Genomic DNA, 72,089 nt, shown 5'->3' with positions numbered 1-72,089 from the left:
TTTCCGCAGCAAGGACAGGAACCTACACACGATCTCCTGTCCCAACCACTAAGCTATAACACCTATCAATGTTAATTATCGCCATGCCGAGCTCGTCGCTCTGTCTCATTCCTTTTGTAGAATATTTCAATTATTGCACATGAGTCACATTTAATAGTGGTGTAAAATCAATTTTAGATTTTGTTGAGAAATGTTTAATTTATGTATTGAGTTATTTGTATTCTTGCAGGTTGCTTTATATTTTAAAGTTGGTTTGTATTTTAGTAACATTTAATAGATTATGTTGGATTTATTTATTTATAATTTACGCTTTATTGTACAAAACTGAAATAGAAAAAAATAGAAACGAGAGATAAAAGGCACAAGTTTAAATGGCGGTCTTATCGCTCTAGGAAAAGTCATCCAGACATCTATAGGATGGATGTAAAAACCTATTAGATGGTGTATGATGATGATGTGATGGTAACCTATGGAATGTTATTAGATGGATATTTGTTATTTACTAGTATTTATTTCGTATGAACTGTGGTTGATTGCACGATGCATGCGTTCAGTTGAGCAAATAGATTGCTTGATAACAAAATAATTTAAGATGAAAGAAGAAATTTTATAATCATAGTATATATTTTGCATTAAGGATAGATGGATATTTGTTATTTACTCGAATTTATTTCGTATGAACTGTGGTTGAAAATTGCACGATGCATGCGTTTAGTTGAGCAAACAGATTGCTTGATAACAAAATAATACTAATATAAAAGAAGAAATAATATAATCATAACATGTTCTGCAAGACATAACACTACCTATGAACCTACAGTTTTATTTCTAGAAACCGCTTCGACACGAGTTCTTCTACATATGTATTAACAGCTAATATTACAAGGCGGCATGCAGAATGCTAACAAATAAAAAATCGGACGTTGTTATTTGTTATGCATTCAGTAATAGAAAAGTAAAACGTTAAAATTCACAAAAAGTGTGTCAGCATTATCTCAAGTTTACTGATCCCTACATTCCCACTGCAATCATTAATAACAACGGCAAAGTTTACGAAACATCGCCACTCGACAATTTCCAATAATCGAACGGCAGATGTCAACAAAGAAGGCAAACTTCCGAAAGAGTTGGAAAGTAATATCGTACTCTCACGAGTATTGAGTCAATAAACAAAAGGGGCCCGTTTGATACACTTGTAAACTAATAACTCCGCCCCTGGACGCGTTTAATAAACAATAGACTGTCGCAGGCTCCGCTCCCGAAACAGGAAGAAGGGGATCTTAATTGAAAAAAAATCGGAACAGACTTTACACAGGAGCAATATGTGGTATGTAATTGAATGGTGGTTGGTGAAGCTGAAATAGGTCTGTTAGAGGTTTTTCGTATAACTGGATGTGATGTGTAACCTGGTTGCATGATAGCCACATATAAACAGTAGCAACACTCAGAATCAAGTATCTTTGTATGGTATTAAATGTAAGTCTGTAAGGTTCATATAATATACAAGAATATGGAACTAAACATTACTATATTAAAAAAAAAACACCAGAATAGGAAGAGACTATTACTAAAGTTTTATAATTGCCTTCGAAAAACCATACACAAAACTAACTTCAAACTTGAAATTCGAAACCTTTTAGCCTTATCCATAAATTGCCTCAGAAACTAATTTAATTAAAGTAATTAGTAATAATTTAAGAACATCTAACTTGGGTCACAGCACTTATCGTTGCTTTGAAACTTCACAATACAATATTGAGTTTGCAAACTAATACAGGTTTCGTCTTCGAGAGAACCATTATGAAGTTATTGTAAATCGATGTAGCGACAAATAGCTGGTTCCAATATCCACAAGGATATGCTCAAGGCATACATCCAATCAGAATTAGAATACCAAGTTGTATCGTATCTACGAAGTGGGTTGAACTATTTGAACTGATGTTTGAGAATCTGTTTCAGTAAAGTTTGATGTGGTCGAAATTGAAATCGATTTATGGTTTGCTATCGATAACCTAGTTATGAACGTGTATTATTTTAGGACCATTATATATCTACACTACATTATTTTCACTGGGTAATAACACGTTGTCGTTACCATCACTTGAGTGGTGAGTGGAACAGTTATATTGGTGTCACCGGTCCTTCGACCCAATGTGGACACTCGGGTGTATAGGATCATCCGAGCAAGCATTGAACCTAGTCCCTAAACCTTTTTTTTCTGTGGGTAAAAAACGCGTTCTCGCTACCACCACACGGAGGGAGTGGAACGGTTATGTTGGTTTCACCGGTCTTACAGCCCAATGTCGACCCTGGAGTGTAGCATCATCCGAGCGAGCATTGAACCGAGTTCCTAACCCCTATATAGCTCACACCAGCATACTAATTAAAACTCGCGGTGGCCTTCTTCTACGCATATAGGACGGCTCCGGGGTATTTTGACGTACTGACATAGCTGCGCGAAACTGTCCCTGATGTCTACACTACATACCACCTTACATTACTTATACAACTTTTTAAAGCGTATTCAAATCATACATAGGCAATCATTGCAAACATAATTGGTCCTAAAATCTTAATGATCAAACCAGATTACCAAAGGACCTTAATTGAGGAAACTTTTTTTAACTTTAAAGTAAACAATGATGTCCCAACGTCCCGGTAGGCGCCTGAATGAGCTAATTATTTACCTTCCGACACGCAACCTGCGCTCCTAACGAAAAAACAGGAACGTGAAATCACATTTCCTAAGTTTGTTTGCTGTGTACTAAAAAAGGGGTCCCTGTGCGTTCCTGATCGAATACTTATTCAATCGTGACATGTTCTTAATTTGAACGAGTCATTGTAAAATGTTGCACACGTTGAGAGAAAGTGGTTATATTTTTTTATATAGAACTATAAAGTCGTAATGCTTTACATACTGGAGGTTCTTTATCTACTAATATTGCGTTGAAGCTTGCCAAAAAAGTTTGTTTCTCTTCGTTGCTCTGGTCGGGGCTGGAAAAAGTTACCTAAACTACCTTTAATATGTAGCAGGTTCTAAAGAGCGAATATGTTTCACCTGACGATCAATGATTACGAAAATGTTTACGCACATAGTTAAAGGCAACGAAAGTTCCTTGCCAAATTTAAGAAATATATGGAAATTAGGACAAGTGGCAGAGCATTAGATATTCCACAATCTTGATCATTCAAAATTCAACACGCACCCAATCTTTATTCCTTTTCTTAAATCGGTCCCGCGAGCGCGATTCCGCTTGCATTGTGGGTGGTCATTGATGGTGGTATTAAGTTGCCACTAGTAACCTACTTGCTCGTTTAACGGCTTCTAGGTATTAAAATATGGAAGAACTACTCTTCCTTGGCTTCTTTAGTAGATTGGTCACTATCAAGAAAACATAAAATAATCATACTAAAAAAAAGGAAGTATAACATACTACATTGCTTAAAGGACAAAAAAGGAGTATCAGGAAACATGTTCCATGCGTGATTTAAAAAAGTAATTTTAAAATCCCAATAATTATAACTGGCCGGTCACGAATTCGATAGTGATATTAAAATGGAATAATTTAATTGCGCGTAGTGTCCGGGTCGATGCGTTTTGTCGCGTGAGCGGCTCGCGTGTCTCATGCTTGGCTCAAATTAAAACAGAGCCGATAAGACACCATGAACCTCACGACTGTCGCGTCTCCTTTAATTACGCACCCTACACAAAACTTATCTACCCCTTTTAAAATTCGAAATGTATATGTCCCGTGTGTTAAAACATAATTTGGGAATAAATTTTGAATATCGAATTATACTCATTTCTATTTAGACTAACAATAAGTTAAACTGAACAGTTATTATTACTATTTGATGATCTTAAAAAGAAAATCCATAGAATTCATGGCTTCCGAGTATAGTTTCAATAGGGTAATCATTAAGAAATATAATATTTATCTGGTCATTACTCACTACGGTATTAAAAAGAGATATAGCTAAAATGCGATGATTTATTTTTTGTTCAACATGATGAAAATCAAACAAGCCATATGAAACATTTCATAAAGTTATTGTTCTTCTTTATAAAAGTATGTTTTGTCAATATTATAATGTTGGCTAACACTGGTTGGTTCAGTTGATACCAATTTCTGTCGAAAAGTTTTAAACATAGAAAATACAGACAGCAAATTAATTCTAAACATTTAGGGAACCTTGCAAAGCAAAGTAACGCTAGACGACAAATATAAATACGCAATCGAAGTTCCCTGTTCTGCCGGCTAAGACAGATTTCGCTTCATTAAAATACTCAAGAATATTTTCTGAGCAAACATCCGACAGAATAAAATTAATGGCATCGATTAACAGGCGTCGCCTCGCAAGATCGCGTGCGAGTGATCCGAGCCCCGACACCTCGACTGTCTGTGTCAATTTTAATTGGGTTAGAACTTTTTGCTTGTGTTGCGATGCGGAATTCGATTAACCCTTATTTATATTATAAGGTCATGATATTCATAATTCAATTGATGATTTTTATATTGGGGCACGGTTGAGTTGTGGTAGGATAATGGTTTTGTTTTAATATAACTTGGTAATCAGAGATTGGGAGAGCTGAAAACAATCTTCAGGAATTAATCTATTAAGCAATCAATAAATAGCTAAACATTGCTCTTTAAATTACGTAAGACACTAACGAAGACTGTGTTTATTAAAACAAAACAAATATCGTTGAATCGCTTACGTTAACAATTAAGTATAATTAAGACTTCAAAAATTCCCATTTCAGTAACAACACGGCACATTAAATATGGCGGCACGATGATCTAATTTCATGCCGCATGGTCTATTCTACGGTCGATTACGGTAAAGCAAATTGGATCATTCATTGCTCGGGACTTAGTCTCCGGAGCGTCTCAGAGCATCCTATTGTCTAAATGAGACTGTTATCTTAGTGTAAGGAATAAACCCTCTTATTGCTTCATTGAATGGCCTTCCAGGATCCCAGCTTTATTATTACTGAACTTTATTTTGATTACATTGGTACCTTGGACTGTTACAATTAATGTAAAGAGAAAGGTTGGATTTTTCGGATATTTGTGTAATCATAGTAGTAATGATGAAGCTGATGCTGAATTATTAGTTTTATAAAGATAAAGGTACGGCATATTAATTTAGAAATAACTAAAATTCAACATTTCAAGGAAATGCGAATGAAGGACGAATCAGTTGTAAAGTTCTCGAATATAACAAATCTAAATGAATGAGTACATTTTATTATTGTCATCTATAAATGAATTGCATTGGAAAAGAAGAGGCAATCGTGGAGTCTAATTTCAACTGCTACTTTACTGTAACATTCATTTCGGTAAGTGCCTCGCACAGCATCGAACACGGAGTCGCTAGGGATTCATACAATCGACTTTATAGACTTTCATAGTTGTAAATTCTACTTTCTTTCGCTCACAAATATCTCTTTAGATTTTACTTTGGTTTTATTGAAAAAATTCGATTGAATTTAAAATTCTGTTCAGTATCATTCAGATGGGATTCGTTTTATTTATTTTATTCTTTAATGCATAAGAATAGAGATTTAGTTTGTTATTTATACTATGTATTTACTTATATTGTAAGTTATAACAGAATTTTATTTTAAAAGTGTTATAAAAGTCATTACTTTAGAAAGTAATTAAGTTTTCTTATGTTATTCGTAATTTAAAAAAGCGACGATAGTCTAGTTGGGTGTGGAACGGACTGCAGAGACGAACGTCCGCAGGTTCAAATCCCAAGGGCACACACCTCTGATATAAAAAAAAAAGCTATGTTTGTATTCTTTGTGCATTATTCTTTCTTTAAGGGTGAAGGAAAACATCGTGAGATATTCTCTATAGGAATTTCGAGGGTGTGTGAAGTCTAGGCCAATCCGCACTAGGCCAGCGTGGTGGACTAAGGCCTAATCCCTCTCAGTAGTAGAGGAGGCCCGTGCTCAGCAGTGGGACAATATATAATACAGGACTGATATTATTATTTATATTATATTTTTATTCGAAACTAGCTTTTGCTCGCGGCTCCGCCCGCGTTATAAAGTTTTTCAGGCTAAAGTTTTCCATTATAAAAGTAGTAGTTTCCCGGGAGCCTATGTTCTTCCCAGGGTTTCAAACTGTCTCCATACCAAATTTTATCTTAATACGTTGGGTAGTTTTTGAGTTTAAGACGTTCAGGCAAACGGATGCAGCGGGGACTTTGTTTTATAATATATTTTTTTAGAACTTTTTAAGAGGAATAATCCCGACATACATCATTGTTGCATAACTTTAACCGTTTACGCAGCGCACGCAACGGAAGCTCTCAAAACTAATAAATTGTCCCCGTATTTGTAACATGTTTCATTACTGCTCCGCTCCTATTGGTCATAGCGTATTGATATACAGCCTATAGCACCCCACAAATAAAGGGCTATCCAACACAAAACGAATTTTTCAGTTCAAACTGGTAGTTCCTAAGATTAGCCATTACTGCTCCGCTCCTATTGGTCATAGCGTGATGATATATAACTTAGAACACTCCACGAACAAAGGGCTATCCAACGCAAAAAGAATTTTTCAGTTTAGACCGGTAGTTCCAGAGATTAGCCATTGCTGCTCCGCTCCTATTGGGTATAGCGTGATGATATATAGCCTATAGCAATCCACAAATAAAGGGCTATCCAACGCAAAAGAATTTTTCAGTTTGGACCGATAGTTCCTAAGATTAGTAAACAAATATAATGAGAAAGCTTCGAATTGCTAAGCTATCGGGAGTTACACGTGTCATTGTGAGTCAACCATAAAAGATAGACATATGCTGTCGTGGGATATTTTTACATAATTTTAAGGAGAACATTTCCGTCATACATGATTTCTATGTAGCTTTAACCATTAAGGTTGCACACGCGACGGAAGCTTAAAAATGGAGTAACTTCTCCCGTTTTCCCAACATTTCCCTTCACTGCTCTGCTCCTATTAATTGTAGCGTGATGAAAAGTATACTATAACCAGCACAGGAGTATGACAAATAATTGTACCAAGTTTCGTTAAAATCCGTCGAGTAGTTTTTGTTTCTATAACGGTTATACAGACAGACAGACAGACAGACAGACAGACAAACATTTTACTAATTGCATTTTTGGCATCAGTATCGATCCCTAATCACCCCCTGATAGTTATTTTGGAAATATATTTCATGTACAGAATTGACCTCTCTACAGATTTATTATAAGTATAGATTTCAAAATATAAACATTGAAGCTTTTTTACAAGTAAACTCCATAAAGAAGCGTTGCAATAGATTCAAAATCCATCATAAAACACTTCGAAACAACATTTTCATAATAAATTTTATTTGTTTACTAATTATTGTAGACAAGCCGCATCTGTATTACATCGAGCGATAATTACGGACAAGCCTTAAAAGCCAATAAAGTCCACGGAAGACGAGTTTCAACGCTTTAATAATAAATTCCTACTGGATTCTCACTAATTGGTATCACTGTTGTAAAGGAATAAAAATGCTCGCACAATAAACAAATATTAATAGCACCGGAAAATTATATGAATGTGTCGATTTGATGGAACGTAACAAATGATACGAAATTTAGATGTCTCGGTAATGAACATACTGGTATTTTTAGTATATTTACTTAGTCTGGCCATAAATACTGTTACACTTAATTATAAAAAAATATTACATTTGAATTTCGAATCTGTCATTTTTATACGATTGTTCATTGTGTTTTCTCATTTTGGCGCCAATACATTGTAAAATATTTTGCGATATTAAAATGGTGTGGGGTGATAAAGAGAACCGAATCGCTGTGATAGCATTACACAAAGTAGGTATGGAGCCAAATGCAATTTTTAAAACTCTCCATACACTTGGTATTAGTAAAATGTTTGTGTACCGGGCTATTAATAGGTACAATGAGACCTCCTCTGTTTGTGACAGAAAAGATCTGGCCGTCCACGTAGTGTTCGTACGAAAAAGGTGGTCAAAGCAGTAAGGGAAAGAATTCGAAGAAATCCTGTCCGAAAGCAAAAGATTTTATCTCGGGAAATGAAGATAGCACCTAGAACCATGTCGCGTATTTTAAAAGATGACTTAGGACTTGCAGCCTATAAGAGACGCACTGGCCATTTCTTAACTGATAATTTAAAGAAGAATAGGGTGGTAAAATCGAAACAACTACTGAAGCGGTACGCAAAGGGAGGTCACAGAAAAATTTTGTTTACGGATGAGAAAATTTTACAATTGAGCAACATTTTAACAAACAAAATGACCGTATTTATGCTCAAAGCTCTAAGGAAGCTTCCCAATTAGTCGACAGAGTGCAACGTGGACATTATCCGACTTCAGTGATGGTTTGGTGGGGTGTTAGCTATGAAGGAGTGACTGAGCCATATTTTTGTGAAAAAGGTATCAAAACATCGGCACAAGTGTATCAAGATACCATTCTTGAGAAGGTAGTTAAGCCCCTTAACATCACCATGTTCAATAACCAAGTATGGTCCTTCCAGCAAGACTCGGCGCCGGGTCATAAAGCTCGGTCCACGCAGTCTTGGTTGGAATCGAACGTTTCGGACTTCATCAGAGCTGAAGACTGGCCGTCGTCTAGTCCCGATCTTAATCCGCTGGATTATGATTTGTGGTCAGTTTTAGAGAGTACAGCTTGCTCTAAACGCCATGATAATTTGGAGTCCCTAAAACAATCTATACGATTGGCAGTGAAGAATTTTCCCATGGAAAGAGTGCGTGCTTCTATTGATAACTGGCCTCATCGTTTAAAGGACTGTATTGCAGCCAATGGAGACCACTTCGAATAAGCTTTTTATATTTTTAATTGTTTTATATTTATGTATTAAACTGACACACTGTAAAAGTAATAAATGTTATTTGCAGTTAACAATTTTCTTTTTTCTTTATTACAATATTTATGGCAAGACTAGGTATATCATTTTTTTGGTGCCGTTTTACTTGTATCTAAATAATATAAATACTTAACTTATATACCTAGTTTATTTTGTTTCAGAAAAATGTAAATGAACGGTTACAAATTTTAGCACAATAGATAATGGAAACAAAAAGTTGAGCACTGTAGGTCCCCTGGCTGCCAAATTAGGTTTAACCTGTACTTATTTTGGGAGTGAGTGTTCCTCTGAGGACAAGTTTTGAAATGTATAGATGTAGTATCACATGTATCATCACAAGCTCAGTAATTATGGTGTTATTAAGTACTTTCAGTGCCTCGGTGGCGTAGTTATACTGCATCCGCGGTACGGCAGCACTCTGAGGTCCTAGATTCAAATCTCGGGTCGGACAAACCTATATTTGGATTTTTCTGGTCAGTATCAACCCGGAGACTGGAATTTGTGTCTAATATTAAATGTCTCGCTCAGTTATAAACATTAAGTGAGCTTCAATTTTAAGAAGTCTTAATTTTGTTTTATTCCCCTCTGTCAAAAATGAAAATACGAAAATATGCTTTTTAAATTAATAAAAATATATTCTCATCATTCTGGTTCTCCCTGACTAATTTAAATAAAAGCGATACCACCTTTGCAATACAAATGTATGCCAATAATAACACAATCTTTGTTATAGTGTTTTAAATTTAATAACATACCTATCATGATAAAAGATATTCAAACAAATATAACCATGGGTCTTATTTACATGAAACAAAATAGCCTAATGTAATGCATGAAGAAACTTTAAGAGATGCAATAATGCTAAACGACGATGATATCATGTCTAAAGACAAAGACTAATTTATGAATCACGAAATTACTACTTCCACTGCTTAAGTGTTGAAATAAAAACGGAAGACATTAATCATAAAAGAGATACTCACTCAAGAAATTATCATCAAGGGTTGCCCTTTACCTACAGCGTTGCTCGTCACTCATAGCTCTCATGATGATTTGGAACGGATAAATATAACAGATCATTAGACAACATGTGGTAAAAGGTGATTTGCTAGTCGTGTTTTGAAGGGTTATTTTAGATTGTTTAAAGTTTGGTCTCGAGAATGATTCAAGTTATTTTATGTCTTCATTGTCTGATATTGACTAAATCCTTACATATTATAAAACGAAGTCCCCGCCGCAGCTGTCTGAACACCATAAACTCAAAAACTACCCTTAGGTTATCGAAGAAATTTGGTATGAATATAGTTTGAGATTATAGGCAGGACATAGGCTATTTATTATACAGAGAAAATATAAAGCAGGACTTCCGACCTGGAAAAGCAATATCACGCAAGCAAAAGCTGTTAAAGAATAATGTACCGATGAAGATCTCAATGGAAGTGAGATTTGTTTAATTTAATCACGTCAGTGTGAAATACGTTATTTTTAAATAAAAGATTTATTTAAGTTATGGAACGTATTTAAAAACGAATGAAACTGGATTAAAAAACATTAATTTAGAAAATTATGTTTTACTTAACTATCTAGGACTACATAATAATCTGCATCATAAGCATCATAGCACTTCCAGTGAACAAAAATTAAGCCAATTACACACAGCGTGACGTGTCCGACGTGATTACCGCACGTGCTTGTGACGTGACGTAGATGTCAGCGACAAGCCGAGCACGCCCTTACCAACCATCTGATTACACCAAATATAGGCTCTATTACAGTTATATCTGTGTTATTTTTAGACAGCCTTGACTGTTCTTTTTCTATTTTCATAGTTCCAGATATAGTTACTTGGTATATGTTATCAGAAACAGATTGACTGATCATTTAATTCTTATTTTCTAGAACCTAGAACTTTATATTCTGTACCTTAAGCTATATTCCGTACGTATTAAAACTTTGTAGTATGCAGTTTATCTTAATGAATACATACCCCATTGATGTAACAGCGCATTAATAATGTTTGAGACAATTTTTGAAAGCAAAATTTAATTATGCTTTTTGTAGTATATCGTATTGCTTTCTTTTATTCAGTATAAACAACGGATCACTTAACACATAACTCGTCTGCTCACAATGATGACCTATACCTTTCATTTTGAATTGTAGCCTGGGAAAAAAGTTGTAGGTAGCATATTTTAGAAAATTTGTAAACTTATATTAAGTATTTTATATTTGTGTGTTACTGTTTGTTTTCCCTGTTTTAATGCAATAAAAATAGCTAATATAGCAAAATTGAACCTAGATTAATGTTGAAGAGGATCAGTTTTTTGATAAAATTTACGTCATAAAATATACTGAAACTAAATCTACAGAATCAATGATTGGAGGACATAAGATTAGAAATGTTAAATATAGGAAGTTACATTCATTAGTTTTTACGTAAGGAGATATAAAAAATAATGCTTTCTAATGAAAAACCCTTAAAAATTCAATAAGAGGCTATTAATCTAAGGAACCAATGAAGAAATTATTTAATTTCTGCTCTTCAAAAGATAAGGTAATGAAAATACACACTAAAGTGACTCGATATAAATAAATTCTTACTTCTAAAGACTTCATTACTTTAATTAATAAAACATTTCAAACGGAGGGTAGGTTCAACGTTTTAATTAAAAATGTAGATTGTATTGAAATAGACAAGACAGATGCTGTTAGCGCTATAATACATGTTTCAGATCTTATCGCACGAATGGTAAGATAGATTAATTAATTACTATCTACACGAGAAGTAACGAACATGTTATCAATAGATGTAATTAATTTAGCGAAATATATCATAGTTATTAAGATTTGAATAATCCACGCAGTTCTTAGTAATTTAGAACTAATTGTTTCGTATTAGACTTATGAAATTTTGCGCTGCTGGCTGTTTTACCATTGTAGAATATTGTTTGTATATAATTATGTTATAATCTTGAAGGTTGAGAATGAGACGGAATATTATTTAGTAGATGTGTGTCTACCATATCTAAATATTCAAGAATACAAAACGTGCCTTTAGAAAAATATATTTATTGTTTGTCGCATGAAGAATCAAATTTCTACTTCTTTTTCCCAAATATACCGAATTGTAGGTCAGTAAGTATTGGAATTGGATATAATTAATATTCAAACGATTTAGTGGTAATCTCGCTTACCATTCGGTATCTAAAAGCAAAAATGCAACGTCACGGTGGGTTACTATGAAAAAGTAGTTTTAATTTCGTCGGGTCAATACATGCTTCAGATAGAATTATCTACCTCGTATCCACTTATTTTATTTTATTCTTAATTATTGTGCTATTCGTACTGATTATAAAATGTCTGTATCGTGGGGATGCTATTGATAGGGCCATCACATAAACTAACAGTTCTTAGATCCTAGTACGTTTTTCTTTAATAATAATAAAAAAATCTTCATAGTTCACTAAGAACGTAGTTCGAAATTTATTAGCGTTCCAATTTCAAACAAGTACCCTCAACTACGCATACTAAATAATCATTAGTGCATACGATTATCCGAAAGACCTGCACTTAAATTCAATTAGTATGAAACGTCGGCACGTTAATGGTGAAGTTCAAGAGCAATGGGTGGTCGTGATACAAACGAGGCGGAACGCGCGTGCTGCCGACGTGATTCGGGTCATGTCATGACTCATGAGTGAATGAATCGACCGGTCCTCGCACTTACCCGCACGACAGATTAGCTAAATGTAAATAGAGGATCTTGGTGTAGTCGGTCCATAATTTTCATCTTTATTGTGATTATTTTCAAATATTTTAAAGACTTTCAAATCAATATAAATTTATAATAATGCGGCACAAATAGAAAGTATAGAATGCACCCTTTTTCCACGGAGTTATTTTAGTCCGGAATGTGACGACTCTGGCGACCTCATTGCCATATTAAGTCCAAATACCAACAAAAAAGAAATCAAAATCATTTTACGAATTGAAAAATTCACTCCATCTTTAGTTCCCAACCAAAGATCATTTATTGCCCCTATAATATCCTTTACATACACCAGTATTAATAAAAGTAACGCGACTCATACACAAGCTGTCGTACAAGATGACACACAAAAAGAACCTTTAAAAATTAACTCTTCAAAAAGGAAGGAAGCAAATAAGCCTATTAAATTGACAAATCCTTCCATACCGCCAGAAGGTACGCAAAAAATGATTCAATTAATCAAACAGTCACACCCGTGACTTGAACATCTTCCGACACGATTCAAAGTCATTATTAGTCTTCCCTAGTAACGAGTCATCGAAGGGCGTATTTCAATTTAGTCTAATGCAAATTTAATACGCTCCTTGCGACCCCCGAAGGGTCCCAAATCGAGTTTCTTTGTTTTTCTCAACATGCTTCTCGGTAGCTAAGAAAAGTACGGTGATTTCACTCTAGCTCAATTATTCGTTAGGGTAGTAGTGTTAAACTGTAAGCTATTAATCTTGATTAATTAAAGTTTTTATTTGGGGTGTTTTGTTTTTTCAATTGAATACGAGTCTCCTTGGGCTAATTTGAATTTCGAATAGCAGAGTAGGCTCGTATTGATATTAATGTTTTTTTTTTATATTGGCTGCTTGTGTTGTGCTTTATAATTCAGTAAAGTAGATGTATGCACTTTTGTGAATAAAATTAAGAATAATCTTATCACTATAATTAAAAAAAGAACGCTTCAATATAGCACTCGTCTTTTTCCGACTATAGAATTAAAGCACCTAACGATAGGTAAAATAAATTATTGAGGTAAAGAAAAATTTGCGATCTGGAATGTTTTTCCGATAATGAAATTCTTGTCTCTGTAGGTACGTGATAGAATGAAGGGGGAACGTGTGGCCGTATTACTGGTGCCGTACCACACCTGCTTATTTTTTTAATTTTAACGGTTCCGGGTATAAAATTATTAAGCCTTTTTATGTAGTCCAGTCATTTTAAATCATGAACATCATGTTTTGATTGGATGATCTTTTAGTAAAATACAATTAAATCCAGTCTTAAAATTAATGGAATTAATTTTTTTGATATACAGCTTCATATATTTATTTGATTACAGAAATGTACACTTAATATAATAAATGTGAAAATATGCTTACTGTTACGCTTTCACGGTTAAAATTCTGAACTGATTGTTATGAAACTTGGCATAAGAGTACATGCAGTGCTCTTTATCAAAATGAATTTCTTACGACCAAAGCTGTGAGGAACACCTAGCATGATATATGCAAACATAGAACAATGTTGCTGATTATTACTATTTGCAACATATAAAATACTTTTTAGTGCAACTATCTATGCGGCCTTCGTACACTCTTCCTTCCGTTTACATCATCGATGGTAATTTCTGCCGCATCCTTAAAAACTTATGTCATAGCCCATAGGACACATTATGCTCATTACTATAAGTGTGTAGTATTTAATATTCTATACACATCAATGTATCCTGTCCGTTATTATTACGTCATAATACACGTGCATTCACTAGTCACGATTGTCGGCCATGATTTAGTAATGGGTATTTTGTTTGTAGTTTTTGGACTTTATATTGTTTGAATCTAGAATTCAGTTTAACTTTTTAACGTTACTAATTTATTATTTTCTTTGAAAAAATACTGGCACCTATTTTTTTTTGTTTTTTAGCAGCCAGTATTAATTTAACATTGAAGAAAGAACGAACGCGAGGTTCGAATTTCAAAAGGAACAAAATATTATAGAATTTTTATATGGGGTGATTTTATGAACCCCCTGGCTAGTCTTTTTGCTTCGTTTGATCCATAATGCGATGGTCACCCTTGTGAAAGTGTACACCCTTGTTTAAATTCTTATTTGAGTTCAGCTTAAATCTTTGTTTTTCAGCTAAGACAAATTGAACCTTGAAAACAATTCACTAGGGTTCCTTGCATGCGATAGTACCTTAGCACAGTATCCATAACTTTGTCTATATCTGCCGAAAAGAAGTGTTGTTCAAGTACTTTTATTTTTTATGTCTTGCATTAACATACTAAGTAAAAACACGTTTTATGCTCGAAGAAGTCAACGACGTAATTTCGGAATGAAATCCGAAAAAAAATCTTAATATTACCCATAACTCTTTTATCTTTATAGAAACTTTATAAAATCTTGATGAACAATACTTTACAATACTCGTGTAACTTCCCTTTACGAGTATTTGTTAAGTAAGTTTGCAGGAAACATTGTTTATACGGGGTTTATTGTATGGCCCAAGTATTCCGGAAACATTGAGGGAGGTACATTCTATAGGGGAGGTAGAATTAAATTTACCTTGCTATCCTTCTTAACACATTGAGTTAACTGGAAGTTACGTGTAATAAAAAAAAATATTCGAAATTTAAATCTGGTCTCGATAATTTTAGCAAAAATTTAAATTGACATATTATCAGGAGCGAATTATTTTTTTAATAAAATTATGAAAAGAACGTTCGAGAAATCGAACACATATTCAAAAATTCAAATAAATAAATGCCGCGCTCTCTATGGTCGTGTAACTGTCAAAACTCATACAGTTGACCTCGATTCATATGATTTTGACATAATTCCGGATTACCGCTTGATAACCGTCCGTACTTTTTACCATCAATTGAACATGATGCCTGTATTAAGCGGTCTTAAAGGTTAGTAGTTGACACAAATTTAAAAGTTAACTTAAAGAATGTAAAAGTTATGATTGTGTTACAACTTTCTTTATGTGTACTTATTAATTTATTTTATTTCTTACAAATCTATCTCATATATTGTAATACTATGGACAAGGAGGCACATGAATTTGACTCGTTGTATATTTGTTTGTTATTATATTTTTTACGGATTAAGGCATTTATCTTATGAGTGGAAAATCAGAGGAAACATTAGTTCGCTTTACGATAAATCGTACCAACGTATCGTATTGGAAAAACTAATTATATGGCATGACAAAAGAAAGCCACACTTAACGCTTATAAAACATGATAACATTCACTTTAAATGTTCCCATGCGGTGAGTCACTATAGATTACAAAACAATATCTTCTTAGAAGTGCTAATGCGAGACTCAGATAAGCCGTCTACCTGAAGGGTTAACCAACCCTCAACTGACTAAATAATTCATATTTATGTCAACAAAGCATTAGTAATGCTTTAAGGTTTAATTTTTAAAAATAGAAAGGGACTTTCGTGTTTGTATTGTTATGAATTGTCAAATTGCGTATTGTATAACATGGCTATCAATTGTGTGAAATATTTTTATATTAAAACCAAATAATGGCGTATTTTAGATAAAATAATGATGTTTTAGGATGACAATATGTCCTATCCCTTGACGTAGTGTTTGATTTTGTAAGCAATCTGATATTATTACCACGAAATAAATTAATATTGATGTTGTTGTTCTAGAAAAATGTTGTAGTCTCTGGTTATTATTACTTATTACTTTTTCTGATTGGTCAGAATGAAATTCTAAGATCATTTTAACAAGTCAGTTGAGAATTAAACTTATATCCTCTACAATATTCGACAGCATGTTGCCAACAGAAAAATCCTCATAAAATTCAAGACTAAGAATACTCGAAATCTTCAAAAATCTTTAGTTTGCATTCAGTTCGCGCTGGATGCGATGACAGTTGGCCATCTCATGAATCATAACATTTGAAACATGCATAATCGAGGGCAATGCATGGAATTCAAATAAGGATATAAACTGCCAAATAATTGGCTGAATTCTCCACATTGTACTGCCCGCAGTTTTCTCATCCGAGTGTGGAATGCTTAATATTTTTCTAGATTGCGATTCGAGGCACGGGCACGTGAGGTAAGAAATCTTTTGAGTGTTGAAGAATATAATATATTGTGTCTCTCTGGGTATGTCGGATTACTGTTTCACAGGACTGTGAGAGTGAAGGAACAGAGAGTACATCTGTGTATTGCGAACACACTCGTGTACTACAATATATCCTACGTTCCTGGCTGATCTCCGCTGTGATTGCCGTTTGACTAGGAGGAATTCATTAATTCTGCTTCACGATCCAGAACCTTATTACGGTGCCAGTAAATCGAAAATGTGATTTTGTAAACTGTTAGATCAGCGAAAATTATTCTTATGCTTTTTCTTTACTATAATATCTTGGTCTCAGTCTCTTTTATACAGGTCCGTGTTATACTAACCTACAATAATTTTACCATACTTTTAGGAATAACAAAATATTCACACGAGAACTTCTAAATATGTAATATTGAACGATATTACAAATATCTCGCGTGAGAACCCCGGGTATGTGCCGAACAACAAGACTTTTCCATTTTTCCCTCGGGATTTGGAGTATGATTCAAGGTTCCATAGAATACAAAGACTTCTGTGTGAGTGATGTCTTCAAGGATTTTAGTTTTATGTTCCCAATACTGTTGCTGTTTATCGAGGGCGTTGCAAAATCTGCAGAAACTAAATCAGTATAACCTTAGTTATTATTAAACTCATTGGTTTTCGTGTAAACAAACGTAGAAAACTCTGTTAAAGACATGATATGTATGGAATAATCTTACAAGATTTGGTCTTAATTTATTCCATAGAAACTAGAACACATTATTATAATATTTATTTGCGTAATAATATTGATGTGGATTGGACTTGTGTTAAATGAATTTTACTGTTGTAACCAAAGTTTGACGCGTTCTTCAAATTCATAGAACTCATTAGTTTATGAAAATTCCACGAATACATTGTAAGTTAAGTGAAAACGAGACAACATTAACATTAAAATAAGTTCTAGGTATTGTGGTTTTAAAATTAAAACAGGTCATATATATCCTAAAATATGGTAAAAAAACTAACAATAGACAGTTGTTACAAATTTTATCAGTTCCAATTGGTGTAATGGTTGAATGCAAAGAACATTTTAGGTTATGCATTTTATTATTGGACCTATTCTTATTGGACCTATCCTATTACATAATAAAAAAATAAAAAGAGGTTTTAGACTCTTTAGATATTAATGTAATGTGCGTTAATATCTAAAGGTAACGTCAGGTGCCAAACAAACATTCATCACGTCTTTATCTTCGAAGGGGTATGCAGAAGTAGAACTAGGGCACCCAACCAGGATACTCCAGGAAAGTTAAAAACGGAAAAAAATACCACAAATAGTTGAGTTATTCATATAGTTTGGAGAATTAAAGCAAAACAAAACAATTTAGACGGAACCTTTAACCCCGAATATAAAGTGCTAAACACCAAGCGTAATAAAAGATCGGAGTGTATTTTCAAGTTTCGTTTCGTCAAAGAAAGTGTTATAACAGAGTTTACGAGTGTAGACGCGAATTATGCTAATGACTTGTTTATGGCTCGAAGGGTTGCAAATAAACACGGACACTTTGAAAAACTTGGCGAAACCTAGGGCTGCCATCACTCAATTATTTTTGTATCTTTTTATACAAATTATAAAAAATATTAGTAATTAGTAAATATTAACACTATATTAAGTTCGAATCTATACATATTATAAAAAAAAGTCTCCAAAAGCTGTCTGTGATGTATGTGATCGATTTTCTATTGAACGTTTGTACAAAAATAAAGTGCATTTCTTGAGGAAGGATTACGTTAATAGTACATTACAATTTCCGGGCAAAGCCGCGGGCACAGCTAGTACTCGTACAGTTTTTATTGTAGTATAGACAATGGTACTTAGTTAATTTTCAATGGACATTGCGTTCTTCAATCGGATATTATAGCAATCTATCTTATTGAACCGGCTATTTCGGAAAGCGATTTATTGTCACTAGCTAGTATGCAATTTTGTAGATCGCTATATACTATAGGATACATCTAGTTAAGCTTGACCAGGAAAATAAAAAACCTGCTTTAGAGTCGCCATACTTGGTTTTTCATTTTGAAGTTGTCAGTATCATGATTTGATTTTATAAATGGTTTTCTCAGCAAGGGAATTTATCTAACTCTTTATGAGGAAATAAAAGATCTTGTACCAAAGTTGTCAGTACAAGAAATTAGTTCCATATTGTACTGTACACTGGGAGCGTGTAGTAGCCCTAAGCTAAGTGTTAGGTTTAAGTGGTGACGTCAGATGTCTCTTGCAAGTATAAGGTGATATTTGTTTTATATTTTAGAACCTTGTGGATAAATTCCTTGACCTAATAAACTAAGCAATATCATTATGCAGTCATTTGTGTGATGTAGAGTCGTCTTGACCTAGTAAGGTTTGAGATGCTTAACCAACGAGATCTTAGATTCAATACAAAAAATCTATCGTCCTGCTCGGCATAGGAATTTATGGTAGGTATATGTGGTAAAAGGGTAATCTCACCAAAATAAATAATTAAATAAGCTCGAAGAACCCTATAGCTGCCGATATGTTCCTGCCTTACCCATAGGGATATTAGCGGTATATTGATAATATTAAAACAATTGTTGTTTATAATACTACAAATTCAATATCATAATCATAATCATTATTTAGGTAAGGGGGAATATTTGTATTAAAATTTTAAATAATATTTTGATCTACAGTATTAAAACCGGCCGCCGTTCGTCATCTCCATAAATTTGTTCGGAAAAGACACGGAATATGCCTCCCTAAAGTCACATAATAACAGCTGCTTCACACCAATTACATTCAAAAGAAAGACGGCCATTTTGCGTTTAGGCTCATAGTTCGAAATTCAAAACATCGACGGGATTTTGAAACGTATTGTAAAAATAATAGCACAAAAGTATATTTTGAAAACAAGTTTATTGTTTCCGTTGGTGTTACGTTTGGCCGCTCTTATTATAACTAGCGACCTCTATCAACGAATGATTGTAAACAGTAGTTGTATTTTAACAGTACTTATCTTTTAAATACAAAGTTGGTACGTTGTTTATAGTCATTATACATAATTATTACTTGATACTATTTCGCAATTTTATTTTTACAGACCAATTTTGCATAAGTGAATAAAATTACTCACCGCTATTATCTATTACGTTTTCTTAATTGAATAAAGTGTATACGAAACTTGTTAAAATACGTGGAAGCCATATTTCGCAGAATAAACGAACGACCGCAGTAAAGAGTAATAGTTTAATAGCACTCATTCACGATTATAAAACTCAATTGTTTCTACAACATAATTTAGTTTGAAATTCTCGTGTAACAATGTTGCGCGTACACTTTGTATACAAACAAATCATTGTTGATAAAAACTCGCGAACTTTTTACAATGTAAGTAATAATACCGCATATTTAGTTCCCGCTATTGGACGCTAGAGATCGGTAGTTGTGTCCATAAACACGCGGCGAGCTTATGCGGGGGACAGGCGTCCGGGGGGCTAAGTTACGCGCCCCCACTGCCACTTCAACGAGTCAAACGCTACAGTCGGCAGTCGCAACGCAACCGCGCCAAGGAGAGGTCGTGTTACACCACGCGCCGGTTCACATCACGCTATAAATATTTAATACACAAACTGATCAAACGATAAATCAACATTAATGAGTGAAAAGTATCAAACTCAACCCTTCACGAGGACTCATATCAAACGATATACCACGGACTATTGTGCAGTGAAATGCTAGGAAGTTTTTCTTCAGCATACGAGTGTATCGCGGACTTTGTTTCGGAAATGGTGATATCGACCCACGGGGTGTGTTTATGAGACGTTTTGTAGTGAAATGAAAAATCTGTGATAATGTACGCTATTGCAGCTGTTTTTTGTGCGCTGCTCCAAGTCGGCTGGACTGTGATGCAAAATGGCTCGGACAAATGTGTCCGAGTTGCGGACCGAGGGTCCGAAGGCGGCGTCCTCTGCAGGATACGGACTCTTGAAGGAGAAGGTGGCAGTATATCTTCAGTGACATCCGACACCAGCCGCTTGACTGTGGAGTGCAACAATTTGCTTCTGTTTGAAAGTTCGTTACGGGCGCATTACTTTGCCCCGGTCCAGGGTCTCACTGACCTCTCAATCAACAACTGCAAGTTACTCGGTGTCCCGGATAACACATTTCAAGACTTGAAAAAACTAAAACGATTAAAGTTACGTTCCAAGAACTTCGAATGGAGTCCTACTAAGAACTTGGAGCTGTCTTTGAACGCATTCAATGGATTGTCGGAACTCCAGTCGTTGGATCTCGCTCAAAATAACATCAAATTCGTTCCTTCCGGTGTGTTCTGCGCGCTGGAAAATCTCAACACACTGAATTTAACACACAATAGAATAAAAACAGTCGGACAGATTGGATTTGGGCAAGGATGCGGCTCGAGCTTACATAGTCTAGACTTGAGCCATAACATGATTAAATCATTGCCTGAAGACTCTGAATTGCTCAAGTTAAGAAGTTTGCAGCATCTATATCTGCAGCATAATAATATCACGGACATATCAAGCGGAGCTTTCAATGGGCTTGTGTCAATGAGAGTTTTGAACATATCACACAATCACTTGCACACATTACCCGAGGGAATCTTCGCAAATGCAAGAGAACTACGAGAAATATATTTAAATGATAATACGCTTTACGAATTGGCTCGAGGCGTATTCCACCGTTTAGAGCAACTTATTGTGTTAGACCTGTCGAGCAACCAACTTACGAGCAACCATATTGACGATGGCACGTTTTTGGGATTGATACGGCTGATCGTATTGAACCTTTCAAACAACGCTTTGACGAGGATCGACGGAAAAACATTCAAGGACTTATTCTTTCTGCAAATATTGAACTTGAAGAATAACTCGATCGGATATATTGAAGATAATGCATTCTTGCCGCTTTATAATTTGCATACTTTGAACTTGGCCGAGAATCGTCTTCACACAATAGACGAAAATTTATTTAACGGTTTATTTGTTTTAAGTAAATTGACGCTCAATAATAATTTATTAGTAAATATAGATAGCAAAGCGTTCAAGAATTGTTCCGATTTAAAAGAGTTGGATCTGAGCTCCAATCAGTTAATGGAAGTTCCCGACGCTCTTTGGGAACTTTCGTTTCTGAAAACACTTGATTTGGGTGAGAATCAAATATCCGACTTTAGAAATGGTTCTTTCAAGAACTTGAACCAATTAACTGGATTAAGACTGATTGACAACCAAATTGGGAACTTGAGCGTCGGAATGTTTTGGGACTTGCCCAGCTTACAAGTACTCAACATCGCCAAGAACAAGATCCAGTCAATCGAACGAGAGACTTTCAAGCGGAACGGACAACTGGAAGCCATCAGACTCGACGGAAACTTTCTGTCGGACATTAACGGTGTCTTCTCGACGCTCGCTAGTCTCCTGTGGCTCAACTTATCGGAAAATCATCTAGTGTGGTTCGATTACGCGTTCGTGCCTACGAAACTTAAGTGGTTGGACATTCACGGTAACTTTATCGAACACTTAGGAAATTACTACAAGTTACAAGATGAAATTCATATAAAGACATTAGACGTTAGCCATAACCGTATCACCGAGATATCGGCGATGGCGATACCTAATAGTGTAGAACTGTTGTTTATAAATAATAACTTTTTAAATAGTATCCATGTGAATACGTTTTTCGATAAAAAGAACTTAACGCGTGTGGACATGTATGCAAATGAAATTGTACATTTGGAATTGAATAGTTTGCGTTTATCAACAGTGTCGGGAAATAGGACTCTGCCGGAATTCTATATAGGTGGTAATCCATTTCAATGTGACTGTACAATGGAGTGGTTGCCCATTATAAACAATATGACCGCGATGAGACAATACCCGCGAGTGATGGACTTAGAAAACGTTTTGTGTAAGATGACAAACACCCGTAGCGGTACTCATGTGCCCCTAACTAACCTTAAGACGTCAGACTTTCTTTGTAAGTATGAGACACATTGTTTTGCGATATGTCACTGTTGCGACTACGATGCATGTGACTGTGAAATGACTTGCCCGCAAAATTGCACTTGTTACCACGACCCATTGTGGAACACAAACGTCGTCGACTGTTCCGGACAATCGTCCGTTGAAATACCACATAAAATACCGATGGACGCGACCGAAGTATTTTTAGATGGCAACAACATCCGAGAGCTACAAAACCATGTTTTCATTGGTAGACAAAAGATGAGATCGTTGTATGTAAACAACAGCAACGTGGATAGCATACAAAATAGGACATTCGCCGGATTGAATTCGCTGCAAATACTTCATCTGGGAAACAACAAACTGAAAGAGTTGAAAGGATACGAGTTCCATCAGCTGAGTAATTTGAAAGAGCTGTTTTTACAAAACAACCTTATCAGCCATATCGCCAACATATCATTCTTATCTCTTAGATCTTTAGAAACATTACGCCTGGATGGCAACAGACTGGTCGATTTTGAAGTATGGAGTTTCAATAGTAACCCCCAATTTGAAAGCTTTGTCTCTCGGCAATAATTTATGGTCTTGTAAATGTCGCTACCTGCAAGAATTAACGGCGTATTTGGCCGAGAATGCGCAAAAAATAATCGACATCACCGATGTATGGTGTTGGAACGGAGACGCGAAACCGCCACAGAAAAAAGAACTCAACTTAAACGGCACTGCCTGCAGCGATTATTATGCCGATAATTCAGTCATCGGAAACATGTTGGTGTCGAACTATGTTCCCATGATGGTCTCCACTCTCACCGGTTTTATGTTAATTTTATTGGCGCTCATCGTACTATTTCTTTTTAGAGACACGCTCAGACTATGGTTGTACACGACTTGTGGCATAAGAGTATTTTCATTTGCGGGAAGCTTCGAGGAGAGCCAAAAACTATACGACGCCTACGTTTGTTACAGCCCTAAAGATGAAGAATCGATCGTGCAATCGTTAGTAAACGAGTTCGAAAATGGAACTCAATCGTACAATCTTTGCCTTCATTACCGCGATGTTGCGCATCATGGCGCTCAATACTTACCATGCGCGCCGCCTGTCGTCGAGACCGCCGAGGCATCCAAGCGAATAATCATCGTACTAACGAGAAATTTCATGCAAACAGAATGGTCCCGATACGAAATCCGACAACGATTGCACGAGGCGCTCAAAGGCTGTATTTATAAGTTAGTTTTAATAGAAGAGAGTTCTGTGGTGGAGGACGCGATGTGCGATCCCGATTTGAGACCATACCTAAAGACGGGATCGAGATTGAGGTGGGGCGAGAAGCGGTTTTGGGAGCGCCTCAGGTATATGATGCCGGAATTATCGGGACATAGCCATAAGGCGCGATCTCATAGTTATAGAAAAAGTATCAACACATACACGTTAGACTCCTCCGTGCCTAATGGAGCGAACGTGGCGCCGTTTCCTGACAAATCGCCGGTGCTAGGAAGCGCTGTTCAGGGCGTCAGCGCTCCGCCAGAGTACACCACCGAGGTCCGGCAGTCGCCGTCCGTGGTGAGACAGACGCAGGGCGTGATGTACGGGCCGGACGGCCGGCCGATATCAGACCACATCTACTCGTCGATAGATTCCGATTACTCGTCGTTGGAGCACGGCATGGCGCCGGGCAGGCGGCGCGACATGCGCCAGTGGCCCACACCGCCCCCCGTCGTCGACGCTACCAACGCCGTACAAGGCTACCTAGTCTAGGGGTGTAAATGTAATCCCAACTTCCAGTCAAATTGTAAATAGCATAGTTTATTAGAAATGCTGTAAATATTGTAATTATTAGTTAGTAAGTGCTATACCAAATCTATGTAATTGAATTATTATTGCCTGTTCGTTATCCTGTGTATAGAACGATAAAAATTTAAAGACTGCTGTAGCATATTATTGTAAATAGAAAAAAAAACAAGTGATCATACTATATTATTACTAGTACAATATGGCGTTATTTATACAAATAAAATAAATTGAAGATTTATAATACAGTGCTTTATTTGAAAATACCTTACACAACACAATACATATGACACAAACACAAAAATAATAAAGTATTTCAAGACAATGCAAATAAAGTTAATAATTGAACAGTAAGAGACAAACGAAATCATTCATAATGACATTAATTTAAAAGCTTAAACATATTTTAATCATGAGAGTGCAAAAGCAAATACTATTTACATATTTATGAAACCCGTTTGGTTTAAAGTAAGCTGTGACATAAATGTAGCGTTATTGGCCTGAAATAGAGTGCATTTCGTAATGTAGAGACAAGAGTATGGTGCTTCCTGCGCCACTGATATTAATAATTGCATAAATGATATCAGGTTTGTTTGTGAGAGGACTAAAGAGTTTTACGCATAATTTGAGTTTGTTGTTTATTCTCGTGGCTTTAACCATAGTGAAATAATTATGCGAACATTGTGATATATACCTCTATAGTTTAATTATAATTATAATTCGTGTTTAATTATACTGGATAATATAATAACCGAAATAACAATAGAAACTGGTATTCGACTGCTTACATAACCGATCTGAACAAGTCTAAAAGGCTGACTTTACCAACAAATGACGTAACATTTTTATTCTTAACAACAATTACTGTCTTTGTTATAAGTATTTGCTTTTTTTACTCAGAATTATATGAAGTAAAAGTAAATACACGAATATAATATGAAGGCAGGTAAAATAACACAACACACTCATATAGGTTGACAGTAGCCTTTATAATAAATTGAACTATCTGAATAAAAATAGTTTTTATATCGTAGTATATTGCTAGCGCAATAAAATAAAGTAAAGCGGCGATAGCCTAGTTGGGTGTGGAACGGTATGCCGAGACGAATGTCCGCAGGTTCAAATCCCAAGGGCATACCACACCTCTATTTTAGTATAAAAATTATGTGTGTGTTCTTTGCGAATTATCGCTTGCTTTAACGGTGAAGGAAAACATCGTGAGGAAACCTACATACTTGCGAAGTTCTCTATAGGAATTTTGAGATTAGATTTACATCATCAGCTATGGAAGATAGCCATACTATTAGTTTATTTTTTTTTCAAATAATATACTACCGCTACAGTGCGGTACAGTATAGTCAACCACAAAAAAAGTAAAACAAATTCAACATTTCAAATTGCCTTTAAACTGTTGTGTCCTTTCAAAATTTGTTTTTTATTAAAATAAACATGATAGGATTTAGAATATTTTAGATACACAAAAAAACGATTGAAGTTAATTTTTAGAAGAGTTTTGAATTTTTGAATTTGTTTAGCTACTTTTGTGGTTGACTGTACATTTACATCATAAGGTATAGAAGCATTTTATTAGTATTCTTGTGACCGGAGTTTGATTACCACTACGCATTGTTTGGGATTTAACGTATGACAATCGAATACAGGTGAGCAGAATTAAGATTTCTGCCCATTGTATTTTAGTTTTAAAAATGGCACGCGTCCCGCATTACTAAAACGGGAATTCTTTGAATTAAATGTCTAAATAACATGCTTAAGCTCTACTTCGATATTTTTGTAGACTTAACAATCTTTATAAATCGTAAAACTAAGTGTTAAATCTCTTTTTAGTCTTTTGTGTATCGCATGGCGATATTTTTATGTTACTGAAATAGTTATATCAATACAGTATGTCGAATGATCAGGATAAGTTTCAAACAAGAAAAAAAGGGGTAATAAATTAAACTATTTGTGCAGGACGATTAAAACATTCAGCAAAAATTAAAAATGCAGGGTGACCGATATACGCAGGCGAAGAAAACAAGAGAGAGGGAAATGTCTTCCGTCTCGATCACACACACAAGAAGAGAGAGGACAACATCTTCCGTCTCGACCACACACACACGGAGCGAGAGAGAAACATCTTCCGTCTCGCTCACACACGCCGCCTACGTGAAGGCGCCGCCCGCGCGCTCTGATTGGCCGAGCCGCGCCCACGCATGCAGCGCTCCGACTCCGAGGTGCGGGACTCAAGAGCTCGATATAAATGAGCGAATTCACCCCGACCAGCGCAGTTAGTTCGAGATCGCCGACAAGACAACAAGTTCAGAAAAGGAAAAGGAAAACTCAAGAAGTGAAGAATTCAAGATAGTGAAGAATTCAAAATAGTGTGAACGCCGCCGCGTTATTCGAGTTTTACCTGTAAACTTGGGTGATTGAATAAAGCTTTGATTTTTAATCTAATCACTGGAGCCGGATTATCGTGATTAGAATGCCAGTGACTAGATCAGTAGGTCGCCAGGCCGCTTCGGCAGTCGCGACTGGTACGCCGGCTACGACGACCGACACTACCAGCGCAACGGGGACAACGACGGAGGCCACGCAGACGTCCGTGACTGAAATCACGGAAGGATCATCGCAGCCGACCGTCGCCGGTGTCGCCGTGGAGGAGCAGCAAGCCGCCACAGCGAAGCCCCCGCAACCGCCGACCGGAAGCAAGCCAGCTTCCACAACGAAGCGATCTTCCAAAGCTCATCGTGTCGCCCAAGCCAAGACTGAACTCGCCCGGCTGAGATTGGAGCTCGCCGCCGCAAAGCTGGCTGAAATTGAAGCCGCCGACAGCGACGAAGACGACGTCGACTCTGTCATCAGCGTTGCGGAGGCCGAGCAATCTCGGCGTGTCGACAGTTGGCTTAGAGAGAGCCAACACCAACTGCCGCCTGAAGAGAACGTGCCAGCGACCGCAGCCGTGTCCTGGCGCGCCTCGGCGCCTGCACCGGCGGGAGTCACTGCCGCACACCCGCCGTCTCAGCGCCCCGGAGCTACGCAGCCGTTGCCGGCGACCGCCGCCGTGTCCCGGCAACCCGCCACCGCTGCGCCAGCCTTCGTGCCAGCGACCGCCGCCGCGTCCTGGCAGCCAGCCGCCGCTGCGCAAGCCTTCGAGCCAGTGACCGCCGCCGCGCCCTGGCAACAGTTGCAGCCAACGATCGCTGCCGCACCGTGGCAGCCTCGCAACTACTTCGCACAGCCGCCGCCAGTGATCGCCGCCTGGCACAACAGCAAGGAGGTGTCGCCACAGTTTCCTGCCAACACCGACATCTCGAAACCGAACGTGAGTTGCGTGAAGGAGCCCGCTGTCAACTCAGCGAGCACTCAACAAGGAGCAGTGAAAACGGAGCTGCAGGAGTTAGCTTCGGCGATTACGCAGGCAGTGCAGGCCGCAAATTATAAGCAACCACTGAGGTATGTCGAGTTACCCATATTTAATGGTGCACATCAAGAGTGGTTAACCTTTCGTGCCGCGTATTGTGAGACGTCCCATCACTTCACGGAGGTCGAGAATATGTCCCGACTACGCCGCAGCCTCCGTGGGATAGCGAAGGACGCAGTGCAAGGCCTATTGATCACGAACGCAGACCCGGCCGGGGTCATGAAGACACTAGAGACTCGCTTCGGTCGACCCGAGTCCATTGCCATGGCGGAGATGGACAGATTGCGCGCGCTGCCGAGACTCACCGAGTCACCGCGCGACTTATGCACCTTCGCCACTAGAATACAGAATATCGTCGGGACTTTACAAGCGCTCAATTGCACCTTTTATATGTACAATCCAGAGTTGACTAAAGGTTTAACAGAAAAACTCACGCCTACGCTCAAGAGGCAATGGTACGAGTACGCCGCATCGCAACTAGCCGGACTACCGGACCTCGTGAAGTTCAACAACTTCGTGATGCGGGAGGCCGAATTCTGCAGTCCGTTCGCCGCCGCCGAGACGATCGTCGACCGCACTCCGAGCAAGAACAGTGACGGAATGCAACGACGACAACAGCGGGTACACGCCGCTACCGAAAGAACGGACGAAGCAATGTGCAGTCTGTGTGCGCGACAGGGCCACACAATCGCCGACTGCACGAGATTCGCCAACGCCGACGTCAACACTAGATGGGATGAAGCAAAGAAGCGCAACCTGTGCTTCCGATGCCTGAGACGTCGGAACAAGCAGCACAGGTGCAAATCGAAGCAATGTGATATCGACGGGTGCGAGCGCTATCATCATCGCATGCTTCACTCGACACACAAGCCTGTCGAGTCGAAAAGTGAAAAGCAGCACAACAACGAGCAAGTCAACTCCGCGTGGGTGCCGCGAGTGTCCTTCCTCAAAATAGCTCCCGTACGCATCTTCGGCCCGAGAAAAGCAGTCGACACCTTTGCGCTCCTCGACGACGGATCCACAGTCTCCCTGGTAGACGACGACCTCGCGAAGAGCATCGGGATCGACGGACCGGAGGAGCCGCTGCACATATGCACGTACGACGGGACGACCAGGAACAACGCCGGATCACGCCGAGTGTCGTTCAAAATCAGAGGACAAGGTGAGAACCTCCGCACCCAACAGATCGACGCACACACCGTGAACGACTTGAAGCTCGCCACACAGAAAATATCCCGAGAAGCTGTTCGAGACTGCCGACACCTGGACGAATTCGTCGCGCATCTCGACCCTCGGGAAGTTCGCCCTCGCATCCTCATCGGGCAAGACAATTGGCATCTGCTGTTGGCAACAAGAACCAAGAAGGGTAAGAGAAACCAACCCGTAGCATCATTAACCCCGTTGGGTTGGGTAGTGCATGGCAGCCGTTCAAGAGCCCTCGAACATCGGGTGAATTTCATCAATTACACCGCAGCCGCAGATGAACACATACAGAAGTTGGTTGAAGAATACATCACAACGGACAACATGTACATTCAACCCAAGAGGCCACAGAACACCATGGAAGAGAAGGCGTTGAAAATATTGGAAGAAAACACAACGCGAATGCCCGATGGAAGATACCAGACCGGCCTACTGTGGAAGTCTGAAGAGGTCAACATGCCGTGCAACTACCAGAACACATCGAAGCGATTGCACAACGTTGAGCGCAAACTCGACAAGGACCCGCAGCTTAGATGCAGATACTCGGAGCAGATGGAGGCGCTAATTCGCAAGGGATATGCAGAGCCAGCAGTCCCGACGACGTCGATGAAGAAGTGGTACCTCCCGCACTTCGCGGTGATCAACGCGAAGAAACCCGACAAGCTGCGGAGTGGTCCACGACGCGGCTGCAAAGACCAGAGGTGTGTCTTTAAATGACTATTTATACACAGGTCCTGACTTATTGCAGCCGCTTCCCGGGATACTTATGCGTTTCCGGGAACACCCGTTCGCGATCACAGCGGACATTTCGGAGATGTTTCTCCAAATACAACTCCGAGAAGAGGACCGGGACGCCTTGCGCTATCTCTGGCGAGGCACCCGACGAGACGACAAGCCTCCGCAAGAATACAGAATGAAGACGCTCATCTTTGGTGCTTCGAGTTCGCCCTCAACGGCGATATTCGTAATGAACCTCAACGCCGAGAGGTTCAAAGAAGAGTGTCCGGAGGCGGTCGCAGCCATAAGAAGCAAACACTATATGGACGACTACATAGACAGCTTCGAGACATTAGAAAAGGCTACGGAAATCGCCAAGCAAGTCCGAAGAATCCACAGCGAAGCCCACTTCGAACTCAAGAAATGGGCTTCGAACTCGCCCGAACTATTGAAGGCCCTGGGCGAGAAGTCAAGCAGCGAAACAGTCAACATTCAAGACAAGCACGAGAGAGTCCTCGGGTTAATCTGGCGTCCAAAAGAAGATCAACTGGCCTTCGATCTACGCCTCGTCGACGTCCCGCCGAGCCTGCTGCAAGACGAAGTTCCCACGAAACGTCAAGCCTTAAAGATTGTTATGTCAGTTTTTGATCCCTTAGGACTTCTCTCTCCGCTGACAATCAAGCCGAAGCAGCTGCTGCAGGAAGTCTGGAGACGCGGAACGCCGTGGGACGACCGACTCGACGCAGACATAGCCGCCAGTTGGAGCAGATGGCTGACACAATTGAAGGCTGCCAGCAACATCGCAGTGCCGCGGTGTTACCTGAGCTACAGCACCGCATCTCGCCTCGAGCTTCACGTCTTCACAGACGCCAGTGAATCGGCGTATGCAGCGGTCCTGTACTGGCGCACCGTGGACAGCGACGGGACAACTGCGGTGACACTACTCACTGCGAAGGCGAAAGTGGCACCACTCAAGCTGCTTTCGATCCCGCGAATGGAGCTGCAAGCCGCGGTTCTCGGGACACGGATGGCGATGGCAGTGAAAATGAACACCAACGCAAGCCGGACTCGACCACGTTCTGGACGGACAGCCGAACGACTCTGTGCTGGATCCGCACGGGTGCTCGAGCCTTCAAGCCATACGTCGCGCACCGCATCGCAGCCATTGAAGAGGGCAGCAGAGTTCCGGAGTGGAGATGGGTGCCTACGAAGTGGAACGTGGCCGACGACGCAACACGCGGCACGCCAGCAGACTTCGGCGCCGAGCATCGTTGGTTCCACGGTCCTGATTTCCTGCGCGAAAAAACCCGAAGCCTGGCCAATAGAAAGGACCCTCAGCCCGCACACACTACGGGCGAGGAAAGGAGCCACGCCGTATTCGCCATCGCTCAAAAAACAACACTTGAGCGAGGCCATACCGGACGTGCAACGCTTCTCATCGTGGCTACGTTATCTGCGAGCGACAGCAAGAATTCTACAAGCCATCCAGATACTACGCCAGCGGACGCAGAGAATACACTACAAAAGAACGAAGAAACGTCCCAGCCAAGATCCGGATTGGAAAAACAACAAGGCGAGCGACGCAAAGCAACCCAAACCCGCTGTGAGCAAGAGGAGCGACTTCGTGATATTGCCCGCCGAGCTACAGCATCGCGCCGAGACGATAATCATAAGAGCGTCGCAAGAAGAAGCCTTCGAAGCCGAGTTGCGTGCACTAACAAACGGCACGCAACTACCCCGAGACAGCCGGCTCTATCCCCTCAGCACTCACATATCTGAGGGGATCATAAGGCTCAAGAGTCGAATCACCGCCGCCATCGGAGTCTCAGAGAATATGAAGAATCCGCCGATAGTGGACGGCGGACACCTCGCAACTGAGCTGTGGATAAAACACATTCACGAGCTATTGCATCACGCCGGCACCGAAAGTACGGTAAATCAATGCCGACAATACCGTTGGGTTATACGACTGCGACCCACGGTGAAAGAAATCATCTCAAGATGCCTGAAGTGCCGAATGAAGAGGATCAACCCGCCGCAGCCGATCACCGGAGACCTGCCGCCCTGCAGATTGGCACACCACCAGAGACCGTTCACTTACACCGGTCTCGACTACTTCGGCCCGCTCACAATAACCGTCGGCAGGGCGCACCAGAAGCGATACGTGGCGCTCTTCACGTGCCTCACCGTTCGAGCTGTGCATTTGGAGATCGTGCATTCTCTGAGCACGGACTCCGCCATCATGGCATTGAGACGAATGATCGCACGCCGCGGATGCCCCGCGGAAATATGGAGTGACAACGCGACGAACTTCCACGGCGCAGAGAAGGAGCTGCGACACATGCTGCAGGACGGCGCGGAACGAGAGGCGTCAAGAAGAGCCATACGGTGGCGCTTCATCCCTCCAGGAGCGCCATTCATGGGAGGCGCCTGGGAGAGACTTGTGCGATCCGTAAAGACTGCACTCACCGTGGTCTTACGAGAAAAGCACCCGAGAGAAGAAACACTCAGCACACTGCTCGCCGAGGTCGAGAACACCGTGAACAGTCGCCCGCTGACACACGTCTCGGTCAGCCCTGAAGACCCGGAAGCTCTGACACCCAACCACTTCTTGTTGGGCTGCCAGGGACCGATCGCCACACCGGGATTCTCCGAGGACTACAGCTACGGGTCAAACATCAATCTACGCGCAGCGCAACAGTTAGCCAACGAATTCTGGGCGCGATGGCTAAGAGAATATTTACCGGAGCTGCAAAACCGGCGGGAGCCGCATGGAAGAGGACCGACGCTTCACACAGGCGACCTGGTGCGGATCGTCGACGGCAACTTACCGAGGAACGCGTGGGTACGAGGCAATATCATCGCGACTCACCCGGGACCGGACGGCATCGTGCGCACCGTGGACATCGCAACGAGAGGCGGAGTCCTACGAAGACCGACGAAAAAGGTCATAGTAATCCTGCCGGCCTGCGAAACAGCGACCTGCACCCGTCAAGGAGATGTATCGCCCCCAGCAGGCGATACACGGCGGGAGGATGTGCAGGACGATTAAAACATTCAGCAAAAATTAAAAATGCAGGGTGACCGATATACGCAGGCGAAGAAAACAAGAGAGAGGGAAATGTCTTCCGTCTCGATCACACACACAAGAAGAGAGAGGACAACATCTTCCGTCTCGACCACACACACACGGAGCGAGAGAGAAACATCTTCCGTCTCGCTCACACACGCCGCCTACGTGAAGGCGCCGCCCGCGCGCTCTGATTGGCCGAGCCGCGCCCACGCATGCAGCGCTCCGACTCCGAGGTGCGGGACTCAAGAGCTCGATATAAATGAGCGAATTCACCCCGACCAGCGCAGTTAGTTCGAGATCGCCGACAAGACAACAAGTTCAGAAAAGGAAAAGGAAAACTCAAGAAGTGAAGAATTCAAGATAGTGAAGAATTCAAGATAGTGTGAACGCCGCCGCGTTATTCGAGTTTTACCTGTAAACTTGGGTGATTGAATAAAGCTTTGATTTTTAATCTAATCACTGGTTTCTTTTTCACGCAATCCAGCGCACTAATGTTAGACACCTCGGTGCCTAACACTATTATAATTATCTCCCGTCGTTTCGAAGATTGCAGCAAAGGCTGCAAAATAGTTTTATTTTAATCTATACATTCGCGTAAACAAAAGAAATCATTAATAAAAACAGACATAGATTTATTTTACTTACTGTTTGCAAAGTAAGTTAATTCTATATGCTACTGCAATGCCAAAGAATTCATCTCTAAAACATTCATAACAAGCATTATGTCGCGAAAATAGCTAGGTTAGGCAATAAACAAAAAGTCGTACATATTAATACCTCGACATTTATTGAATATGTTTTGGCACAAGAGTCAAATCTAATGTCCAATAGATAAAGTGCATTACTGAAACAACGTATAAAGTTTGAACTACATTCCTTAGATGGTAGAATACAACCATTATTTACTATAATCGGAAACTCACTTTGGCTTTTGGCCAGTGCTACTTGTATCTAATGCAGTTCCTGTCTCCTTAAGGATTTATATTATTCGTAAAAACTTTTACATTATGTAATCTATTGTGAACTGTTTTGTGAAATAAATTACCATTCAAAATTAGGTTGTTAACTTTGTTTTTGGCAGTTTAATAATAATATTAGCAATGTATTATATACTGTCCCACTGTAGGGCACGGGCCTACTACTACTCAGAGGGATTAGGCCTTAGTCCACCACGCTGGTCTAGTGCGGATTGGTAGACTTCAAATACGCTTAAAATTCTTATCGAGAACTTCACAGGTATGCAGGTCTTCTCACGGTGTTTTCCTTCACCGTTAAAGCAAGTGATAATTCATAAAGAATACACACATGATTTTTTAGAAAAGTCACAGGTGTGTGTCCTTGGGATTTGAACTTGCGGACATTCGTGGGACAGTCCGTTCCACAACCAACTAGGCTATCGCCGCTTGGCATTGTACTACGTATCAATTGCAAAATCCACTTAACAATTGATGAGTCATTCTTTTACCGAAATTAGATTTCAATCGTATTGTAGTTAAAATGAATTACATAATACTACGCGAACAATGCATAAACTTATGTCATACTATCATTGGTATAGCTAGAGCTTAGTTAAATAAAAAAACTTATAAAGGTGATATTACAAAAAAGCGGATTCTGTTTCGTTTCATTTGATTATATAACTGCCATTAATAGGTCAAAATAAGTTAGCAAATAAACAAAATATTGTAGTTGTGTTACGATACTAGTAGTGATGAGGTATCTGGTTTGATCCTCGGGTCGGGCATAGTGATATTGGGTTTTCTATTTTTTATCAGCCTGGAGTCTGGAATTTGTGCTTGATATGGCCATTGACATGCCTATCACATCATGGGACGGAATACTCACGAAATGTAGGTGCACCAGTTGCATATCTGCCTACACCTTCATGGATAACACGCGTGAGTATGTGTGTGTATTGTAAAAGTGAAATCACAGAGGTCAGCGACCCGTAAGTTTCCGCACACAGTCAATGCTGTCTTTACGTTGATTATCCCAATTACTTCTCATTGTACAGAGGAATACTAACTTCAATTAGAATAATTGCTAGGAATACTTGCGTTGCGTCTTCTATGCCCACTCCAGAAGACATATAAGCTAATGCTTATAATCATTTGTCATTGTCTTACCTTGATCCCATTGGATTCTGACTATCAGGTTCATAGGATGCAGTTTATTAGTTACAGATTTGATAGACACGGAAAAGTGAACTTACTGCATCTGATGGTAAGTGGAGCAGTGTCAAGATAGAGCGTCTTCTGATCAGAGATGGTTATCTATTAGCAGGCAATAATTATGCCGGCCCGTCCGGTCGCGACATACTTACGTATGATATTAAATTTGATACGAAATATTACTCGCGTTGGATTTGAACCTAAAACTTCAACCAAACATACATGATGTCATCAAAAGATTACTGTTAAAGATGAACTGTCCTTTATATTTACCGTTCAGTTGAACCTGTTCATACAAAGCCGTAGAGAAAAATATAAATGTTCCATTTACGAATTCGGAACAACACAATTGACAATCAAAACTGACGATTTGCCGATAATATCAAAATAATTGACACTTAAAAATACTATATTCCACTCTCTTATCCAGGTCAACACATTTCTAATATTCTGTTAATTTATGCATAAAATTTTGTAAATATGGCACTTACTTCGATACGTACCGTTAGAATAATGCTATCGATTCCGATAGTGTCATTGACTTAGCACGTGATTCTTGCAAGTTTATGATCCTAAAGCAATTTCTTAGAAATTAACTAGTCTGCTTGACGATGAATACTTTTAAACAAATTCTTTACAATTTGATTTTAGTAATCTATGGAGAATAATATTATTGAAATCAAATTGGAAAGTTATTTGTACAAGCCAATTTTTTAAGAAGGGTCTAGACCCTACCTTGTCTACTATTGTGGATCTTCATGCATTCCACACATTTATCAGATGACCTATTTACTCACTCCCCTCTTCCATATATGTAAGTAATTAAGCATTTCTATTCAATTCAAATTCAGTTTATAAAGATAGCCTCATCATTCATGTGGTGCGGTAATTAGGTCGGGGGAACATGAATGAACTAGTATATCAACATTTCTTCAGGGTTCATAGATTTGTTCATCATATTTTTGAACGTTAGGGCTAAAAATCATCAACTACAGAATATCCATTGCAACAAAGGTCTCCCATAAAATTTTCTAGACCGACCTGTTAAAATAAAAATAAAATGTTTTATTCATCAGTCATCACGTCATCGCATCATTCAGGCGAACATAGTTGCACTTATGATAAGTCAAGGTACATGAGAATATTTAATTATTATTCATATAAAGACATATTATATTGGAAATAACACAAATGAAAGACTAGTAAGTAAACAAAAACGCCAGCTCTCACTACCAGGAAAGAAGAAATAAAAAAGATGTAGAAGCTTTACGCATCCAATAGCCTTCCATATCAGCTCGGTAATGATTTACCACCAAACATACAAAACAAACCAAAAATATCCGATCTGTCCACGTTGATTTATATCTAAATCATAGACAATGATTGTTTTTCACCGGTACAAAGACACCGGACGCGACATCCGTCACAGAACGTGATCGGAGTAACCCTTCGGCTTAGCTCAAACCGCTCCTGGAGTTGAATATTTAACACTTTATTAGCTCAGTATGTATGCCTTGACTTACAATTGGAACTGGAGAATTAGCGCCGGTAGTATATGGGTTTGCGGATGGTGTCAATCAGTTGTATGGTTTAATGTAGTTTTTAATCCCACGCTTTTTTATTTATAGGGATGATTAATCATTAGATATAATTTATTTGTAGTATAAAGTAAGATATAAACGTGTTAAAATTCCAGTTTAATGTATAAAGTTGTTATTTCGTCTCACTTTTAAATGTCTGGTTATAATTTATTTGATGAATAAATTTTATCTGACTTGAAAAAAATGCCCTTAATATCATAAACTATTGGAGATTAAAGGGATATAAAATCTTCTAGAAAAGACTAGGTCATATTTAAAGTATATAAATATTGTACCTACTCATGAATTGGGTCAACAATCTCTTGTTTCTAACCTAAATATTAATTAATCTAATGTGTTATATGTAATACTAACCAGTTTTGGAATATTGATATCCGTTAAATCAGCTACAAATTTATGAATGTTGATAATTTGAATATTAAAACAAAATTAAAACTAATAAAACCGTTACGGATTTAAAATTCAGGTCACATTCAAGTTATTAATTTAAATATTCGATTTTCAATATTTGAGTTCTAGACTCAATATTTGGATGACATATTAAAATGTAATTATTTTTAAAAGGTCTGTTCGCAATTGAAATTCGAATCTATTCCTTAATTATTTAACCATTGAGCAAAATGAACTTACTCATCGACTAATGTAAAATTAATACTTGCCAGTACCTTCATTAAAAAGTATTTAATAAAAATAACAGTATAAAATCCTCATCCCGTTTTTTTACTGCAAGCAACTTTATTACATAAACCCCGGTGTACAACTGTCGCTTTTTCGATAAATTTAATAAATTTCGACTTTGATTACCTAATTCGATTTTGGAACGTTCACTTTACCGCTAAACGATTAATAGTAAACTAATTATATAACTTAAAAAAAAAATCGTATTTGGAAGGTAACATGTGTTTTTTTGCTAAAGATTCTAGTATTTGTAACAAAATAATATAATCATAATTTTTTTTCACTATTTTATATTGTGAAAATATTACTTAGAATAAAAATAATTAAAACACTAAAATTTAACGATATTTTAAAATTTCATACTTAAAATTAAAGTGTAATGGAAATGAGGAATGGAATGAAGCTTTTGTATTAAGGCAAGCAAGCTGGCAATTACAAGTCTGTTAGCTATTATTAGCGTAAAATAAAGTTATCATCTATGATTACAATATAGACAATAAAGTCTCTAGGTATCCAAAAATATACATTGTAGCTTCTTGTATTTTTTAAACGATTAATCTATTCATTCGTACAGTTAGAATAAAAAACATTAATTATTAAAACACGTTCGATATTTGAATATTTTTGCGAATATTTGTTACATTGGCAGAATGTATTTTCAAAACTAATTAATCTAGATTGCCGTTTGAATTCCTGGCCAGATATGGAGTCATAAAACTGAAACCGAATTCAAGTGAAATGGTATTTTATTAGTTTTATTATATTTAAAAACATGCAATTGCCAATGTTTTTAAATAAAGTTTTCTAGAGGCCCGTTACAGATATCGTTTACGACCGCGGCGAACACATTATAAAAATACCAACGTGTGATTTTAAACTTTGTTTCTACAAACTTAAAGTTCATATTCCAACAGGATACATTTAGGTAAGTAACAGCTATTTTTGTACACCGCACATGTGCAATCAAACTACGATATTAATTGAATTTTTTATTTGATGCTCCATAAAAGAAAAATGCGCTTTTTATGCTGATAGAGTTGCTGATTGCAAATAACCATGAAAAATGCTGTCGGTGAGCAATTAGAATATAATTCGCAATAATTTACTCGGTTCACATTTGATTGATGCCGTATAGTTAAATAACATTCGATTTATTGGAGTAATTAAATTCATCAAAGCTGTCGGAAACCGTCTAAACAATTTAGAGTGATGATTCACTTAGCATTTACAGAAGTACCTGCCTATTAAGAACAAAAGTGTTTTCGTAAACAGATTCCTAGAAATAAAATTGCCTTCGCACCGATGATGGAAATAAAAAAGGTAGCATTACTCCGCACCACATTCGTTGAAATACGTGTTGCTGGTAAAATGACGTAAAAACTAATGGAATAAATTGTCTCCCTGATTACATCTATTAGTGTTGATATTTATACTTCAATCACCCAAAGTCCTTCGAAGCTGTTGCCTTAAAGTCCATTAGGTGTCGTAAACAAGTTCTTAATATTAGCACCACAAAGTCCAGTTCTGTTAGTTCCGCTAATGCTTATTTAGCAGATCATTAATATTCGCCATGACAGAGCAATTTCGTTTGTTTACAATAAATTACCAATGTTTGACCAACGTTGGACGAATTTGCTGGTTGGATGTGGAATGACAATTTGTTTGTTATGTCATTCTTTTTGTCTTTTTTACTGGCCTATAAATGCCCAAATGTTGGTCAAAGACCGGTTTGTGGGTCACCAGAATTTCTGTTGCCAGCAGGATGTACATGTAGTTCATTTATTTTTCTCCACTTTAGACAATTTCTATAATTAATGTGGTAAGCTTGTTATAATCTGGATACTCTGCATATTTCTGACGTATGCAAACATCATTTACATCATAATTTAGTAGTATTTAAACTTTTTTTATTACGTATCACGAGTGTAAAACATTTGCTTTTTTATTGGTGCATGAAAAAGTGACTCCACTGCTCCTGATAGTAAGTGGCGTGGGGTCCAATAGAATGTCGACTGACGAGAGATGATTACCCCTCGGCAGTCGACACAATTATGCCAGCCTGTTGGAACCGGATATACACAGGCTTATCCCGGAACGCGACACACACGTGGGTCACTATGGCGGGGTTTAATACCTTGTGTATGGTGGTTGCTATCAGGGCGGAAATGAAATATATCCTACCACCAATTTTGGCGGCACCACTTTTACTTCTTCGTTAAGTTTGTCAGTAAATAAGTCCCATATTTACCACAACAAGGCAAAATTTTATTTCCAATCTATGATAAGGTATTTGACAAAATAAATATAAACTTTAAGTAACAACCTGCATATTACGTTATTTCCTGGAATCCTAAACACACGCGACGAATCGTGAGAATGTTTGCTTTGAGTGAAATTTTCCAATATTTGTTGCTTCTCTGGGCATAATGAAGGACACTTCATTGACAGCCAGCTGCATATTATTTACCGACGCGAGTGGTCATATTCATTTAGTGACCAATTTAAAGTGTCATTCACTTGTGTGCTTTTGAAATGAGTGTTACTTACATGTGTGATAGGAAGATGCTGTGGTTGTAAACGGATCGACACGGTCGTTAGTTCTGGTGTATGTAGAAAATGGACTTGTGCTTTGCTGTTGTATTCATTATGGTTTTAAGTCGCAATCCTGAAATGTATTTTTTTTTATGATTTCGACTTAATTAAAGATCAAAAACGCATTATCCATGTATCTTGAATAATACGTATAACCGATTATGACCATCTTACTGTTTTTTTAATGCACTTCATTTTGAATCGTCAGTTTTGTGGTTTACAAAAATAAAACAAGATCGTGAAGGTCAATATATTTTCCATCGATAGTTCTGCAGTACCATATAATAAATATTAAAAGTATTAATCCTAGTTCAGATGATTAATCTACCCTACATTAGTTACATCATCTGTCATAAAATACTCATTTCGTATCCAAAAAACAAAATTACTCGTACATTGTGCTTTCACTCTGCGGTTTTAGAAACATAAAACCATGCATTATAAAGACGTTACTAAATCTGATACGCCCCAGTAGGTCCGTTCATATCTTCACTTTCATTTTATTCAATAAAACATTACTAATTTAGTACACTTTCCATAAAAATATTTTCTACCTTGACTAAATGTAGTCACGCACTACTACTCATTTGAATTTCGAATCGTTTGTAACTGGCCGAATTCGATAGCGTTGACATTGCATCATAGATAAATAATTACTTTTTAATCTGTGGCACTCGGCCGTAATCAGGGTGATATTGTAATTTCCAATTGAATGGAGCCGTGTGTATTTAAATTGGTATGCCAATCGATTATGGAGGTAATTAATTATTATTATTCGAAATGTTGAATTTAATTATTGTATTTGAGTTATTGCTTATAATATTTTGATGGCCTTAGTTTAGTTGCGAACCGACCTAAACTAAGTCTGGGTTCATGTTGCATTATTTTGTTTTAATATTAATGTACTTAATAAAAGGAATTATTAATCAAGAAATTATTTCATACCTACCCAATACGCAATAGGTTTCGCTCCGAAACATTTGACAAAATTTGACATTGAACGTATGAAGGTGTTATTCATTCAATATCTCTCTACTTTAAAGATAAAGCTAAAAGTGAATCAAACAATTTAATCAAGCTTATTGAACGTTGTTATCAAATGACTTCATGTAAAAAAACAATTCTATGTTCAGCAGTGGGCATCCAGCGGCTGATGATGATGAAACTACTATTAAAAAAACGCGTGGCAATTATGTATTAATCAGTTTTGAATAGAACGGATCTAGCCGAGTCTATACTTCCTTTAAAAATGGTCGTGTATTATGCTTTCTTACTACTTTTTGTTCAGTCAATGCGATTAAGACAAAATATTTTCTCCTCCCTTTAACCACTATTTCTTTCCCTAAAGGTCAGCAATCCACCTATCTATCACCTATATATCATCTATTTTTTTGGATATTGGGAATGTTGATTACTTCTCATCAGATGAGTCATTGATCTCTAGATGAAGTACCATTTAAAAACATTTCTTTAAACAAAACACTCACGCCTTCATCCCAGAAAGGTCTAGACGTGCAACTAGGACACCCTCTTTTCGCCATGTGTGCTCCGTCCCATATCTCAAATCTGTCGCCATATCGGACACAAATCCCATACTTTGGACTGATATTGACAGAAAAACAAAAAACATCATATCCCAAATGAAATTCAATTGCGATAATACTATTTCAGTCTTAATAACAATAGCAGTGTTTTAGTATAATTATTGAAATAAAACAAAGATATTTCGCTCTCAAACTGATAAATGATTATTAACACATTTGAATGGGCCTATACAAGCGACAGGCCGGGCATAATGCGTGTAAGTGCGATGTCCCATTGTACGCGGCTCATTGAGGCGTGGTTTTAATTTATCTTTTATCGCATCGTATGAAGTGATTACAACTCATCACGTGCGTGCACAAAAGATCCGTTGGTGCATTAAACTAGTTTACATTTCATTTACTTCTGGACATTTTTTCATAACTAAGTAAAACAATTGGTCATAAAATAGTACGTGTTTACCAAAAAGAGAAAGCCGAATACATTCTAATGTGCCGTTTCTTAGAACATTATGTCTTATTTAAGAGATAGGACAAAAAATGGCCCGGGCCGTGAAGGAATAAGGCAAAATGGGCAATAAATGCCCTCCGAGTTAAAGACAAAAGTCTTGGTGCTACCGGCACAGAAATTTGGGATGTCGTAAACATTTCCAAGTTTATTGCGACGTTGTTGCTCACTACATATTTTGTTATTGAGTTTTGACAGCGGCACAATGGTTATTTTAGCTTCTGTTTTATAATGAGCGACAAAGCTCAGGATATTTTTGTCTCGAGTCTATTGTCTTTTAAATACAATGTTCACTTAAATGTACTTTTAGTTGCTCCTCCTTTTCTTTTATTTAAAACATTTTTTCTGATATGTCTTAAATTTTAAAATAACGCAAAGCTATTTTGTCTACCGTTGCATCATTAAACATGACATCAATATATTTTATAACAATTTCTACTCAACAAATATTTGATCCAATCACAGCCAATACAACCCTAAATTAACTACCGTGAAGATCTTATTACAGACAAAAAGTAGACTAGTGCAAAGTACTAATTAACCCAAGTTTATTAAGTGCTAATTTTAAAATACTGAGAACTTATCTTGCAGACTTGAAAGATTGTGCCGCCGATTGCGGGACAAAAAAACCGGCAAGGGTTGTGTTTAATCGCCGTTTTTTGTAACTTTGCCGGCATTACATATGCAGAACCAACAGACCAGAACCGATGTTCAAGCTCGCGTACGTACAAAATTTTATTGCTAAGCGACACAGTGTTATTTGCGGTATGACAAATGCTATTTTTTAGTTGTAATAAGTACCTTATAGAGGACACTATTGCTTCTTATTTTGTAGATAAATAAAAAAAAAGTTTTTTTTTGTGCTAGTGCATGCGGTATAATTATGATGATATTATTGTTCATAAAAGCGTTATTTTTTGTTTATGATTTTGTTAATAAAGTAAAAAAAAAAAAGAAATCTGTACACTGGTTCACTATGTGCCAAACTTATATAATAAATACTGAGGTTAGTTAATATTTTAAATGGGCTCTTATGATGTGAAATTGGGCAATGGGAAAATCTTAGTTTATTTTTTTAGAATAGGGTTATAGTAAAACAAACTTATCCCACTACATTACACTCAACTATGCACAGTAGCGTATGTCGTGACGCGCTGTTTATGCCAAACAGATACACAACCCTGCATTCGGTGGCAGCGGTCGGCATCAAATAAAATTTAATTTGCCCATTGTCTGTTAGGTTTGTTCGCGAGATGAAAAAAACATCATTGTCATACAATTTTTGTACGATACGTACACGTGTTTTGAATATTTATGGATTTGGAAATGACTTTTAACGATCGGGGTGCGTTTGACATTATTTTTACCTTTTCTGTCTATTTATGATTTTTGGTGTGATTTAGGAGGGATAATTTGATTCATTGCGATTTAATACACACATCATAGACATTAACGTACAAATTATACTTAACCGACAGCAAAATTAATGTGATTTAAACCAAAAATTAATTCCAAAAACATATTTTTGAAATGCCTGAAAAAAAATTATATTCATATAGTATACAAATACCGTAAAAATATTATAAATTTATATATTTGAGGGTAATGTTTGATCGCCTCACAAATCTTATAGCAGAAGATTTGAGATCGCTTTTTAGGCAAGCACACCTTAAGTTATTAGGAAATAATAATTACAGGTTTTGTATATTATATATACTAAACAGTAACGATATATAACCTTTAGTTATATATCGTTACTGTTGTAAACTCTTATCAGCTCTAGTGTAAACCTCTGTGGTTTGATAGATGCTAGTTTTGTATAATTATTGTATTTATTGTGTAAACAATAAAAAAAAAAAAAGTAAATGAAGTTTTGGCTCCTACCAAAAATAGCTTGATGGAGGATGAAATCATTAGAGCTTCTGTCTACCCCTTTGAATATTAAGCCGCGATGTATGTACGATAGTTTTTTTAATAAATTAACATACCCCGTTACGTATTGTATTGAATATAAAACATGGACATTTTACTATGCAGGCATCCGACTGTATAATATACAGGTTTAACATATTTATTTTCACTTACATATTCAGCACGTGACGCTATAAATCATATTTACGAAGCAATGGGCGCTTATTTGGATTTAACTTCGATATAAATGTTAGGTCACCTGAAATATTTAGTTTACTAGGTTAGTAGTCTCTCGTATTGACTGATTCTGCTATTTCAAACTGCAGTACTGTTTACAATTTAGATCGTGTGCCTTTTTTTGGGACATTCCTACTGGAAGTAATGGGGGGTATGAAAGAAGATAAAAATATTAACGATTAGCAGGCTGAATAACTTAAGCGACATTATTTCTTTGTTATTTTTTTTTGTGTAGATTAGATGAACAGAGAAAATGTACTAATCTATATATGAAGCGGCGATAGCCTAGTTGGTTGTGGAACGGACTGCCGAGACGAATGTCCGCAGGTTCAAATCCCAAGGGCACACACCTCTGATTTTTCTAATAAATTATGTGTGTATTCTTTGTGAATTATCGCTTGCTTTAACGGTGAAGGAAAACATCGTGAGGAAACCTGCATACCTGAGAAGTTCTCTATAGGAATTTCGAGGGTGTGTGAAGTCTACCAATCCGCACTAGGCCAGCGTGGTGGACTAAGGCCTAATCCCTCTCAGTAGTAGAGGAGGCCCGTGCTCAGCAGTGGGCAAGTATATAATACAGGGCTGATATTATTATTATTATTATTATATTGATATTATAAAGCTGAAGAGTTTTCTTGTTTGAGCGAACTAATCTCAGAAACTACTAAATGAAACTCAATCTTAAATTAATGTCGCTTAGCCGCCATATTCAAAAATGGCGGTAAGTCATTTAGCCTGCCAATGGATATGTACTGAGGCCAGTGTCATGAAATACTTTGGTAATTATTTAATGTTCTGAGTTATATTGCGTTTACCATCAGGCGAGCCACATGCCCTCTTGTCATTATGTTGCGTAAAAACATAGCCACACTCACCACGATATATTCTTTATGGAACTATTAAATTCGGTCGCTGTTCCGCCTGCTTATGAGCCCGTTCCCGAAATAAAAAGTGGTGTATAGCACTCAGGGATAATGCAGCTTTTATTAATGAAATTTTAGTAGAGTAGTTTGAGGATAGCGCGTTCAAACAACACAAAAACACCACTCAAAAGGCTTTACAGTTGAAGTTAACAGAAAAAGGTATGACATATCGCTGGATCACTATTACAAGGTTCTATGTTATATTTTTTACATAAATTCATTTATACATATTGTATAAATCTATGTCTTTCTCAGAAAAAAAAATGCAATAATCAGGAAGTATAAATAAAGAGGTAACCATTAATTATTGTCGTTTAAAATTTTTGGCAATACGAAAATTTTAAATCGAATTTTACTCCAACCTAATAAAAATTAACAAAGAACCTTGTCATAGTAAGTAAGCGATATTCCAGCGCTGTCACGTGGTCAAAGCGAACGAATAAATAAGCCACATATGTAGAAAGATAATAGAATGAAAGATTTGCAATTTGTCTAAGGCCTATGTCATATATAACTACTGGTGTATATCGCTTAAAATTGCAGTCGCAACTAAATAGATCACACGATCATTCATGATGCTATTTATATTTAGCATAGATTCACGACTGTATTACTAATGCGATAGGTAGGAATTGTGATCGAACCAATCACCATGTAAGGATTTTGTATTTCAGCGAACAGTTTAAGTCATTGATCAATGATTTCTAAGAAGTAAGAGATGCTTTACATTCAGATTAACTGAGGTTGGTTTGGAGAAAAAAGTCGTTTAACCATACGCTGCAGAAGCTATTTGAAGTAAAAACAGTAACTATCGACGTTACGGATTGCCTCATTTATTTTATATGTTAGACCAAGCCTTTGCAGCGGTAGATTGAAATGTGTTATTATTAGCTCGAAATAATGATTAGTCAGTATAAGGAATATGTCCTACAATATTGTGTCTTTGTCCAACTCTTCTTCCCCATTACTAGCATAAGGGTTCCTTTTTCTTTTATTTTTTATAATACTACTACATTATTTCCTTAATTATACTTAACTTCTATCTATTATATTTATGATATCACTTAATTATAATTCTTTGTGATGGGAATACAATACAAAGTCCGCTTCATGTGCTTTCCTATCTTATTCCTGATCACTTTTGAACCTAGGAACATGCGTCTCGGCAGTCCGTTTCTTTTCCAACTAGGCTATTATAAAAAAGAATGTAGAACAATAATAATATTTGACTAATGCTACGTGACAGGAAGCAGTACAGCTACTGCTAAAACTTTGTTATAAGGGCCTATAACTTTCATTAAACATTTCATGTACACAAATAATATTATTTATGAAATATATTACTACGTAAAAATAAAAATAAATCATGCAAACGTAATCGAATTTTAAACTCTTACAAACAAAGTGACTTTTCAATTGCTACCGAAACATTTGTTTACAACACTAGCTTTGTATCTATTATTTTTGTTACAACTCAATTAAGCAAATATTCCGAAACGAGAAACCATTGTCATAACACATGTTTATCTCAAAACTAATTTATTTGAAAAGTTTCCAGCCAATTGTGTCCCGTTTCTACAATAAATCATTGAAGTACCCCTGTTGCTTGCTACCGAACTTTGGCGATTCGTTTTATGATTCTTTTGTTTAAAAACTTTTATTGGCCCGGCCCGTACATAACGGAAACTAATTTATTCAGGGGCCTGAATGGCAGCCTTGAAACTTGTGCCCACTTCCGAATCGCCTTTTCCCTTTTTACGATTATTTTCTTTCTCAACTATTGTATTCGATTTTATCGTCTTAACTCGGTCTATTCTTTAGCTGTTGAATTAAATGGTTATTTTGTTTGAATGATCCAATTAAATGTTAGATAATTGGAAATGTTTCTTTATTACCTTACGGATGACATTTAAGGCGATACCTCAAGGTCCATTTTCATTTCGTCAAAATTTCGTCATATTAAATTTTAAAGGCCGAAATATCCATGATTATTAATTATTTTTACGTTTTTCTTTCAACTGCGAGAACTAATCACTAACTAGACGTGAATTTAAATTCTTTACTTGCCAATACTTGTTTAGTTACCCAGATTAAAGGTGAAACAAAATGTATGAAAATGGACCTTGAGGTATCGCCTTAAGCCAGTGTAATTGGACATAATAAGATTTAATATCTTATGTGTCAGGATGGCGAGCATAATGGATCACCAAATAATACTTTGTAATTCAAGGTGTTGCATAGTGTTTCTACTGTTTCTGGGCGTTTATCGCGTATCATCAGGCGAACGCAAGCTCGTTTCGTCATTCAAAGCAAAAAAAAAAAAAAGATTCTTTTCATCGTTATGACAATTTAATTTCTGGCACTGTTCCTGAAGTCACATTTATATGCCTCTCTTTCTTAATCGTAGTAGGTACATTAAATAAAAATACTACACCATTTATTATGTCATTCTGTCATCTCAATAAAGACGCTGTTCAGTTGTTTAAAAAGCTTTATAATATTTCTCTTAGAGTGTTAATAGACCCATATACTTAATTCTCTATAAAATTGTATTAAAACAATAATTACGCAACGCCACTTATCGGTTGATTCACAGGTGTTAATAAAACTTCAAGTCACTTCGGCAATAACCATATAGATAAGGATGGTAGAAATTACTTTATACAAATTGTTAACACCTATAGAGGAATGGAAATCACGGACCTAAATGGACAACTGTTTTTTAAAACCTTAGGTCAGTGTCATAGTCAGCATTTGGGTAGTTAAGAAATTAATATGACATAGTTTTTGTACAACTAAACGATGAGAGGAATAAGTCGCTCGAAAGACTTGACATAACTCTTGTAATAAGTTATCTATCCCGTATTAAAGTAATTTGAAGAATAACATAGTTATGCAACAAGAAATATGAATGGAGACGTCAATTAGTTAGAATTTTGAGTCATTTTTATTTGTGAGTACATCTTTGTTTCCATTGCAGTATTTATAATTGAAATTTTTGACGAAATGCTAGCTGAAATAAAGAAAAAAAAAATAAGGATTCGTTTTTCAAAAGGCATTCGAATTTCAAAGTCTGCTCAGTGTACAACAACCTTACCTAATGAGTTTTTAAAGTTATTAAAGCAAATTACCATCGAAACGAGTAGAGGGTCGATCAATATAGTGTGTAATAAGTTACGCTGATGGCTTAGTGGGCGTTCTACCCGCTTCTTGATCTCCACAGCTTCCGTGCACACGATTAGCGTCATGATTTATTGACTTTTTTGCCGGTCATATTTACACTTGTGGGTGTTAGCTGTGTGCAATCGTTTTTGTTTCGCAAGTTGAAAGTCAGCGCTATGTGATATTTCATTGCTGTTATTATTTTTAAGTAGAGGTCATTTGTTCTGCTGTTGTTAATATTTTCGATTTTTTTTAAAGCTGTGATATTTTATATTTGTTAGGTACATAGATATTGGACTGTATTGTTGAAGCTAGTTATTTGTCATATACTTAGGCTTACATCGAAGTCCCCGAGTTGGTAGGCAGATCAGATCACCCACTGTCTGTCAATATATTATCCCACATCGACTTAATGAAAGAAGAAAGAAAGAAAGATTTATTATCGGGACAATAATAGTATAACATGTACAATATAAACAGAGAAAAACAAAACATATAAAGAAAAATACACAATTATACTCATTGTGCCAACAATGGGAACCCTCATTCAGCTTCTTGCTGCAGTACCAGCGTGACCGATACTGCAGCGCTGATTAAATTTAATAGTAGCAAATATTTGATATCAGACACAAATTCCAAGCAACGGCAACGTAGTTACATGACTTGGTCGAATTGAAAAGCCACATATTTCACTATATCAAAATAGCACAGGACATCTATTTAAACTGATTTCGTACAAGAGCCAGTAAAAAAATATTTTTAGTTAGTGTATACAAACAGCTGTGTAAAGCAGATTAGTTTGTAACCTACAAATCGGTATTTGTCCTGCAAAATTGGTAGTAGCTAAGTCTTCAAAGCGTAATCAACGTCCCACAGTGATTTAGAAAGGCCCTATAATCCTGCTGTTTAATAGATTGCTCGAAAATTCTGATACTAGTTACAAGCTCAGTCTATTAATTTATAAACGACGTATTTGGGCCAAATTTTGAAATAATCCTGTAGTAAATTATGGCTTGTGCTTTCCAATATATTACCTAGGTAGCGTTCTGTTTTCTTGAATATTAATATGCAATTATAACATGCTAGTCACATCTATTACTTGAGATAACTCTTTATTGTACAGTATTAAGGACCTATTTAAGAATGTTAGAGTAAATTTTATCCGCCAGTTAAGGATCAGACAGATAATATAGTAGTTACTTATTTCATCACCGTATATAAGAATATAGTTGACACTGTGATCATTGTATTTTTGTGTCAACTTCTATAAAAGTTGTAAAGTTTTTATAATCTATGTTACAATTAGCCGTATGATGCCCAAGACGAAATATCTTTCATTAATCGAGATCATTCTAGAACTGCACTATTGTATATTTTGTGTATAAAAAAGATCAGAATTATAAAAAGCTTGTTAAGGTCTATATAATTCGGTTTTCTTTCATCCTCACCCTCTTAAGGCCCTCGACTTCTAGCCGTATTGTAAGTCAGGTTTGTTTAGGATCGCGTAATTTTTTCCTTAAAAACTTGGGTTTCACCTCAAATACGGATTGCGAAATGACACTCGGTATAAGTGTATAACGGTACATATTTACGTTTCGAAATTAATTTGTTTACTCAGGACGATGATTTTTGCGAATGGAATTTTATTAAACCTGTGTAGGATTTTAAGTTTAAGCGTTATAAGAATAAAGACTTTTTTTAAAGTAATTGCAATATATCAAAGTTCAACGTGGGAACATTAGTTGGACATACATTTCGTAAAAGTATGTAATGTTAACTTGTGGTAGGTCTTCCATATGTGAAATTCCGCCTGGGTAGGTATCACCGCAATGTCTATTTCGGCCGCCAAGCAGCAGTATGTAGTCACTGCTGTGTTCCGGTTTGAAGGACATTGAAGCCAGTGTAACTACTGCATATAATGAGACTTGACATCTCATGTTTCAGGAATGGAAATGGAATACCAAACAATACTTTGTAATTCAAGGTGTTGGATGGTGTTTCTACTGTTTATGAGCGGTCGTATCGTTTACCACAGGAAGAACGGTAAGCTCGTCACGTCATTCAAAACAATAAAAAAATGTATGTACTAAAGAAGTTATTTCGAAAGCATTTACTTTCTACATAGTTACCCCATTATCAACTTTCTTTTATTTAAATAAGGACGAATATGTCGTGAACTTAATGCTTCATAAACAAAAAGAAATGTTTGTATCTCCACCGCTAATAGCTGTTGAAAAGTAGAACACGTTCTTACTAACATTTACTCATCATGTCATTCACCGATGACGATTAATAATTCAAGCAAAAGAAAAACAACGTGTAAAAAACTTTATCGATGATCGTTTAGATGCAGCGGTACAACAGAAATGGGTATTTAATGTGAAAAAATTACTGAACTCTTTTTATTTGGAGGTTTTGGTTATGACTGACTTAATTACCGGTTCACTATGATTTATTATATAATGTAGGAATAATTTTTAAGCCAAGCCAATGACGTATGACTGCTCTCTCCGGAGAACAGGTTGGGAAGCCGCCGGCGTTACGGTGGCAAAGAGGCGATGTATTTAAAAGAGACGGTGTAAAGTACTTTACAATATGTGCCTACGTAAGAACTGTATCTCAGCTATTGAGTTGTTTTGTTATCTTTGTATATATCATGTTACAATTTCCGATACTCTAACATTATAATGCTTTTTTTATATGGAAATAAAATAATTATATAAGTATATAATGCAATAAAAAGTACTTGATTTTTATATACAGTTATTAACGTCAATCGTACCGTAATTCCTTAATATAAATGTTGCTTTCACAGACTTGTTAAAATAAAATGCGTTCTTAATTCAGACTTGTCTGGCAGGCTGTTTAAAAATTTAGAGAGAAACGTCACTTTTTTACTATTTCTACGCCAAAACGATATCATCTTTACAATGAAGCTGCCTATCTGCACACTTAATCTATGTCACCGTAGTACATTCAGTGCCTTTCTACCGGTGCGCCGGAGTCGCTCTGGTTATAAATAATACCATAATGACAAGGAATTACCGTGTTCTGCCACACTACATGTTAGACATTCCCGTTCTTTGGATACTGGTTTATTACAGTCAAGGTCTCTGCCTACTTATTGGTATAATTTTATGCACCATTTGAGTTGACTACAGTTGTTTTTTACTTGATCAAGCTTTATGCTTTAATCATGCTATACTGCGTATTGACATGCTTGGGTGGATTTGTGTAAATAATGAACTTTTAAACTTTGATCTGTTTTGGCTAAAAAATATTTATGATTTGTAAGTCTTAATCACGAGGAATGCAGATTTCGTAAAAAAAAATTTTTTGCAATCTATCTATTTATACATATTATAAAACAAAGTCCCCAAAAGCTGACTCTATTTCATCGATTTTCTCGAAATCTACTGAACGGTTTTTTGTACGGTTCTTACTAAAGGTAGTGGAATTCGTGATGTTTAGGTTAAGAGACTTTCCCGCCCTCACACCCACCACTACAACTCCTGTAAGCCAGGATCAGCAGTGGCACGCATTTTGTGACACCGAGCAGTGAAGCTCGGCGAGTCTCAGGGAAAAGTAATATGTCATTATCCCGCAACGAAATTAATCAAATAGAAAAATAGGGAGGAGTTGGAAATATTAATTGTCCACTTCCCTCCAGAGCAATGCGGGTGACAAAATCATGATGTAAGGAGGCGATTTAACCTCAAGGATAGGGACGTTTACAACTAGATAAGCTAGTTATAAAGCATCACGGATAAAATTAAATGAAAGGGTCCTATCACATGAGCTGTTAGATTTGATTACAATAGGCATGGCAAAAACGCCGGAAAGCACGGAAATTCCGTCTAGTCTCAACAAGGTCCATGTAGTATACAACCCCAGATGTTATTTGCATACTGTTTAACATGATGTTGCGCTCTTCATGCCAGAGACCACACTCCCAAAGTACGTGATGAGCAGATTGTTCAACCTCGTAACCAGGTGTAGAGCATGGGCACGCAGGAGAATCAACCAGCCTAAATGAAAACAGTTTACCCTTAAAATTACCATGGCCGGTAAGAAATTGCGATACACAGTAATCTATTTCTAGCCAAGTTTTAATTAGGCGATCGCGAACGTACGGAAAGTATTTATATGAATGACGCCCTTTCGAAGACGAGTCCCACCTACATTGCCATTCATTTAATAACTCGTTGTGTACATCAGTGTGCGTTTTAAATAGTCTATCGATTCTTAAGAGCTCGCGAGACGTAAGAAACTTTTTATATCCTCTCTGGTTGAGTAATACATAGCGGCGCGACGCTGTACCTCCAAATCGACAGGGAGTACACCCGCGAGGACAGGCAAAGCTTCTGTACTAACAGTTCTATACGCCTTGCACAAGAATATCAACGCCAATCGTTGACTCTGGAGCAGTTTCCTGCGCACAGCACCGATAGTTGCCCTATCGGCCCATACAGGTGATCCGTATGTAATGCAAGCTAAGTAAGTCGCTCCATAGATGATTTTGAGCGTAGTGAAAGACAGTCCCCACGTTGAGGTCGATATCCTTGTCAAGGCGTAAAAGTTACGTTTTGATTTTTCCCCGACGTTTTTATATGCTCTAGAAAGGAAAAATTTCGTTCTAAAATCAAACCTAAATAACAAACCGATTCTTTCCTTTTTACAACAATATTATTAAATTTTATTCGCGGCGGTGATTTTAATATACCTTTTAAAAGCAGTTGGAACGTTTTGTGAGGTGCGAATGTAAGGCGATTTCTTTCACCCCATTCAGATATTAATTGTAAACACGTATCCGCCAAACTTTCAAGCCCCGATCTACTATTAGATTCTATTAGTAAGAGGCCGTCATCCGCATATCCGGTTAAAGTGCATCCTACAGGTAAGGGAATTGAAAGAAAATCATCGAAGCTCAAATTCCATAAATAAGGACCTACAACTGAGCCTTGTGGACATCCCATACTCAGCGACTTCGACACGGCATGGTGGCCGAGTTTCAGTTTGGATGTTCCGTACGAGAAGTATGAGTAAATTAGGGAATATATATTCCTATAGCAGCCTCGTATTTTTAACTTAAGAAGTATCATAGGCCACCAAGCATTGTCGAAGGCACCGGAGATGTCTAAGAAGATACCGAGTACATATTTATGTTCCGATATACTTACTGTTCTTCTAACCGATATTGCCGCGTCTGTAGTCGACCTACCTATGGTAAATCCGAATTGATTTTTGTGAAATACTGGTCCGCCCGGTAGCAGACGAGGGACAATGAGGCGTTCTAGAAGTTTACCTAAAGATGGTAACAACGTAATAGGTCTATATGACTTGGGATCATCGGGAGCCTTGTCGCCACTTTTAGGTATTATTCGAATGAAACCGGAGCGCCATATTCGCGGAAATATACCTTCAGCAATACATCGGTTAAAGACAGATAGTAACGAATCTCCGGCTGATTTACACGCTTCTTTAATCATCTTGTTAGACACTTTATCTCGCCGGAGGCTTTGTTTAACGGCAGAGATGCAACAATGGCAATAAATTCATCTAATGTCGCAAGGTTTGAGACTGGAGAGTTTGGCAATTCCGCGGCCCACATTCTAATTTGGTTGTGATAGTTGTTGTCATTAATAATATCATCGGGTATAAGTGAATGCAACAGTGCTTCCGTAGTCTCCTCAATACCAGTCGTATAGCTATTATTAAATTTAATATTATCGATGTAAGATAAATTAATTGGTCTATTTGTTTTAAACTCTTGGTATAAAGGAGACCACGGGCCCTCCTTATCTAACCGCGCGGCGATTTTACGCAATAAATTACCTTTCGATTTTTGTACTGCTGCTCTATAGTGCGACCTGGCAATTTTAAGTTCATTAAAAGCAGATGTAAAAGTGTCACCTGTGACACAACGCTTTTAAGCCTATTAAACCTCCTGCGCGCCCTACGAAAAATTCGGCGTAGGTGGACTAGATTTTCGTTCCACCAATCACATCTACGAGTATTTGTAATTGAACCTCGACCGATAGCAACATCTGCACAGTATGTGAACGTGGCCGATATAAGTTCAGCACATGTTTCAGGTGAGAGATCATTGCGAGTAAAATCTCTGGCATGTCTAGCAAATAAAGAGCTAAAAAAGTCCCAGTTAGCCCCTTTAGTTTTATATCTAAAATCATAGTTGTTATGAATAAAACCTTGTGTCAATCTAGGCAAGAATTCGTACACAATCAGGCGATGGTCACTACATGACGCATCCGGCAGGACACGCCACCTATCAAGTCGAACGTCTCCACTAGAAAGTGTGACGTCAATAGAAGACTCGCCCGTAGGGCTACAGTAAGTTGGTGGTGCATCGGGAGTATTGTGAATACCAAGATTCATCTCTGCGATGAAATCTTCGACGGCGCAACGCCGATCGGTATCGGTGGATCGATATTTGCCATACCAAAGAGTAGATGACGCATTAACGTCAGCGCCTATAATTACTTTACGACCTGCAAGTGATCGTAAAACCTGGCGGAGATGGTGTATATGTGGTCCTACCGGGTCCGAGTATTCAAAGTAACAGCTCACTATGAAAACCTTACAGCTCGGATTTGAAACCTCCGCGACTGCACAGTGTGACGTCATGAGGTTACGCACTGAAGTTACAGTGAAATTAGAGTTCGCTACATAAATGCCAGCTCGTGAGCTGCTATCAAGCTGTACGACTCTGCTACGCAGTCGAGCGTGTTGATATTGTTCCTGTACAAGTACAACGTCGAGTTTATAATCCCGAACTAACGTATCTAATTCCGACGTCGCCACCCTATCGTTGTGGAGATTTAATTGTCCGATAATAAAGTTATCCATATTAAATTTATTTAATAATTAGTTGACAAAATGAGGGTTTCTAATTTATGTTTGTATGACGGACATTCCTGAGACCCACTTGATGTTTGTTGTTTAGGTTAATAGTACATTACAGTTTTATGTAATTTTACTGAAATATAAAGATTACTGTTGAAGACGTCGCGTGATTGTAAAAAATCTCGCGGATCGGGATTTACGCGGCAAATCTTTGACACACTAATTTCCACGCAGGCGGAGCCGCGGCCACAGCTAGTGATGAGACAATTAATAATATTGAATATGTACATTACTACAAAAACCTAAAGCCCGTGCCCTGGAATCAACTTGATACTGCACATGGTTTCACTCCCGCAAAGCCATAACTACCATAGCAATATGTGCCTAAAATAAACAAGTACGCGTAGGGTCACACTCGGACAACTCTATTGTTCCATGTTGAAATACGTTGTTTACTTTTGCAAAACTAAAATAGTTTATGTCGGAGCCGATTGCGTGGTTGTTTTAAATTACGCAAGACATAACAGTTAGAGTTCTCGGGATTGTTACACTTGTACAATTGGTTTAGAATTATGGAGTTACGATAGGAATAAATGATATTCTCGAAAATGAGTTGATTTAAAAAACAAATTACAGTAAATTAGGAATGTCATTGAGAACCGAATTAGGTATATATAATCAATTTTTGTCTTATAAAATGGTGTAGTAGGTATTTTAACATCTAAAGTGTGTGTTGACATAAAAAAATGCTATAAATTATTATCAAAATTGTATGCTTTGCTTAAAAGCTGGATGAAACTATTGGAAAGATGAAACATATTATTATTTAACCGTGTATCAAAAAAAGAGGCGGTTCTCATCCGTGTCTTTGGTTTCATGTATGACATTCACTACATCGATTTCTCTAAGATTCGTAAACCGATTTGCGTGATTTTCTAATAAATACCTTTTCTCCAGTATGAGTGTTTACCAAGTTGATCAGATCATCGTAATACGCAGAACAACAACTTAACCAAACGATTGTTCCTTTTTCAAAATCAACATGACGTCATGGGATCACATTACCGCACAAACAGTTGTTATTTATCGACAACCGGGTATTAGAACAATGTTCTTATACGAACACGAGTCGTTAATTACAAACAAACATGACGCAGTTATAATGTTAGTGCGGGAGCTCATCATGAGATGTTAAAGCGAGTTGTATTAATCATTTTAAGTTAAATGTGAAAGATTATTACTTGAACATTTAAATAGTTCCTGGGTACCAAACTTCAACAAAGGATGTTTCCTGATGGACCATGCCGTCACTATTTTTTCTTTTTTTTTGGCAGGAAAATAATGCGTTGTTGCTGCCACTACTGAGGGTGAATGGAACGGTTATATTGGTTTCACCGGTCATACGGCCCAAAGTCAATGCGAGACTATAGGATCATCGCCTAATTGTCTATAGCACGGATAGGCTGGTAAGATAGTGATAGTACCCCGGTTTTATTGTCTCACAAAAACTTTAGCTAAGACGTTGTTAATGTGTTTCGTATGGAGTGTGGATATAAACTTGTTTCTAGGTTACTACCTGGGTGATGGTAGATACAGCCTTACAAGGTAATGCCAACTGCAACTGTCATTAAAATATTGAACCACCATGACTTTTAACTGACTTCAAAAAAAGGAGGTTATCAATTCGACGTGAATGTTTTTTTTTCATATGAGCTATAGTGGCGAATGGTGAAATTTTCCTAAAGGGAACCCAACATAACATATAGATATCAATATTCATAAATGCGGTCTGCAAATCATTCTGATAATTAGACTCTACAGAAATCACTACATAGTATAAAACAAAGTCGCTTTCTCTGTCCCTATGTCCCTTTGTATACTTAAATCTTTAAAACTACGGAACGGATTTTGATGCGGTTTTTTTTAATAGATAGAGTGATTCAAGACGAAGGTTTATATGTATAATAGCATCCATTAAATAGTGGAGAAATACTGTTATTTTGTTATGTTATACCCGTGCGAAGCCAGAGCGGGCCGCTATGTTTTTATATACAACGTTCACAGTTTTCTGTAGTGTATTTAGTATCAGTATTGCACCCGTGCGAAGCCGGGACGGGTCGCTAGTTTTACATAAAGGGAAACTGGTAGGTGGTAGGAATCGGGTTATATGGACCTTTGGCCACTGCGAGAAAGATTACGATTATCTTCTGGTGCCTAAGTGACGCGTGTAATGAGAGTGTAATGGACGGCTTAAATATCTTCGATGATATTTTTGTCCGAGGTCAAATAAATAGCCGTTGTCTTTATGAGTTATAACATTAAGAAAGTGATACTCCAAAATATTTTACTTAAGATACGACAGTATGAGTTTGAATATGTATAAATCATATAACGCTTAGAAGCTAATTTGGTGGTCTTCGTGGAAGGCACAATGAATGTTATCTATTAAAGATTTATACTAGATATGATAAATAAAATCTTAAACCAAAAATAAGATATAAGTTTTATGTCTCATCTATAAAAATCTAACAGTATCGAGATCTGATACAATTTCTTTTTGTGCGAGACTAAAAATTACCACGAAGAAGTATTTGCGTGTGAAAACTAAAAATTTTCTTTTAGGAATAGTCGTGTGCTACCTTTCTTTATATGTCTAGTAAATTGTCCTCTCAATTCAAAAAATATTAAAGATTCCTGCGAGAAATCACGGCATAAAGACCTTTTGGAAGGCTTGCGTGGGGACATGGATCCACGTAGAATCCCTTTTAAGATATATTACTCTAGTTGAGGTTTATACACCTTGCAAGTACTCTTTCTATCTGTACTTATGGAGGAAATACATAAATAAATTATTATTTTCCTAATTATATTAAACATTATAATTAAGAAAATAATAATTGCATTTATTTGCATGGCTCCTGGCCTAAAGCGTCGTTGTCGGTGCTTCTGTAGTGGCTGAAAGGGCTATTGTCCAGTGTAAGCCGGAATACCGCTCTCATGCTGGCTTCAACATTGTACGTAATGTGTACGTCGATCGCTTAATCATTATTAATAAGCATTGGGTAGTGTTTTATTCGCATGACTTTTATTGGTGGTAACTTATAATTATAATGTAGATTATCAGATAGTGTACTTTTATATGAAATGAGATGGGTTTGACTGATTTTTTTTCAAATGAATTCGTTAATGTTTCTTTATTTTGATTACAAATAATTATACAGGGGCGTGTAAACGCAAAGGAGGTGACGGGTTCCGCTATTTCTGTTAGTTAGTTAGTTTTTCTGGTTAGGTCCACAAAATTGATGTGACTGCGATTAAAAAAATTTGGTTAGTTAGATTTGAGGCTATATATAATATGGAATACGACTTTAAAGTTATCATAATATAAGATGGAGTGGGTTTAAGTCAGTAGACCTATGGGTATGTAAATTACATCTTAACTCATATTCTCAGGGATAAAGTTCGCACTTCATTATTATTGCATTACTCGTCTACTCATTTAACATACGTGAAACACCTTTAAATTCGAACAAATCCAAAATCAATTGAAGGAGAATCCGAAATGCACGATAAAACGCCGCCATTGAAGACTGGATGTAAACAGCACTGGTTTATTTAGAAGCCACCAGAATCGAATCGGATGTCAAAGCCACGGAACAGTTCAACTTTACTGCCAAACACTCGTTTAACCTCAAGCGACTGGTTACAGATTACGGTGTTTTATAGGTGTACTAAAAGTACTTTTCAGGGAAATCATTGTATTGTGTTCGTGGTAGATTTTTGTACGATCAGGGTTAAAGTAATTTTATTTAGAAGTTGGTTAGGTTTTGATAGATACGCATTGGTGGGTAATAGGGTACCGGCCTATGCTTGATTTTGTACATTATTCTATATCTAATGGTTAATAATACGAAAAAGAAGCACTCCTGCGAAAACTGCATAACAATTGGTTAAAAAATGAGCGAGTAATTCATATTTAAAATGTTGTAACGTGCAGAAGTGGGCGCGATGTGGGGATATCGCTTCATCTCTTTTCTTCGCACGCGTCGTAATTCCCGATGACGTCACATGTGGATATTTTGTCTCTTTTCTGTTTCTTGTTAATTACCCCTTCCACCGAAATTCAAAGACTTATAACTTGTTGATTTTTTACCGGATTTTAATAATTCCTTCTGTGTTATAATTTATATTATGTAAATATTTGATAATAGTAAAGAACAAAAATGAGTCCGGTACCCTATTGTAAGTGCATTGCTCAAATTTAATGAAATTTTATCGTATTCCTTGCTACGCCATTTTTAAGGTTAGAGGTTTTGGTGTATAAAATGAAAATTCTAAACATTTCGTAATAGGGACACAATCTGGTACTTTGGCTTGTGCATCCGACCTAATATATTCGGAATATATTAGGTATAAAGAAACGATGTTTTAAGCTCTACGCCAAGGAATTTTGATCCTAAAAGATTTCACCTATTTGAGATATTTTGATCACGCCGAAATGAAACAAAGCCATGTAACTGTAAACTGATTAATCTTTCGTCATAATCGTATCGATATTTTAAAAATTTAATGCATTTTTCCCGAAAATATATGTCCCAAAATCATCAATATCACATACTTGAATAGAAAACAACTTCTACAGCAAGAACATGATGGCTTTTACGAACCATTCCTTTTAAATGAGCTATTATCTCTGATCGGATCGGCTGCATCTCAATACAAGGAGAGGAGTGTGGGCATACGTGGCTATTGTGCCCAAATAGGTATTAGGGTTTATCTTAAAACATCTTCTTGGCATTCCCATCAGATTAGACAAAGAGGCGTTTATCGTTTGAAGCCAGGCGATATCAAGCTCTTATGACTCCTACGTAATTATTTAGATAACAAATCTGTGGTGCTACTGACGTTTCGTGTAGTCAATAAATAATTTGTATAAAGCCACTCTTTCTTTTAAATAGGTAACCTTAAGTAGCTTTGTATCATTGTCGGTAAGCATTTAGAAATCAGAATTATAAAATTTCAAATATCGGATTAAATTAAATTATTATGAAAAAATTAAGATTAGAAACTCCGGAAATAATTAGAACTTTTTAATCAATAAAAAGATTTTAGCTGACCACCCCTTGATGGAATGATAAGCATGGAAGCCAATTCCTCTCGGTCTTAAATACCTGACGAGAATTAGTTGAGATTTTTCCGTTTCAATAGAAATTCCGTTGGCCATTTTTAGGGCCAATGAATGAGATAATGTTCTATGCATTAACATGGCCGACGGTGCTTTTAACCGCACATGGGTGCTAAATGATATTGAAACGGTACTTATAAAAATGTGAAGAATCCATGAGAGGTTTGCGACCTTACGCAAAGCGTGAAGAAGCGATTGGCCTGTATGATTGTGATGGCCATGGAGATTTTTAATTGCTACTGTCTCTTGTATATTTGAACTTTAACTATCGAAGTACCAGTTTTACCAAAGATCAAGGGAATTAGGTCAATTGTTAGTTATTGGGTTAATTGTATCACACCCTTAAACCGTAACGTAATCAAGATTTCTTATGTTTGCGCGAATGTGAGACTTTGAAATAAAACTATTTTATCGCGGTGCTTATATTATAATTTTCTCCCAAAGCATCGAAGACTTTGCTGCTAAACAAATTTAAAAATTGTAATTGTAAAATTTGGGTAGATATTGTAACCTTGACTTTTTGGATGACCAACACCTTAGTCTACCCCGTGACCATAACGGCTGCAAAGTCTTTGAAACGTCGGGAGAAAATTATGATATAAAAATCACGATTAAATCCACAATATAGTTTTATTTCAACGTAACATCGTCCTTTAGAACTTTGAAATACAAAAGTTTCATGCCTGATTAGGTACCAAAATACATAAGATATTGCCTCATGTCTAACAACAATTTCAAACTTCATCACACAATCCTTGTCATCAAACAGACAATTCTACTTCACAGACATTTTAACCCAACCAATCCTGTAGAACAAACAATTTCAACATAAAGTCTCGAGCTATCGATGGAAATCGCACAACACGTGCCATTTCCGCGCGGCCCGTTATGATGTGGACCCATGCAATTTGCAGCGTTTTACCGCCTTGTGTAGTCGCCGCCTTAGGACACCGTTTATTCACTCTATCTATGGATATTGAGATTGTGGAAAACTTGCTTGGTATTCTGATGTGTCTTAGTATTATTCTGTTCATCATTATGAAGTTATATTTTATAAGATATTTATTTATTTGGGTTTGATGTCAGTTTTAATATGGAAGGAATCATCTTTAGTCTCTTTTCGAAGAGTAGGCAAAATCATAACCCATTGCATGGTGTAATGGAGTCTATCGCCACATTAAGCGAAAATTACAATCGCGCAACTAAGATCTTTATCAAATCGAAAATTTCACGTATTGTCTGACTTGCTTTGAATCCAGGACCGCACGAATCAAGCCCAAACACGCTCTAAACCAAGGCATAAAAATAAACCATACTTCAATTATTGACTCACACGTGTGGTCTTATTTCGTTTGTATCGAAATGGTAAGGTGACACTAATTTGCTAATGTGATACAATGCGATAAGCTAAGCATAATTGCTTGAATATTTTATCGACCACCTGCGTTGATATGGCATTTGATTGTGCGATGGTTTTTCAGAAATGATTTCAGTAGACACTCACATAACAACAAATAAAGGTCATAGATTTTTTTTTTTTATAAGGGCATCGAAATGACACCGCACTATACCTGATGAAGTTTAGGATGACGTGAGATTATTGGCCTTCGACACAAATATACGGGCATGAGTATGACATCTCACAACACTTGGTAAGCGGAATGGGGTCCATATAGAGTTTTGGATATGGATATGCAGGAGATGATTGTCCCAACCACAATACACTTATGCGGCAGTTTTTAAGTAGTGATTTCATAAATTAAACAAAACATAAGATCAAGCTTGTTCAAAAAGGGAAAGAATGTCCAAAAATGCACCTAGTGATTCAAAGATACCATACCTAGATAATTTTACAAAAGTGATCCAGACAATTTTCAGAATTGAATTACTACATACGAATGTATAGTATTTTTAACAAACTATATAATAGATTAATACAAAATATCTACAATACAGACATAATACCCATACTCTCAATAAAATGAAGTTTCAACTATACCTATACGTTACATAAATATTTATACAAAGGAATTAGGCAGATTTGTTCACCTCCACAGCTTCTAAATTTGTACCTATTTTGGAACTAGAAATATAATCTAATTTATGTTACATTAACTAATTAATGTTTATAATTTATGGCACAAAATGTTGTGATGAAACCTACACACTTAAATATAATTTATAAGTTTTGCGCGTGGGTTTAATATACGACCAATTCTTTTATTAATGTTAAGTATGATGTTTCACCTCAGTGGCGTAGTTGTTTTATGGTACGACTGCAGTGCTAAGATCGCGGGTTTGAGCCCCGGGTCGGGCACTGATGTTGGGTATTTCGACTTAGTATCAGCCTGGAGTCTGGAATTTGTGCCCTATATATTACAATAGACACATACACACGACGAAAAGTGAGTGCACCAGATGCGCTTCTGTCTACCACTTTGGGGATAGAAAGCGTGAGTATATGTGTATGATATTCTAGCTTTTAAAAGTTTATCGAAGCTGAAATGTCCATAAACATTAGATTTAAAAATCTGTGCAGAAAATATTCATGTAAATTTAAGAGCTAGATAAAATAACGCGTGGTACATTAGTTTAAACATAATAAAGGCATTAACAACCAGATAAATCCATTACAGTTTCACGAAATACCTGTAATTTTAATATTTGAAAATGAAATGTGTTTTTGTAGTAGTCATTTTTATAAATTTATAAGTGCGCAGTACAAAAAGGTCGTAACACTGATAAATAAATTCTATATAACTTGAGCAAATGTTCATAAGAAGCAATGTACAGGAACAAATAGTACTCACTAACGGGAAGAGTTGACGGGATTTTACCGTCATATAATTAGCCACTTGCAACTTTGCCATAATTATGTTGAGTTATCGTGCATTAAAACATTGCCGACTAATCAATAACCCTCCAGGCCACTCAGCTGATTGCAAACAGAAACTAGCAAGCAATTTAGTTTTATCATAATGGCCGATTCAACTTAATGCCTTCATCGAGCACCTGAGACAAGACAGGTGGTCTGGCTAAGACTTTATTTTTATCTGATGTTGTTCAAGATTGCTTTGTTTTAGTCATTTTTCTACGGCATGTTGTTAGATGTTTGTAATGCGGCAATGTTTGGTGTTGTTGGGGTCTCGTTTCGAGTTTTGGGTAAGGCTATATTTTCTAAGTTTTTTTAACGTATTGTCCTGTTCTGAGTTCAAAATTTAGATGAATAAAAAACCATAAATCTGCAATCTATTTAAGGTAATATACATTTACTAATAGTGTAAAATTATGGCTGAAAATAAAAATGATGAAACGATCGGGGCCTTGCTCATCGAATATATTTTATTAATTAAATCAACGCTGTAAACCCAAACAGTATTCGAACCTCCAGCATTTGCGTGTCACCGCTGATGTGAAAGCGTCTTTATTTATTAATTGCGTCAGATGTCGGCCACCTTTGCCGGTAGCGTTTGGGTGGCGCGCTTGCGGCACGCGAGCGTCCAACCGACGCGGCCCGCCCTCTTTGAGCGGACTGGCAAAGATTAATACACAGAAGCGACGAACATTTGCAAAATCTGAATAGGTTTTTTTTTATTGCCTTATTAGTCAAACGAGCAAACGGTCCGCCTGTTGGTAAGCAGCATTCACCGGCCATGGACTAAAGCAAATGCGTTGCCTACCAGAACAGTGTCTGTTTATATATATGAGTATGTGGATGGCGCGATGTAGGAATGGTTTGATGATAAGCTCTATTATCGACCATAAACTAGCAACTACATTCAAAAATTTGAATTTCAAAACACTTTATTGCGCAATACGCTTGTAGGTAATGATATTCATTTACCTTTGCGTTAAATTTTTATATCAATTCGCATTTATGAAAGAAGGTAACTACTTGATTGGCACGTACGTAAGTCAACAACTTCTAGGAAAACAATAATACGTTGTAAAATTTCATGAAAATAAACGTTAGGATGATAGTAGCTTAGCGCTCACAATATTGCTATATTTGCAAATGTACAGCAATCATCAATAGACTTTTGAAGATAGTGCTACTGGTCAGCTAGTCAATTTGAGCTGAAAGTAAATTAGTATTCGTGTAACTTCTCTTAAATAACTGCATATTCATAGTCCTTCAAAAGACCGCTGTAAATCTATTATCGATTTATAGCTCTTCCCTGGAAGGGAAACTATGACTGCTGTTATTTATTTATTGCGCTGTATAGTTCACTAATCAATCACCATATATGTCATATTATACCTACCAGCCTCTCTGCGCGCGCGCATCTGTGACCGGAACAGCGAGTGTCCGCGTCCCCCCACCATCACGATCTACATCTACATAATTACACCGAACTCATTGGTGACTATTAACCTCATGATAATTCGTGTCTATACGCAGTTCAATGATTGGTAGTGGTACAGCTTTGATAGGATTTTGTTTAATAAGGCGTTTCCATTTGTTCGTTACAAAAGTTTAAGCATATTTAATGTAATAAAAAGAGGTGTAATACCTATATGCTTTGAAGCTATCTAATAAATTTCGAGACTATTCTTCATCTACCTGATCTTCCTTATTCCAATGTAGAGTTGGCCTGACATCATTTTTTAAACATTTTACAGAAACAATTTGGTTTCGTTTTCACGCCTAATGGTTACCCCTTTGTAGTAGTAAATACTGATCAAATTCAGTTTGTAAAACCCGTGCTGTGTTTTCCTGAATAAGATACAAACTTAGGTCATCCCATTATTTTACGTATTTTATTAATTACTCAAGCAAAACTGACATGACGGAATCACCATCTTCCTTTAGAACAAACTTATCTTAACTACAAAACATATTTGCCAGTATTTGGAATAGATAGTTGACTTGAATGTGTAACTTCTATCACCGAGCAATTCCATTGACCGTTTAAGTAAACTTCCTTCACGTAACCATGTTGAATGAACTCATTTATACTCAAACTGGAAGGTCCATCAATGGCGGCAGAATGTGTCAATTCGATACTTTACACGTTGTTACAAATTGCTGTAATACGAGTGTCAACATCGGGTTCCTTAACGAATTGACGAATGTGTGATTGGAGGCGTCGTTTGTGTGTGGAATGATTTTTGACTGACTTAATAAAAAGAGATTTTATGTTCGACTGTATACTTTTTGATAATTTTGTAACATGTTAGTATTGCCTACTGATATGATTTCTTTAAAATTATTTTAGTACTAGCTTTTGCTCGCGGCTTCGCCCGCGTGAAAGGATTTCCCGGGATAAAAAGTAGCCTATAACCTATCCAGGGTTTTAAATTATCTTCATACCAAATTTCATTAAAATCCGTTTTGTAGATTTTGATAAAATTGAGAACATGCACATAGACGGAAAAGGAAACTGTTTCATAATATCTATAGATGACGAAGTAGTCCAATACATTTTTAATTTTTAATTAACATACGACAATTTATTCAAGACAACATGTTGAATATTATAATGTAATCAGACAAATTTCTTCAGTGCAGAAGCCTCAAAATTATTATAAGAAGCGATAAATATTATTCCAGACGAAAATAACCTTTATTTTCAAATCGAAAGCCCAAAATTTACTTAGTATCACTTAATCTCTACAACCGAAGCCGCGGGCCACGACTAACGGAATACCAGTGTGACATTTTACACTTCAAATAACCGGCAACGGGTATTTTGCTCATCACAAACCAGTAGAGTCAATAACAATTTTCGTTATAATGCTTGGCACGTGTGGTTGTGTGAAATAAATTTAGAAAAAAGAAAGCCGATAATAAGGAAATAGCCTATTCCAATGGTTAGTTAATTGAATAAATAAATATACAGAGAAGCTCACGGTAAGTTAAAAGACTTTTACAATATGTTCTACGGAGTATGTTTGGTCCCAAAATAAATAGATAGGATAATATTTGAGGACCACAAATACTTCATATGCATAAATCTACCTTGCAGTTTCTTATTTTTAAACGGATTTTCATATTGATAAAATAAAAATAAGGCATGTTGGTTAACTATCGTTTATAAGCTTATGCAATAGACATAAATGAGCCACGAGCCATTAAAAAAACGCGCGTATTCTTATTAATGTCGTAACGATAGTTTTATCGGAACGATAAATTTGTCGGACGCATTTGGCGTATGCTTTTAATAGAACTTTTCATAGAGCAATCTGACAAAGCTTCCGGAATAATTTACTGGCAGTAGGAAGTTAAGAGGGACATGCAGTAAATTTGAACAGCAATAGCTGACAACGGGCCCACGAAAATCTGTCAGATAATGTAAATAAATGGTAAAGCAAAGACAAAAAGAGATTAAGTTGGCTGAGGTCTCGATTTCTATCCCCACGTAAAGGGACACGATCTTGACGGACACATTGCTGTGGATTTTGCAAGGTTTATCTGTTCAGTAACAACTGGAGTCTGAAATGGTGCCTGGTAAATGACAATTCCCCTTTTATTTATTTATTTAGGGACCTACAACGAAGGATACATGGCATATTATAAAAACAATGTAGAATTTTTACAATTATCAATGTGACGTGCCTCTTTAATTATAGGAAACCATAGCATGCAATTCTAAATGAAATTTAACTTAGTTGGCAGAATGTGAGGTCAGTACACAACTTCCTATCCTTAAAAACGAAACAGGCATGATGGTATGAATGATTAAAGCCAGGCAGTAGTTTTAGATGAGATCTAATATAGTTAGCAAAATGAGAGTGTAATACATTAATGCATACCAATTAAAGAACAAAGGCGTAATGGTATATATGTTAACGCAAAGAAAGTCCAGTGTCTGCTAAACATATTTGGGCAGAGTTTATCCAAAGATAATGCCTGCTTTATGCATCAGGAGAATGCTGTGTGTGTTTTGTGCATTATCACACATGTTCCGGTGTGTTTGGTGGGCACACAGCTGTAAAATCTGTACGTAGGGCTGCGTCCACATTCATGGGCGTTGGCGATAATTGTTTCTTAATTAAATAAAAAGTTTAAGAATAAAAATTATGGAATTATTTTTGATATATTTGTTCATTATTTCTTTAATTACTGATGTCCTAATAAATGCTGTGTAGGTACGTCTGTAAAAGTTATTTAGTATTTTGTCTTTATCTTTATGCTACATACGTCTATAAAAGTTATTCAGTATTTTATCTTTATCTGTTGAGTGACGTTCAACGCCAGCGGAAGCGGGAGAAAACAATATATCACTATGTTAGACGTATACACCGATTAAATGATTAGAAAAACTTTGGAGTCTATGTCTAACCGGGCAAAGGCTATAAAACTGATTATAATTATATTACTCACGAGTTATGACTATGTCAGTCGACTCTTAAGAAAGCAATTACGTTCATCCATGCTGCTTGCTTCTAACCCTCCCTTGCAGCTTTAGTTCGCTCAGTATTTATAAATCTAGATAATAAAGTCAACAATATAATTCATTACTACGCTCTATTTACTATGTATTGGTGCACCCTTTCTTTCTTTTCTGTATTTTTTCATTGGCATCATCATTATCCACACCTCTTAGGCTTGTATCTTCTATCCATAAATAGCGTTCTTCTACTTTGATAAAAAGAAGATAATTAAAAACACATTTTGACCAAAATTGCTGACCTAATTTTTACCGCCATTGACTTTCTCACACAGCTTTAACCTTAAATTAATTTATTTTCACAGGAAAGCAACGTAGGTCAACATTTAATACCATTGAGGAATTTAGACGCCTTCCACTATTTGAATCAAAACTTTATTACATAGAGAATAAAGATGGAGTTTCATTGCACACATCCTCAGTATTTGGGTCAATAGTGCAGGTATAAAGGACTTTTTGTAACCGTTTTTGTTCTAAAAATTAAAAGAGGGTTAACGTTTTAATTGTATAACTTTGGTGTGACATTTGCTTTCTTTATCACCTTTATTAGCTATTTCTATTAAAAAAGAAATAATTTTATTCTCTTAAGGCTAAGAAAGAAATCTATCTTCAGTTACAATACTTATTTAACAATCAAACAAACACTATTTACTAAGATTTGAACCAAGTAGCTCCTTAGTTTTCTACATCATGCGTCACGTATTGAACGGTAAATCATACTTTTAATTTCATAACAAAACAATTTAAGTAACTGCAATCAAAATTTCGCGTAGGAAGAAAACGCCGTTACAAAAATGCATAGAAATTACTCGCGTACACTTTGACCATGTAGTGTTACCGTGTATTTAGTTTTTCTAGGATATTTCTTTGTGTTAGGAATTTCGGACGATTGTGGATTATTTTTCAGAAAAAAAAAGAAAATCTCAAAGTACTGGCCTATTTAAAAATAATTATTATCATCACATATAATCACCTACAAAACTAAAATAATTACCATCACATACGATATCTAACAACTAGAAAATAATATATTTTAAGGACAGCAAACCTTATCAATTTTACGGTAATCAGTAAACAATTATTTTTATTACTATTACAATAATAAATTAAATTCTACTTACATTTTGATATTTCTGTCCGGCGACATTTTTAAAGATGGCGGGCCTGTATGTCGGCACTTTCACAACAGTTCGAACAGCCGATATCGGCGCCTTTGTCGGCGAACAAAACGGCACAGGTTGTAATTTGATAAAGTCGGACCGCCTACAACACGGACCTTTTCTTTGAGGGTGAGCCCACGCAGCCTGATCTAGCCGACAACGAAGGTTTGGATATGCTACTTCTCTGTTTTTACGTAATGGCAATATGAGTGTAATTTTTGTTTTAGGTATTTTATCGACTATTAGTTTAGAGTTTTATTTGCAGTGAATGTATTTTAGTTAAGTTACATTTGATAAAAAGTAAGAGGAGCGGATTTCGTGAGAATTGGAGATACTTAAATTTAAATATAATGCTCAGTGAAAGTATTAACAGTAGAACTCAGGTTAATTCTCATGATATAAAATTTTGATGAAATTTTACACATACATAATATAAAAAAGTAGAGTCGAAAACACTAACTGTTCTATATATATCGTATAATATTTAAACATAAAATTATTTTTGATTCACATTGAAATCTTGTTCATGGTAACATGAATTCTATTAACTATAAGTAAGAACTTATTTCCACTTTACCATACCATTCCATGCCATATCCAAAATTAAATTTCCTACTCCAAGTTACCTGCCCTTACACCGGATCAAAATTATACAGGTTTAATTAAATCGACATTAATCCAGGACTCGGGTTAGCATTTTATGGCCGTCACCTTACTGTCATTATGTCGTTACCCCAAGTTTTGGGAAGGACACGCGGGAATTTGTTTGGAATTCGGCTGATATGAAAGTTTATTGTGGTTTTTTAGACCTTGTTTTTGTTGGCATAAGTATAAGAATTGAATACCAGATGTCAGTGACGTAGGGTCCATATAACGCGATTCCTGTCGGCTTCCCTTTCGTAATTTATGAAAAATCTTATCATTAAAACTATTTCCAGAACGCATTTATGCATTTTATTAGTACCTATAAGTTAGTTTATGGCCATCGTATCAAATAGCGAGACTGTACTATTTGCTGGCCACACATACATACATAAACACAACACACCAACGACTCTGATCACTTATTCCACATTAAAACAGGAAAAATAAAGTACCTTGAAGTTATGTCGCGTTCCTTTTTGGAAAATTTCACCTTTCGCAATTGATGCTTAATAGGGGACCGGCCTATGCTTGATTTTGTACATTATTCTATATCTAATGATTAATAATACGAAAAAGAAGCACTCCTGCGAAAACTGAATAAAAATTGGTTAAAAAATTAGCGAGTAATTCATATTTAAAATATTGTAATGTGCAGAAGTGGGCGCGATGTGACGATAGCGCTTCATCTTTTTCTTTCGCACGCATCTTAATTCCCGATGACGTCACAAGTGGGTATTTCGTCTCTTTTCTGTTTCTTGTTAATTACACCTTCCATCGAAATTCAAAGACTTATAACTTGTTGATTTTTTAACGGATTTTAATAATTCCTTCTGTGTTATAATTTATATTACGTAAATATTTGATAATAGTAAAGAACAAAAATTAGTCCGGTACCCTATTCAAAATAACCTTTATCGACGACGAACAGTATTCTCAAAACGGCCCAGTGGAAGATCAGCGCTGGTTTTTTATCAGCATATGCTGAGCTGGGTTCGCTTTTGTGACGAGCAAATTTAAGAGTATTAAATTTGTAATTACCTATATTATGTAATTTTGCATGTTACAAATAAATATATTCTTTCTTTATTTTTTCTATGTTTTTAAGAATAAAAGCTTTAAAATTCGCTCTAAAGAAGAATATTTGTTATCTTAATAACTAGAAAAATTATTGTGAATGTAAAACGACTGCCATAGATAAACCAAATCTCGAATTTACTAAAAGGTACGTATAAACACGACCCGTAACTACGTACAAGAACAACATTTATTCCAATAAATATAATAATAATTCCATAGATTATACACATAGCAGTTGCTAGCATAAAGGCTTATTATATTACGCAAATTTAATCCCTTAACAAAAATCAGACACGATACGACAAATATATTTATGATCTTTCAAAGTTTTATAAACGCATAATCCTTTTTATCATAACAATGGCGCTGAAGAAACTATTATTAACATAACAATATATGGAATTAATTTACCCTCAGTGGGTTTCTACGACCCATATCTGCATATTTCTCGCAGGCAAGTGCGATCTACTAATATTCGTTGACAATAAAGGGGCCACGATATATTACTTGGTGGGAAAAGGAGGAAGTTAAATTAAAATGCAGTCTAAATAATAATAAATAAAAAGCTTTTAATTTCTTGCCAATTAAATTAAACATTTAACAAATTAAATTAAAATAAATTTAGTTACTAAAACTGATAAAAAAATATTAAATGAAATCAATATTTACATTTTGTTAAATATTCCGTGAATTGTAAACTGTTCAGCAGAGGCGTATTTAACTAAAATATAGCTATCTTATGATAGAGGACTTTCTTAAAAACTCTGGTTCCCATTGTAAATATGCTTCCTACAATCTAGTCATGAGGCAAATTAAAAAAAAAAGATTTTTAAACAATATGACGTAAACTTACGTTTATATAATATAATACCATAATATCTGAATAGCTTATGTGTCTTGAGTTCTTAATTACCTGCTAATCATTTAACTATACAATTCTAACCCATACAAATTCAAAAGAATATCGCTCCTTACATCACAACCGAGAACTCAACGTATCTTAAAGATGGAAATTTGTTCTAATCTCGGGCCTTGTTTGTTTTACACAAAAAAATGTTTCAAGAAACGAATCATTAGCAAATCACGTCAACTCAGGTAAAAAGGTGGATTTATCGGAACTGGTTCGGAATTAGGCCCATTATTTTAATTATAGAGCAAACACACTTTAGGGCCAATTTCACAAATTGCTTTTAATTTTAAATGTGTCTGACTTTAATGAAATGGTTTGTCCAATTTCTACCAGGTAAAGTTTTTAATTATGTTAAATATATTTCACGAACTTTTAAAATAAATATTTTTTCTTGTTTTGTATTTATTATGTAACTATTTCATTATAGATTTTATTACACTATTAGTAGCGGAAAATCTATGCCTTTATTCACAGTTAGTTGTAATCTATAATAGCATATAAAATAATGAATATTGAACCTAGTATTCCAAAATAATAAAACAATAATGTATCTTTATTTGGAATAGTAAATACAGTTTTCTTTAAACACAATGTTGGATGATAT

The 72,089-nt window shown here is 36.7% G+C and overlaps 2 protein-coding genes and 1 pseudogene across 2 annotated transcripts; all 3 read left to right on the top strand.

The window, feature by feature from the left end:
* Positions 1–20,277: 20,277 nt before the first annotated feature.
* On the top strand, positions 20,278–24,711 carry LOC115446132 (toll-like receptor 7). The gene is given in 2 exon segments (XM_030172686.2): positions 20,278–23,257; positions 23,259–24,711. Coding segments are annotated over 2 exon segments (3,888 nt in total). The 5' UTR covers positions 20,278–20,587; the 3' UTR covers positions 24,477–24,711.
* Positions 24,712–26,994: 2,283 nt separating this feature from the next.
* On the top strand, positions 26,995–29,853 carry LOC119189833. The gene has a single exon (XM_037440495.1). The coding sequence runs from the start codon at positions 26,995–26,997 to the stop codon at positions 29,851–29,853; it is 2,859 nt and encodes a 952-aa protein (XP_037296392.1).
* On the top strand, positions 29,819–33,382 carry LOC119189815 (annotated as a pseudogene).
* The last annotated feature ends 38,707 nt before the right edge of the window (positions 33,383–72,089 follow it).

The sequence above is a fragment of the Manduca sexta genome, chromosome 19 (assembly GCF_014839805.1).
Source record: "Manduca sexta isolate Smith_Timp_Sample1 chromosome 19, JHU_Msex_v1.0, whole genome shotgun sequence".
NCBI classification, from domain to species: Eukaryota; Metazoa; Arthropoda; class Insecta; order Lepidoptera; family Sphingidae; genus Manduca; species Manduca sexta.
Note: the sequence above shows the minus strand (reverse complement) of the source record. Positions and strands in the feature narration are given on the sequence as shown.

Coding starts and splice junctions, on each gene's coding strand:
- LOC119189833 (XM_037440495.1), top strand. CDS start 26,995: ATGCCAGTGACTAGATCAGTAGGTCGCCAGGCCGCTTCGGCAGTCGCG.